General features: G+C 57.4%; 3 protein-coding genes across 11 annotated transcripts; 1 reads left to right on the forward strand and 2 right to left on the reverse strand.

Annotated features, from left to right (window-relative positions):
• Positions 1-296: 296 nt before the first annotated feature.
• SLC39A5 (solute carrier family 39 member 5) lies at positions 297-13,114 on the reverse strand. 3 transcript variants are annotated; one of them, XM_075901894.1, is made up of 12 exons: positions 12,509-13,093; positions 9,407-9,585; positions 7,099-7,540; positions 6,177-6,399; positions 4,903-5,077; positions 4,481-4,650; positions 3,347-3,484; positions 1,835-1,913; positions 1,363-1,581; positions 1,208-1,288; positions 916-1,106; positions 297-476 (listed from the first exon to the last, which is right to left on the reverse strand). In XM_075901894.1, the coding sequence occupies exons 1-12, from the start codon at positions 12,898-12,900 to the stop codon at positions 324-326; spliced, it is 2,442 nt and encodes an 813-aa protein (XP_075758009.1). In that variant the 5' UTR covers positions 12,901-13,093; the 3' UTR covers positions 297-323. The 3 variants fall into 3 exon arrangements, with proteins under 3 accessions (XP_075758009.1, XP_075758008.1, XP_075758010.1); XM_075901893.1 differs by having other exon boundaries at positions 1,363-1,587; positions 12,509-13,091; XM_075901895.1 differs by lacking the exon at positions 297-476 and having other exon boundaries at positions 968-1,106; positions 1,208-1,305; positions 1,363-1,587; positions 12,509-13,114.
• A 23-nt stretch (positions 13,115-13,137) lies between these two features.
• NABP2 (nucleic acid binding protein 2) lies at positions 13,138-18,624 on the reverse strand. 3 transcript variants are annotated; one of them, XM_006131191.4, is made up of 8 exons: positions 18,503-18,546; positions 18,193-18,230; positions 17,233-17,342; positions 16,770-16,908; positions 15,371-15,442; positions 14,960-15,041; positions 14,553-14,619; positions 13,138-14,341 (listed from the first exon to the last, which is right to left on the reverse strand). In XM_006131191.4, exons 3-8 carry the CDS (start codon positions 17,309-17,311, stop codon positions 14,139-14,141), a joined length of 642 nt encoding a protein of 213 aa, XP_006131253.2. In that variant the 5' UTR covers positions 17,312-17,342; positions 18,193-18,230; positions 18,503-18,546; the 3' UTR covers positions 13,138-14,138. The 3 variants fall into 3 exon arrangements, with proteins under 3 accessions (XP_006131253.2, XP_006131252.2, XP_006131254.2); XM_006131190.4 differs by lacking the exon at positions 18,193-18,230 and having other exon boundaries at positions 18,503-18,624; XM_006131192.4 differs by lacking the exons at positions 18,193-18,230; positions 18,503-18,546 and adding an exon at positions 17,442-18,159.
• Positions 18,625-20,739: 2,115 nt separating this feature from the next.
• RNF41 (ring finger protein 41) lies at positions 20,740-60,430 on the forward strand. Of its 5 annotated transcripts, XM_075901896.1 has the most exons (7): positions 20,740-20,960; positions 23,699-23,868; positions 45,527-45,639; positions 53,382-53,653; positions 54,975-55,110; positions 57,324-57,427; positions 58,718-60,430. In XM_075901896.1, the coding sequence occupies exons 3-7, from the start codon at positions 45,550-45,552 to the stop codon at positions 59,067-59,069; spliced, it is 954 nt and encodes a 317-aa protein (XP_075758011.1). In that variant the 5' UTR covers positions 20,740-20,960; positions 23,699-23,868; positions 45,527-45,549; the 3' UTR covers positions 59,070-60,430. The 5 variants fall into 5 exon arrangements, with proteins under 5 accessions (XP_075758011.1, XP_075758016.1, XP_075758013.1 ...); XM_075901898.1 differs by lacking the exons at positions 20,740-20,960; positions 23,699-23,868 and adding an exon at positions 42,976-43,219; XM_075901901.1 differs by lacking the exons at positions 20,740-20,960; positions 45,527-45,639 and having other exon boundaries at positions 23,724-23,868.
• Positions 60,431-67,517: the final 7,087 nt, after the last annotated feature.

Consider the following 67,517-nt stretch of genomic DNA (forward strand, 5'->3'; position numbering starts at 1 on the left):
TGGCCATGGGCTGGCTTCCCTGTACGGAGCAGCAAACTGCCCCAGCATGGTAGGAACCGTGCTTGCCCCCGGGAGAGGTGGGGGGCTGCCCTGGGAGGGGGTTGTTCTCTGAACCATGTGCCTGCCCACTTCCCCTTTTTCAGCTGCACAGCAGAGGCCAGGGAGCTCAGGCCAGGCCGGGGGTTCCCACGATCCCGTCTCTGCCTCGCAAAGGTTCTTGAGGAGTTCGGGCTTCAGAAAGACGGGCGCTCACGCTCGGCCGGAGCAATCCCCTCCCCTCGGCCTCCGTCCCGGCCGCTGAGCCGGCTCTGGGCTCCACCGCCTCAGAGAGCCACGTGGAAGCTCAGCTCGTCTTCGAAGAGGGCGATGCACAGCATGACGGCTGCTCCCACAAGGAAGCCCAGGTTCTGGAGGGCGAAGTACGTCACGGGTCCCTGCCTGCTCCTGCTGGAACTTGGCCGCAGCATCTCGGGCAGCTGCGGGGAAAGGGAGCAGCCTGTGGTCAAGAGCTCCAGCAAAGCAGGACAGGCCGGACGTCCCAGCCAGGGAGGGGATACGCCGGGGTATCTGCAGGCCTGCCTCTGCCCCAGGAGCCTAAAGAACCTTGAGGGTGATGCTGGGGGGAGCTGATCTCCAGCCATAGCAAACCCCTTAGAATGGTCCCACCTGGAGATTTCTCTCTACGAGTTGGCTCCTGCCCTGCGCTCGTGACTGGGTATTATTTGGATCCCCGCCGGCCCCAGCCCAGGGCAGGACAGACTGGGCCAACCCAGCCCCTGCACCGAAGACCTTCCAACCTATGTCGCCAACCAGAGACGAGAGGCACGGGGACGGGGGACACCGCGGTGCCCGGCGTACGGTCTCCGCTCACCTGCCGCCTCGCTGGCTTTGTGCCGGCCTGGCCAAGCCCCTTACCATGTCCACGAGTGCCACGTAGAGGAAGATGCCAGCAGTGCTGGAAAAGATCCAGGGGGTGACTTGTGCGGTGGCCTGGCTGACCACCGTGCCCACCGCCACGCCTAAGTAGGCCAGGCAGGCCGAGAGGAGGTTGGAGAGAAGCACCGTTCTGATTGGCACGCCAGCCTGCAGCAGCGCGGCCACGTCGCCTGCCGGAGAGAGGGGGAGGGTGAGAGCCCTTGGGATGCCAGGCCGACGCCACGGCCGGCGTGGCTTGTAGGGGCCCTTCCCCCGCAGGTAGGGGCCTCACCAAGCTCGTGGGGGAGCTCGTGGCAGAATACGGCCACTGTGGTGCTCAGGCCACTGGAGACGCCGTCGGAAAACGCAGCCCCTGTGGGGAAAGAGCAGCTGATGGGCACGAGGGAACCGGTGCCCAACTACCCCAGGCTGCCCCCGCCCACTTACCGATGGCCAGCCCGTCCGTCAGGTTGTGTATCCCGTCCCCCAGGATCACCATCCAGGCTGTGTCGGCTATGCCGGCGCCTAGGCCGTGTGAGTGTCCGTGGTGGCACTGCTCCTCCGTCTGTCCGTCCACGTGGGGCGCTGGCCGCCTGCCCCCCTCCTCTGCGTGGCCGGGGCTGTTACTGCCAGGCCCTAGGGTCGTCAGACTCTGCGATTCCGCTTCTGCACCTTCGAAAGAGCAGCCTCAGGCTGGGAGCAGCCCCCCGGGGCCAAGCCTGGGGCGAGGGGGCCAGGGTTGGGGCCAGGCTGCGGGGAGGGCACCGAGGCGCCCATGGGGAGTGGGGAAGGCCAAGCAGCTCCATGCAAAGAGCTGAGAGTGCCGGCGGCCCACACAGCTGCCTCCGCGCAGGCCGTGCCCAGCAGGGGGCGCCGTGGGGAGCGGGGCAGGAGCACGGGCTGGGGGAGTGAGACCCACCTTGGGAAGGAGCCAGCGCCCGCAGGGTCAAGCCGCGGCTCCCGTCTGCAGCCAGAGAGGGGCTCCCGGGGCTCCGGCGCTGAGGTGGGAGACAAGTGGCCAGAGATGAGAACTGCCCGAGGGGCCAGAGCCCGGCTGGCTCGGGGGCTCATGTGCTACCCTAGACAGGCACAAACTGGGCGTGTCTAGGGCGACCAGCACCCTGGATACAGACCCATGGGCTGTGTTGGAATGGCCGGCTGCTCCTCCCAGGGAGCCTGGTCAACCTGACGCCCAGACCCAGCCCAGGGCTGGGACGGGCGCCGGACCCCACGCTCACAGCCAGCCCGGGACGGGCGCCGGACCCCACGCTCACAGCCAGCCCGGGACGGGCGCCGGACCCCACGCTCACAGCCAGCCCGGGGCCGGGACGGGCGCCGGACCCCACGCTCACAGCCAGCCCGGGGCCGGGACGGGCGCCGGACCCCACGCTCACAGCCAGCCCGGGGCCGGGACGGGCGCCGGACCCCACGCTCGCGGCCAGCCCGGGGCCGGGACGGGCGCCGGACCCCACGCTCGCGGCCAGCCCGGGGCCGGGACGGGCGCCGGACCCCACGCTCACGGCCAGCCCGGGGCCGGGACGGGCGCCGGACCCCACGCTCGCGGCCAGCCCGGGGCCGGGACGGGCGCCGGACCCCACGCTCGCGGCCAGCCCGGGGCCGGGACGGGCGCCGGACCCCACGCTCGCGGCCAGCCCGGGGCCGGGATGGGCGCCGGACCCCACGCTCACGGCCAGCCCGGGGCTGGGACGGGCGCCGGACCCCACGCTCACAGCCAGCCCGGGGCCGGGATGGGCGCCGGACCCCACGCTCACAGCCAGCCCGGGGCCGGGACGGGCGCCCGACGGGCCCCACGCTCACAGCCAGCCCAGGGCCGGGACGGGCGCCGGACCCCACGCTCACAGCCAGCCCGGGGCCGGGACGGGCGCCGGACCCCACGCTCACAGCCAGCCCGGGGCCGGGATGGGCGCCGGACCCCACGCTCACAGCCAGCCCAGGGCCGGGACGGGCGCCGGACCCCACGCTCACAGCCAGCCCGGGGCCGGGATGGGCGCCGGACCCCACGCTCACAGCCAGCCCGGGGCCGGGACGGGCGCCGGACCCCACGCTCACAGCCAGCCCGGGGCCGGGACGGGCGCCGGACCCCACGCTCACAGCCAGCCCGGGGCCGGGACGGGCGCCGGACCCCACGCTCACAGCCAGCCCGGGGCCGGGATGGGCGCCGGACCCCACGCTCACAGCCAGCCCGGGGCCGGGACGGGCGCCGGACCCCACGCTCACGTGCTGCAGCGGCGGGACCCAGATGCGCAGTCACCACGTAGCCACTTCAGTCAGGCACCGGGGCCAGCGCTCCAGCCCTTGAGAACTCTGCCAGGGGCCTGCAGCGCCCGAGCGGTACCAGGACCCGGCCGGCAGCCCCCTGTCCTTGGCGGCTCCCGGCCCCAGGGCGACCCAATGAGCTGGCAGCTCCTACCCGACGGCTCCGGCTCCGCTTCAGCGTCCCCAGGACGTGCTCGACGAGGAACAGGAGGTAAATGCCCCCCAGGACCGACAGCCCCTTCAGCACCGAGTCCTGCTGCTCCAGCTGCGTCTGGTGGTGCCTCCCTTGGGCCTAAACACGGGGGGGAGGGGGAGCCCAGGGTAGATCCTGCATGGCTGGGGGGACAGGAAGCTGCCCAGGTCCCAGGGTGGACAGGGGGCTGTTTGATGGAGCTACAGCACAGCTTCTGTCCCCTGCATGCATGGGTGGGGTCCCTGATCCCCTTTGGGGGGTGTTCCTGGCCCTCTCCAGCCCCCTGCGTGTGTGTGAGGGGGGGGTCCCTGGCCCATCCCCCTGCGTGTGTGTGTGGGGGCGTGTCCCTGGCCCATCCCCCTGCGTGTATGTGGGGGGGGCGTGTCCCTGGCCCATCCCCCTGCGTGTATGTGGGGGGGGCGTGTCCCTGGCCCATCCCCCTGCGTGTATGTGGGGGGGGGCGTGTCCCTGGCCCATCCCCCTGCGTGTATGTGGGGGGGGGGGGTGTCCCTGGCCCATCCCCCTGCGTGTATGTGTGGGGGGGGGGGCGTGTCCCTGGCCCATCCCCCTGCGTGTATGTGGGGGGGGGTGTCCCTGGCCCATCCCCCTGCGTGTATGTGTGGGGGGGGCGTGTCCCTGGCCCATCCCCCTGCGTGTATGTGGGGGGGGCGTGTCCCTGGCCCATCCCCCTGCGTGTATGTGGGGGGGCGTGTCCCTGGCCCATCCCCCTGCGTGTATGTGGGGGGGCGTGTCCCTGGCCCATCCCCCTGCGTGTATGTGGGGGGGGCGTGTCCCTGGCCCATCCCCCTGCGTGTATGTGGGGGGGGGGCGTGTCCCTGGCCCATCCCCCTGCGTGTGTGGGGGGGGGCGTGTCCCTGGCCCATCCCCCTGCGTGTGTGGGGGGGGCGTGTCCCTGGCCCATCCCCCTGTGTGTGGGGGGGCGTGTCCCTGGCCCATCCCCCTGTGTGGGGGGGGCGTGTCCCTGGCCCATCCCCCTGTGTTGGGGGGGGGCGTCCCTGGCCCATCCCTCTGCGTGTATGTGGGGGGGCGTGTCCCTGGCCCGCCTCGGCCCCAGGTGTTCGGGCCAGTACGTACGTGTGGCCACAGGTGCAGCAGTGCATCCCCACACAGCGTCCCCACGGCCAGGGCCACCAGGAAGGCCAGCAGCAGGCTGGCGGGGCGGCGCCCCAGGCAGGGCACCAGGAGGATGGCCAGCACCGAGGGCAGGCTGATCAGCGTGACGGCCAGGAAGCCCCAGCCCAGACCTGCAAGAGGAAGCGGGGGAGGCAGGTGGGGGACCTGGGGGGGGACAGGAAAATGCCTTGGCCCGAGGAGAGGCCACGGGGATGCAGGGGCTGGGCTTGGTGCCCCACCTTGCTCCCAGAGCCTGTCAGCGCCCCGCTCTGGGCCTCGGTTTCCCCTCTTGGATGGCTGCCCCTTCCCACGGCCCTGGGAGACTGGCAGGTGGAGGGGAAGGGCAGCGTTCGCACCCCACCCAGGCAGGGGGAGGGCTTTACCTGGCCACAGCGCCCCCCCCAGGGGCTCCGGCGCCAGGTGGTCATCGTGGCGGATGCAGACCCGGCTGTCGATCTGGTACAGCAGGGCCGGGCACAGCAGCGTGAACTGCTCGGGCGTGATCGTGGAGACCGAGTTCAGCCCGAAGTTCACCAGCAGCTGCGTCACGTTGAGACACTGGGAAGGGAGGAGCGGGGGGTTAGCGACCCCCCCGCCCAGGGCAAGGGGGGGACCCAGCTGCCATCCCAAGCCCCAGATTGTTGTGACGCTGCGACTGCCTGGTAACCTGAACAGAGGCCTGGGGCGCAGGGACGCTGGGTTCCCTTCCTGGCATGGGGGGGGGGCGCAGGGACGCTGGGTTCCCTTCCTGGCACTGGGGGGGGGGGGGGGGGGCGCAGGGTCACCTGGGTTCCATTCCTGGCACTGGGGGGGGGGCGCAGGGACGCTGGGTTCCCTTCCTGGCACTGGGGGGGGGGGGCGCAGGGTCACCTGGGTTCCCTTCCTGGCACTGGGGGGGGGGCGCAGGGACGCTGGGTTCCCTTCCTGGCATGGGGGGGGGGGCGCAGGGTCACCTGGGTTCCCTTCCTGGCACTGGGGGGGGGTGCAGGGCCACCTGGGTTCCATTCCTGGCACTGGGGGAGGGGCGCAGGGACGCTGGGTTCCCTTCCTGGCACTGGGGGGGGCGCGCAGGGACGCTGGGTTCCCTTCCTGGCATGGGGGGGCGCAGGGTCACCTGAGTTCCATTCCTGGCACTGGGGGGGGGGGCGCAGGGACGCTGGGTTCCCTTCCTGGCATGGGGGGGGGCGCAGGGTCACCTGGGTTCCCTTCCTGGCACTGGGGGGGGGCGCAGGGACGCTGGGTTCCCTTCCTGGCATGGGGGGGGGCGCAGGGTCACCTGGGTTCCCTTCCTGGCACTGGGGGGGGGCGCAGGGACGCTGGGTTCCCTTCCTGGCACTGGGGGGGGGGCGCAGGGTCACCTGGGTTCCATTCCTGGCATGGGGGGGGCAGGCCACCTGGGTTCCATTCCTGGCCGGGGGTGGGTGTTGGGATACCAGGGTTCCCACCCTGGCACAAGGAGGGACTTGGGGTCTAGTGGTTAGAGCTGCACTAGCCCTGCTGGCATGCAGGGAACCAGGATGGTCAGCACTAAACTCCCTCGCCCCCCAGCAGCCCCCCCTGCCTAAGGCTGGGGGCCTCCCCCCAGCCCCTCCCCTGTAGGGAACCGGCCGGGACCCCGGAGAGCCGGGGGGGGGGGCTGAGAACCTCCCCGCCTCACGTCCTCGTGCAGGTGGTCGGCGACGGAGTGCTCCAAGGCCAGCACCCTCTCCAGCAGGCTCAGCGGGGGCGCGTCAGGGTCTCTGCTGCCCCCAGGGTGCCCTGGGGCGCACGTGGTGCTGGGCCCAGCCACGTCCAAAGGTGGGCGGGTGCCCCTGGAGGCGGCTGGGCCCGTGGGGGCCGGGGCGCCCTGTGGCGGCTGCATCCTCTCAGGGGATCCCGGCCTGAAAGAGACAAAAACCGGGTCCTATCCCAGCGGCTCGTGCGTTCGGGGCCTGCACAGGCCGTGGGGTGGGACTGACCGGCAGTGGCAGGACTAGTGTTGGGGGGGGCAGGATTTGAGAGGGATCGGCAGAGCTGGGGGTGGGGAATAGAACAAGACGAGGCTGGCAGGGGGCTGTGGATCAGGAGTCGGGGGAGCCCAGGGCTGGGCTGGCAGGGGCTACGGGGTGGGAGTGAGAGGCACTGGCAGGGCTGGGGGGGGTGCCGAAGGGTGGAGGCTGCTGTGGGGCTGAGGGGTATTGGAAGGGCTGGGCGGGGGGGGCGCTGTGGGGCAGGGGTGAGGGGCGTCAGCAGCAGGGCTGGGCGGGGGGCTGCAGGGTGGGGGGGGAGGGGCACTAGCAGGGGGCTGGGCGGGGGGGCTGGGCAGGGGTGAGGGGCGCCAGCAGGGGGCTGGGCGGGGGGGCTGCGGGGCGGAGGCGGGGGCGGGGGTGAGGGGCACCAGCAGGGGGCTGGGCGGGGGGGCTGCGGGGCGGGGGCGCTGGGCGCCAGCAGGGGGCTGGGCGGGGGGCTGCGGGGCGGGGGGGGAGGGGCACTAACAGGGGGCTGGGCGGGGGGGCTGCGGGGCGGGGGGGAGGGGCACTAACAGGGGGCTGGGCGGGGGGGCTGCGGGGCGGGGGGGGGGGGGCGCCAGCGCTGGGTACCTGGCCGTGCTGTTTTCTCTCTGCCCCTCGGGGCCCGGGCCCGGCGGCTGCTGCCCCAGGTGCTCCAGGGCCGAGTGCCGGTGCCGGTGCTGCTGGCCCTGCACCTCCAGGACGTCCAGGTGGCTGACGTGCCCGTGGCCCAGCGCCTCGTGCTCCATCTGCACCACCTGCACCCGGCCCAGCCCCAGGCTGCGCAGCAGGCGGGTGAGCCCGTCGAAGGACAAGGTGCCGCTCTGCCCGTAGAGCCCGAAGAGCTGCTGCAGGTAGTGGCCTTGCTCCTGCTCCGCGTCCTGCAGCGGGGCCCCCCCTGAGGCGGGCAGGGCCTGGAGGGGTCCTGGGGACGGGGGGCGGCACCGGCCCGGCGGCAGGAGGGCAGCGACCCAGAGTCCGGCCAGCAGGAGCCACGGCTGCCGCGCCCCCATCTGCGGGGCTGAGCCTGGTGCTGCGGTGGGGGAGGGGGAGAGGAGCCGTCAGCTGGGTCTCACCTGGCCAGGTGCGGGGGGGGGTGCCCCCTCACGGAGGTCAGCTGGCGGGGGGGGCAGAGCTGGGGCATAAATGGGCCTCTCCCATGCGGCCTGTTCTACCACGTGGCTGGGGGGGGCAGCTGGCAGCCCCTGGCCTGGGCAGCCCCCGGCAGTCACACACCTGGGCTCTGGGCAATGGGGCCGAATCAAGCCAAAGAAACCCCTTGGGCCCCTCCCGCCCGCCCTCGGGCCTGGTAAGCGTCGCGCCCCGGCTGCCTCCCGCTTACAACGCCCGCACGTGGCCCCTCGCGCCAGCCACCTCCGCTCAGACCAGCTGGGGCTGGGGCAGCCGGACTGTCCGTGTCCTGGGGGAGAACTGGTGGGAACCCGCAGTTCATGCCCACGCCTTGTCTGCCTGCGGCAGGGGGATGCAGTGAGCCCAGCCCAACCCTGGGACGCAGGAGAGCAGGGCTCTGGCCTGCTGGGTCCCAGCAGACAGGTCCCAGCCTTGTCCTGTGCCTCAGTTTCCCCTCCTACCCTTTGCCTAGTGAGCTGTTTGGGGCTGTGATTCGCTCTTGCTCTGCATCTGGGCAGCTCCATAGGGTGAGGCAGGGGGAGGGGGGGATTTGCTGCTTCAACTGGCCCAGGACAGTTTAAACTGAGGTCCGAGTCTTTTCCAATCCATCCAGCGGGGGAAGCTGAGAGTCCGCCTAGGGTGGGGAAACTGAGGCAGGGAGCAGGAGTTGCAGCTCCCTCCAGGATGAGGCGGGGGGAGAATTTGCTGCTTCAACTGTCCCGGGACAGTTAAAACATTAGTGACTGAGGTCCGAGTCTTTTTCAATCCACCCAGCGGGGGAAGCTGAGAGTCTGCCTAGGGTGGGGAAACTGAGGCAGGGAGCAGGAGTTGCAGCTCCCGCCAGGATGAGGCGGGGGGGAGGGGTGTCTGAACAGCCCTGAAAACAATCTCAGGCAGAACCCACCTGCTGCTGGCTGTTCCCCGAGGACCCGGACTTGGCTGGGGTAGGGGTTGTCCCGCAGTGAAGCAGGTGCAGTCGTGGGGCAGGGCCGCGGGGTCCCAGGGCAGGGCCTTGCCTGGCAGGCAGCAAACGCAGGGAGCTCCCTGCGTGAACGAGCTGGCCAGCCGGAGCCGCCAGCGGAGAGGGAGCTGGGCTGGTGATTTGACGCAGGCGTGGCAGTGGCTGAGGAGTGTGCACTGACCGAGTGACACGGCGGCTCCGAGCGCCTGGCTTAGGCCCAGCTCTGCCGGTGCCCCGCTGCTGCGTGTGTAACCATGTACCCTGAGTCCTGCCCCTCCTGGCTCCCCCTGGACTCAAGCCCATCAAAAGCCAGTCCGACGGCTGTGCCCAGCTGGCCGAGGGGCCTTTGGGCCAGGGAACTGCCCCTTGCCCCAGGGAGGCATGAAGGGAACCTGGGTTTTTCCATGGGCCAGACCTGCGGAACTCCCCGCTGTATTGTGTGCACGGCCCAGCCCCCCTTGTGCCACAGCTGGGCAAACAGATCCACCAACGCACCCTCAGCGCTCCCAGCGGCTGCGATTGTCACCTCGTTCCCCAGGGCTGCCCCCGGCCCAGTGTTCTCGCTTGGTTTGTACAGCACCTGGCGTAACGAGTGGTGGCCTCACGCTGCCACCGGAGCAGGGAGCCCTGCCCTACACCACTAGGGCCCTGGGCCGAGTCCGGGGCGGGAGGGCTGGATGGGAGAGGGCGACCAGACTACCCACTCTCCTGCGTCAGGGCGTGAGCCGCCCTCGTGGGCAGGAGGGAACTCAGCCCTCGGGCAGGTTAGCACAGAACAGCCTGGGGGGAAGGGCGCCCGGCACCTACCTGAGCAGCCGCCGGCCCCGCTGCCGGGCTCTGTGCTGTTTATCGGCCTCCCGAGTGGGCGGGGCGCGATCGGGGCCGGGTGAAGGTGCGATTTTGCCTGTTTGGCGGCCTTGACACTCCCCGCCAGGCAGCCGGGGCTGGCCCGTGTGCGGCGGCGCGGGGGTGGGGCTGTGCGGATCCTGGCAGGGAAGGGGAGATGGGCCGTTAGCCTGCTGGCCCTTTGACCCGGCTGGGCTCCAGGGGGTGCAGGCCGGGCATGGCAGGGTGGGGGGAACTGGGGTGATCACAGCAGCATGGAGCCCAGCCCCCGCCCTCTGGCTGGTCGGGGGGGTGTCGAGCTTCCTTCCCCCCCCCACACTGCAGCACAGGAAAGGACCTGCTGGGTCAGATCGTCCTCGGCGTTCCGATTGGTCGCTGCCCCACCCCCAATGCCCCAAGCTGGGGTTCCTGGGTCCCTCACCCCCCAACATCTGGGTCTGAGCCCCCCTCGTGCTGCAGTGCCTGGTCTCACAGACGAGAGCCCCACTCCCCTGGGAGAACTCCAGTTCAACGGCCTGCTGCTGCACGGGTTTCCTGCGGGGTGTCCTCCCCACCCGGCATGCTGGGGGTGTTGCGCTGACAGAGGCCCCCCCCGGCTTTGGGAGGGCCGGGTGGCTTGGGGTTATTAAAATGCCCCCGGCCTTGGTCTGGGCTGTTACCAGCTCCAGCAGACCCTGGGTTCCCCTTCCCTTCTCCAGAGTTGCTGTGAGCTGCCACGCTCCACCCCAGAGCTGGCTGCATTTCCAGGGGCAGCAGGCCCATTCGGCACAGCAGAGCCCCATGATGCTGGGACAGGCCGAGGCACGATGGGGTGAGGATGCTGGGGAAGGGGCAGAAGCTCTTATGCTGGGGGGGAGGGGGAGCAGCACGTGTCCTTGGCAGCCAGGTTTGCAAGCCCAGGTGGCTTTGTTGGTGCAGTTAATGTTTTACCCGCCTGATCATTCAGACCTAAAGCCCAGGCCTGTCTCTGCCCCCCCCCCCCCCCCGCACCTGCTGGGCCAGCCCTGTGCCAAACCCGGCAGCTGCAGTGCCGGCTGGTGGGGGCCATGGCAGCTGAGTCCCATTTCCAGCTGGGGAGGGGGGTTGGAGCTTGCTGGTGTGACCCATGTGACTGCACCCCCCCCCCTTTATCACCCCACCAGCAGGAGAGATCAAGGGTCAGGCGCTGAGAAGGGCCCTGGGGGGAGGCCGCCTTATAACACAGATCCAGAAACTCGGCATCTCGAATCCCTCTCCCGTCTGTGCCCCTCCTGCCCTCGAAAGACTCCAGGGCAAAGATCAAGCCGCTTGGCTGCATACACAATATCTAGGGCAGGCCCCATGGCCCCGACCCCTCCTCCAGCATGTGTTGCTTCAGCAAAGATGTGGCCCCCCCCCCACCGTGTCACACTCAGCATAGACCCCTCCGAGTTGTAATAACTGCACGTGCGGCCCTTCTCTTACTCGCCGCGCACTGTGCAAAGGTGGGAGCGTTGCCCCAGCTCAGAGATGGGGAAACTGAGGCAGGGAACGAGCACAGGGCCGGGCCAACAACCAGCTCTTCCAAGGGCTGGGGCCACACGCTGCCCACTAGGCAATGCTGCTTTTGGATTGGGCACAGCTGCAGCCAAACTATTTAACGGCCGGGTGCAGCTGGGTTTGTTTGCTCACACCCCAGATGCCACTAGCCAGTCCTGGGGGCGTTTCTACTGAAATGCTCTGGTTTCAGGCCCCGGACAAGGGTTCAGCGCTGGGTTCAGGCCGCCCACTCCACTGCCAGCTCCCCACCGTGTCCTCAGCCGGCACAGTATCGCCCCGTGCCTCAGTTTCCCCATCCATCCGACAAAGACAGCAAGACCCCATCCTGCGTCTGCCTGGTTTATTTTGGGCTGGCTCACCGGGCCCCCGCGTGTCCGTGGTGGGCCCCCGCGTGTCCGTGGTGGGCCCCCGCGTGTCCGTGGTGGGCCCCCGCGTGTCCGTGGTGGGCCCCCGCGTGTCCGTGGTGGGCCCCCGCCGCTACTGTCACACGCACAAGGTAATGCCCAGTGGCACAACACACGTGCACCATGGGGGCCTGTGCCAAAGCCCAGGGGAGCTGGTGCACAAACAGGGATCAACCGCAGCAGGAGCTTTGCCTGATCAAAGCCCATGGGAAGAGCCACATTCCTCCGCTTAGCAAAGCGCTTTGAGAGCAAACTGGCCCCTGCCAGCCTGGAAACCAGCCGGGGAGGGGGGCCCAGCTTGATCCTGGCCTGATGAGTGACGGTTGCATCCCGGGTATCAAGGGGTTAACCCCCCCCCCCAGCATCGTGGGAACAGGGAGATTGTTTTATATTTCCACAGTGCCAGCCCCAACTGTGAGCGGGCGGCCCCCGCCTAGACACCGTGTTTTGCAGACGGACTCCTCAAGGCCAGGGTGGGAGGGGGAGGTGTCGATGGGGTGTGGGCGGGACTCAGGTGCCAAGCGGTTTCCTCCCGCCCGCCCGCTGCAGGGCTAGAAATGCCTGAGGTTCCCATGACTCCAGGAGCTGGCTCTGTCCCCTCACGTGCTTGACGGCCGCCTGGACCCCTCCCCGTTCCCAGCCCCAGGAGCCGTGCCTGGCCGAAGCCGGTCCGGAGGGAGAGAGTCCCACGCCCGTCCTCCCCGTGGCCGTCCAAACCTGCTCTCTCTGCCACTTGGGCGCCGGCTGGCTTTGTGGGGATGTGCCTGGCAGATCCAGGCCCTGCTGGCGTCCCCCCCCCCTCCCACCCTGGTGCAGGGCCAGAATGCGCCTGGGGCTGTACAAACGTACCAGGAGCAGCCAGCTGCATCCGGCCTCTGGGAAACCCGCCTGGAGCTGTTCCCACGCCCGCCCAGAGGGCTGCGACTGGCCGCAGGTGGGTGCCGGCCGCCTCCCCTGACCCCAAACCACCAGCTAAAAAGACTGGCGCCAGTGGGCAGCTGTGCCGGCTGCAGCCCCCTTCGGTTTGCTTGGCGGGGGGCAGCCTTGGAGGGGCTGGTTCTTGTCTGGCAGGACTCAGCACTGCTCCATGGCAGTCTCTGCTCCTCCCCCCCCAAAAAGCAGGGGAAGGAAACGCACTTACCTGGAGCAGCGTCCCAGTCCTGCCCTTTTGCCTAGTCTGGCTGCTGCGGTACCTGAGGGGCAAGGGTCAGGCAGGTCTCCCCGAAGCCCAGCCCCTTCCCCCCCCCGCCACCCAATGGGGCCTGGCTGAGGGCTAGGGAGGAGCCTGGAAGGGCGAGTCCCCTGTGGGTTTCCTGCCCCATCAGCCGCCCACGGCGCAGCCCTGCACAGACCCCGGCTGGCATCGTCACGTGGCAGGAGCCGGGGCCTGGCGCGTGGGTGCGGACCCCAGCCCAGAGCTTCGGGGTTACCCCACCAGTCAGGGGCAGAGCTGGGGCAAGGCCCCACGAACCAGGTCTCCTGCAGCCCCCTGCCCAGGGGGCCCCGCCACCTCCCTTTGCATTTTGTGCCCATTTAGCGCTTGCCCCCGGCAGCAGGAATCGTGCCCCGAGGATGGGCCCAGGGGGAATTACGAGGCCTCCGGCTGGTAGCATCCACAGGGCCCGGCTGCTGCCGACACACAGAGCCGGGGTTGGATGGGGAAGGGGGGTTCCTCTCAGCCCCAACAAGCTGCTGTGGGGCTGGAGTCGGATGCCAGAACTGGCGATGGGCACAGGGGTCCGAGCAAGTGACCACGCGGCAGGCGGAGGGGGGGGGGGGGGGCGGCACGGTCTTTATTCCAACGCAGGCCTGGGCACGTCTGACACTCAGCTCAGGGGGGACAAGGAAAGGGGGGGGCTTAATGGAGACAAGGGGGGGCGGCTGGGAGCAGAGCATTCTCCAAACCAGCGGGCCCGATCCTGCTGGGGAGGGCGGGGGGGTCTTCCCTGGGCAGGCAGCCGTGACAGCCCTTCCTGCCCAGAGTCGGGCCGAAGGGGCCTGGAGCCCAAACGCTCCATCTAGCCCCTGCCACGGGGAGCCTGTCCAGGGAGCTGTCCCCTCCAGCTCCAGGCTGTGAAGGGGGCTTCAAGAGGGAGGGGGGACCCATGGTGATGGAGACGTGTGTCTCCTAGGAACCGGGCTGAGCCCCGGCAAACTCATCACTCCTCTCTTGCCCTGCGTTTGCCCCCAGGGTTCCCGCTGGACTGGGGGGAAGGGAGACTTGGCCCCAAACTCCGTCTTCCACAGCCGCAGCGGAGGCACCCAGGCCCAGAGGGGCCCTTCCCAGGGGGAAGCGGAGCGCCCCGCTGTTGCCCCCAAGTTACACCCTTCAAAGGATGTTCCTAGCTGCTGAACCCACCTGCCAGAAGCGGCTTTCGAACGTTTTCTAAAAAGCGTCGGGATAATTGTAAAAAAGCCCCCAAAGGAGCAAAATCCAGAGAGATGGGTCGGGGCGAGGGGGGAGCAGGGAGATCCTGGGGGGCAGGGCTGCAGCTGAGTTTCAGAGCCGAGCCCTGCGGCTAAAGGGCTGGTTTCCAAATGGGGGGGGACCTCCCTCCCCACCCCTGCTCAGGAGAATACCACAGTCCTGGTTCAAACGGCCACGACCGCAGCGGCCAGAACACTCTGGATTTCGCGGGCTCTGATCCAGCGACGGCTGGCCACAGTCTCTCCCCCCTGCCCCGCAACTCGCCCCCCCCGCCCCGGCGCCTCAGCTGTGGGGCCCAGGGCGAGCCGGCACCAAGCATGGGCTGGGGCCCAGCCCGGAGGCGTTATCTCTTGCTGCTTCGCCGGGTCTCTTTGCCGTTGCTGACGGGGTTGGAGGAAGAGCCTGACCCGGCTGAGCCCGCGCCCTGGTGGTTCGGCTGGCTCCTGGTGATCCGGCCGCTGGTGGGGTGGGCTGGGACGCTGGGCGGGTGCGGGGGGCCGCTGGGACCCGGGGCGCCCAGCCCGTTGCTGTTCTGGTTGTCGGCAGCTGAAACCGAAAGCCACAGATTCAACAGGGAAACCCACAACAAAAGCTGGTTCCCAGCCCCCGCTGCTCTCACCACTGCACCCTGCTTCCCTCTCAGAGTGAGGGAGAGAACCCAGGAACTCCCGGCCCCCGCTGGACTCCCCTCGCCTGGCTCAGAGATGGGGGTACAGCCGGCCTGCGGAGCTAGCATGGCCCAGGGGGGCTCCCCTACCTGGAGATGACGCGGAGGGGCCCGGGGTGGTCTGGGAAGCGGCAGGCGTCGCGTTGTCGTTCTGGGCCTGAAGGAAAGGGAAGAGAGAGCTCGTGGGCCCGGATCTCACAGGATCCCAGCCGCCCGCGGGACAGAGAGACGCCTGCTTCTGAGCAGCAGCCAGCACAGCCACACGTCTCCGCCGGACACAAATCCAGCTCCTCAGGAGCAGGGCCAGCAACGCTCCGGTGCCCGCTGGGCATCCCCAGTGCCTGGGTCGAGAGCAGGAAGCCCTGGTGGCTTTGTCCCAGAGCCGCAGCATGTCCGCTGGGCATCCGCAGGTGAGCAAATCCGATGACCCCGCTGGATGGGCCCCCCAGGAGAGACTTTGCCCCCCGCCCTCCAGCTGGGAACTGACTGGTACTCACAGCTTTGCTCTGGGATGGCTGGTTCACGTACTCTGGGTTGGGTTCGCTGAAGTTCGGGACCTCAGAGTAAACCATGCAGAACCTAGGGAGGGAAATAGCAGGTCAACAAGGCCACCAGGACCCTGGCCAACCCCCTCCCTGCTCTAGCACTCAGCCCTATGCCAGGCCAGGGCTGGGAATAGCGCCCCAAGCATGCAGTCTCCCCAGCTCTAACCACCAGACCATGCCACCCTCCCAGGGCTGGGAACAGAACCCAGGAGTCCTGACTCCCCTTCTGATCTAAATGCCAGCCCTTCCTGAGTAAACACCCACAGGGCAAACGGCTCCAGTTTGGGGCTGCCCCGAACATTCTCCCTCCCCAGCCCCGTAAGGAGCCCGGGCCCCAGCGTGACGCTGATGGTCCTTCCTTACTCTCCGATTTTCTGCAGGTCTCCTCCGCGCCCCGTGTAGAGGGTCAGGCAGCCTTTGAAAACTGACGCGTAGCTGAAAGCAAGAGGAATCACAGAATCATAGAATCCTAGAGCTGGAAGAGACCTCAGAAGGTCAAGTCCAGCCCCCTGCCCTAGGCAGGACCAATCCCAACTAAATCAACCCAGCCAGGGCTTTGTCAAGCCGAGACTTAAACACCTCTAGGGATGGAGACTCCACTGCTTCCCTAGGGAACCCATCCCAGTGCTTCCCCACCCTCCTAGGGAAATAGTTTTTCCTAATATCCAACCTGGACCTCTCCCACTACAGCTTGAGACCATCGCTCCTTGTTCTGCCATCCGTCACTACTGAGAACAGCCTCACTCCATCCTCTTTGGAACCTCCCTTCAGGAAGTTGAAGGCTGCTCTCAAATCCCAAGCTCTAGGAATGCCAAGCACTAGGGTTAAATTGCACCAGCGGCTGCAGTCCAGAAATTTCACACGGCGCGTGGGTAGAAAACGGGGAGGGCTCCGATTCTCCCAGCCCCGCACTTGGGGAAGGCTCCTTTGTGTTGCCGGTGCTGGCCAGGGTCACCTCCCAGTGTAAGCGAGAGCCACCCCAAGGCTGCTCCGATGTACACTCTGCTTCCTACAACCCTGTGGGCTGGAAGAACCACCCTGAGCTACGCCACCAGGGGGCGCTCGAGCTGTTCTTTCAAGCCGCTCCCAGACAAGCAATAATTATAGTTTGCGGTAGGCAGGGAGTGGAGATGAGATTTCCTTCATTGAGCATGGCCAGGATTTCTCCGCTGGCTACAGGGACAGCCCAATCCTGCCCCGAAGTCGTGTCCAATTAGCTCGGTGTGTGCACATGCGGGAAGGATCTTTTCCAGGGCTTTTTAAAAATATTGTGTTTATGTATTTAATAACAAAGAGTCCGGCCCACGCACACAGCCCCTACAATGCAACCTCCGTCCACAGGAATTGGGCCTTTCTGCCAGGCAGGGAGCCATCTCCAGAAAACCCCAGCTCCCCCATCTACAGCCCATCTGCAGAGTGAGCTAATTTGGGCTATCCCGGAGCTATGCCTGATCCTGTAGGAAACCAGAGCTCGTACGTAGCTCAGAGCAGACCAGACCTATTTGCTCAGGCCGGTATCTCCCTCAACAGGTGACCGGGAACGGAGGCTTTGCTGTCACCGAGAACGAAAGCCATGGAGCCGAACAGCCTTAGCCGTGGAGAACTCCAGTGAGCCTCCCGCCTGGTCTACCAAACCCTGAATGAGCTTGTCTTGGGAGCGAGCGAGTGCTGGCAGGTGGGGGAGTTAGACTGATGAGTGGGGCATGCAGCCAATGTGATCAGGTCCAGTGGTTCCACCCTCTTCCCGCAGGGTCTCACCTACCCTTTGGTCAATCGGATGATGTCTCCTGGCTGAATGAGGTTCCCTACGTCGTCCCACACAGAGATGTTGATGCTGCCAGTTTTGTCGGCTACTTTGCACGTCCGCACCTCGTGGCCATCCTTGGTCTTGGTCACCCGACCTGCAGGACGGAGCAAAGCCTCGGGTTTGTGGGGTACCTTCATGGCAATACCGAGGTACCTAGAGGTGTGAGCCACTGCGGGCTCGGCAAAGCATTGTACAAAATGGTCCCTGCCTCACAGTCTAAGGGCCCGATCCTACAACCCCGAGCCGAGCCACGGCAGCACAGCCGAGTGAGGCTTGACACGAATTTGGTGTCTCAAAAATGAACACTAAGCAGCAGGGGGAGGAGGTGAAATCTAGCCACACCTGAGAACTGATGGCAACAGTTACACAGAATTTCATAAGCTATTTTCCAGCCCTCTCGCCCGTCATTGGTACCCACCTGTCTCCAGTACTATAAAAATAAGGTTCAAGTTTTTCAAGCCGGGTTTAATGTCCTTCACACAGGTCTCTGTCGTCATACTGAGCAACTTCTGGCTTCCAGCACGTTATCTGGGCAAAGCACAATCAAACGGCGAATTGAAAAGAAAGCGACCCTCAACACACACCAGAAAAGGCAGGTACTGGCTACTGTAGGCAGGGTGCACTCACATGGACAAATGTGCCAGATCAGAAGCTAAGTGTTTATTATTGAGACGGTGCTCCAAAGATTAGCAAATACTGCTTAGGGGGATGCTGTGTAGGCAGAATGAAACATCCTCCTGGTGATTTATTCCCAAAGGAAAGAATACAAAATGGCAAGTGCATTTGAAGCTTCTTGCAAGAACAGTGCATCTGTATCGTATTTCTGTGCAAATTTCTATCACAGAGTCCAGAGTCCTATAGTAAAATTCCATCCATTTCTTTTTGCACCGATTGTAGCCGTGAGACAGACGGTAGCGGGAAAAACACACTTCTGCACACATGCATTGCAACCCTCATCCGGACCCACATTTCATCCCGCTATTGTGGAAAAATCACCATCCTGCAAATTGGGCCCAATCAGCAAAACTTTTACTGGCTCATTACAATAAAATACCTACACTAAAAACCACCGGGGGCATCCTTCTTTTTAACCTGCAAACTCAGAACCAGAAACTCAAACCATGGGGATCTGAAACACTAATGAAGTGAGGCTTTTGCCCACGAAAGCTGATGCCCAAATAAATGTATTAGTTGTTAAGATGCCAAAGGACTCCTTGTTGTTTTATCTTTTGTACACATCCCAGCCCTGATTTCACACCACTGCCAAGCAAAATGCCTGTTTCTCTTTGTGTATCAATTGCAACACCTCCCCCTTCAGTCAAACTAATGCAAGAAACGTGCTTTATTTTCCTGGGGTTGGGGGTTAAGGCTAAGTCACCTCAGGGAATCAGATCGTTCACATGCTGGTGGAAATTCCTGCAGGGGGGAGAAAAAAAAGACACGACTGGGGACTGAGAAAATAACAACGAAGCAGCTTAGCAGATGTGCAGGTTCGCTGCGGTGGTGCATGGACCCTGGCTGTTCTGCAACGTGCATGCACCTTGCCCTGCAATGCGCACATGCAAAGGGGTTCCAGTCCTTGCAGCCTCCCTTGCCAAAACTCCGGAGGCTGCTGCTGGAGGGGGGAGAGGGCTGGAGGGGAAATCAGGGGTCCCCTTCCCCCGCCCCCATTTCCCTGTAAAACTGACCTGATGGAACGTTGGGTTGCAGACATTCCAGGAAGTATCCAGCGGCGTTCTGAGCAGCCAATCACAGCCCCCGGACGCCTTTCGACATGCAGGAGAGTGCTACACCGCCAGCCAATTGCACCGCAGGGGGAGGCCTGGCTCTGAGGCATTAAAGGCACAGTAACATCCATTGCACGTGTGTGTCTTTTTTCCAATGGGGAGAGATGCGAGCTTTTCCTGCCTCGCCCCCCATCTGATGGATGTACCCTGCACTCGGAGCAGAGGAGCCCAGATTGAATCCCCTGATTTGCCTGGACCATGCACACCCTGGTGCCTGCCTCTTATAAGTTCTGTTAATGTGCACCGACATATGTAGCTCATGCCATGGCCTTGCGGCTGGACACGTATGGATCATGCATGCGGGGGCAGCATGGCTGGCCATGCATTGTTACTGCTGTTCATGATGTGTATTGCCTGGCACCTACATGGTTGGTCATGGAGCAGGGCCTGTTGTATTAGATGCAAAAAAAAAAAAACCATTCCCAAAGTGGGTATGCACTCATATTTGTCATGTTGTCGGCCCATGACGTAATATCTTTTATTGGACCAGACTTGGTGGGTGAGAGAAACACATGAACCCACGCAGGCCTCTATGCAGAGGTGGTGTAAAAGTACACCCTCCCCCCCCATGATCCCTTAAGTAAGCATGCTCCTGCTGGCCCGAGGAAGGCAGATAGGGTGGCCAGCTGTCCGGTTTTGAACCGGACAGCCCAGTATTTGAGCTTTCTGTTCGGGAAACAAATTGAGAAAATAGAAATGTCCAGTATGTTCTAAATAAGATGTAATGTCGATTGTGATGTAATGTCAAGTGTGTCTGGTATTTTTGTTGAAACCATCTGGCAACCCTAAAGGCAGGAGTGGCACACTGACTGCGCCCGAGCCTCCCTCCTCCACGCTCTGGCCCGCTAGGGGAAGGGTGGGGCTGATCTTCCTGCTTACTTTGGGAACCCTGGGGGGTGCATTCACACCCTTGCGGTCCACATTTACAAAAAAGCACCCCCCCCACACACACACACAGAAATTTCTGCGTACGGGCCTGGCATGGATGGACTCATGTGGCTCATGCATTCCATAGCAAGGTACCCGCATGAATATGGATATCCGCGGTTCATTTTTGCAGCTATTGACGCGGATACAAATTTTGTATCTAGACCTCAGCAAATCTGCGGACATCTGCTTTACAGCCGCAGGTATCCGCATCCGCAGATGTCAGTGTGGATAGCCGCAGCTCCGTTTTGGATACAAATTTTGTATCTGCCCATGGCTCTACCAGGAGGAACTAGGGTCAGGGCCGGACAGACACACGCGCACACACACACACTGGCTGGGATAGACAAACACCAAGAGGACTATAGCGAGGGACAGACACAGGGAGGACTAGGATTAGGGACAGACAGATACATGGGTTCAAGACAGACAGATGTGGGGAGGACTAAGGGGAGGGACAGACACCAGGAGGACTAGGATCAGAGACAGACAGACACATGGGTTCAGGACAGACAGATGGGGGAGGACTAAGGGGAGGGACAGACACCAGGAGGACTAGGATCAGGGACAGACTGACACATGGGTTCAGGATAGATAGATGGGGGAAGGACTAAGGGAGGGACAGACAGACACATGGGCAAGGACAGACAGATGGGGGGAGGACTAAGGGAGGGACAGACACCAGGAGGACTGGATCAGGGACAGACAGATGCATGGGTTCAGGACAGACAGATGCGGGGAGGACTAAGGGGAGGGACAGACACCAGGAGGACTAGGATCAGGGACAGACTGACACATGGGTTCAGGATAGATAGATGGGGGAAGGACTAAGGGAGGGACAGACAGACACATGGGCAAGGACAGACAGATGCGGGGAGGACTAAGGGGAGGGACAGACACCAGGAGGACTAGGATCAGGGACAGACTGACACATGGGTTCAGTATAGATAGATGGGGGGAGGACTAAGGGAGGGACAGACAGACACATGGGCAAGGACAGACAGATGCGGGGAGGACTAAGGGAGGGACAGACAGATGGGGGGAGGGACAGACACCAGGAGGACTGGATCAGGGACAGACGGACACATGGGTTCAGGACAGGCAGATGGGCTCAGGAGGGAGCCAGCATGGAGGGAAGCCCCGCCCCGAAGCCCCGCCCCGTCCCGCTCTTGAGCCCGAGGCGGCGCGCCCGCCGACCATAGAGCGGCCCCCCCTCCCCTCCGGCGGGGTAGAGCGGCCGGCGACCATAGAACGCTCGTCCCCCTCCCCCGCGGGCGGCTGGAGCGTCGCATCCGGGCGGGGCGCCCCCGTGTTTCCGGCGGGGAGGGGGGTTGCGTCGCAGCGCCGGGGCCGGGCGGGGGCCGGGGAGGCTGCGGCCGCCTCTGAGCCCTGCAGGGTCCCGGAGCAGCCCGAGGAGCCGGGGCTCGGCGCGGTACGTGCGGGCGGGGGGGAGGGGCTGGGGGGCAGGTTGGGGGCATTTGGGACTGTGGGGGGAGGGGCTGGGAGGGCTCAGGGCAGGGGCAGAGGGGCTGGTTGGGGGCATTGGGACTGTGGGGGGAGGGGCTGGGAGGGCTCAGGGCAGGGGCTGGGGGGGCTGGTTGGGGGCATTTGGGACTGTGGGGGGAGGGGCTGGGAGGGCTCAGGGCAGGTTCTGGGGGCTGGTTGGGGGCAGTTGGGACTGTGGGGGGAGGGGCTGGGAGGGCTCAGGGCAGGGGCTGGGGGGGCTGGTTGGGGGCATTGGGACTGTGGGGGGAGGGGCTGGGAGGGCTCAGGGCAGGTTCTGGGGGCTGGTTGGGGGCAGTTGGGACTGTGGGGGGAGGGGCTGGGAGGGCTCAGGGCAGGTTCTGGGGGCTGGTTGGGGGCAGTTGGGACTGTGGGGGGAGGGGCTGGGAGGGCTCAGGGCAGGGTCTGGGGGCTGGTTGGGGGCAGTTGGGACTGTGGGGCGGGGAGGCAGGACCGGGGGTCTGTGGAGGCTGGAATACGGGGTGCTGTGGGGAATGGGTGTTTTGGGAGAGAGACTGGGAAGGCAGGTTCTGGCAAGGAGAGTATGGGGAGACTGGGGTGTCTGGCTGAGGGAGGGAGGTTTGGGCTCACAGTCTGGGGCAGGGGCTGAAGGTTGGCAGGGGATGATTTGGGTGGGGGCTGTGAGAGGAGGTGGCCAAGGGCGAGCGGTCTGCTGGGGGGGGGCTGTGGAGAGAGGCTGAGAGGGGGCTTTTAGGGAGCTGTGTGGTTATACAGGTTCCACCCAAGTGTTCATTGAAAGCTACAGGGACCCCGTTTGCTCAGGGCAGTGATTGAGACACTTGCTGCCAGAACTTTTTTTTTTCAAGTTTAGTGACTAAGCAAATAAACACGATTTAAAACCCCCCAAGATCCCCTCCCCCCCTCGGGTGTCTGTGCCAGGAACCAAGCTCTAATTCATCCTGACAAGCGTCCTCTGACTTTGGTGTCTGGTAATATTTCATACCCACAGCATAAACGTGACCTAGGCTGGTGGAATCTGAGTAACTTGAGGCTGCAGCACTGCCGGGGCTGCTGCTAAATTGTTGCTGAGAAAATGGGGCGAAATACTGTTGTTTGGAGGAATAGGGAGGTTCAGCCTTTGTTATGTTGCACTACAAATGCTTGGTGCCTCTCACAATAAATGCTTTCCTAATAGGCTAGCTTTTAATTGGGTAGGGAATTGTTGCTGCTTACGGTGAGTTATTGAAATTTGTAGCCTCTGGTTGCTACTTTATTTCAGGCAGGATTGGGGACCCTTTTTTCTGGACACCCCTAGGAGACCACAGTCTAGAACACATTGGCATGAAGTGAGGGAATTGATCAAATATATACAGTGTCTATATATGTATTTGATAAGTTATGTATACACTCTCTTAACTGATAAGAGAGAATGCAGGGAACATTTTGCACATTGTTGTTTACTAAGTGCTGTATGAATCTGTTGTCTTCCAAAGTTCAGTTGTTTGCCCAGGCATTTGAGGCAGGGCAGGGAGTACCGGGAAGTGAAGACTAAAGGTGAATGAGGGTCAGTGGTTTATGATGAGAGTTTGTGATGGGTGAGGCTGGGTATAATTTTATAAAGACAAATAAATGCTGAGATACACAAGCTACAATGCTTTTTTTTCCTCCAAGAAAAATCCAGTACAGTAGTGACAGATGTGCTTTGTATTGTAGTAGTGAATTTTGTGTGCTAGTACAAGGTGTGATGAGGTAAAATATATTATTATTATTATTATAATTATTATTATGTATTGTCACGGTCCCTAGTTGTTTTTAAGTTGTTCTGTGGTAGTTTGAAGTACTATATTTGACCAGATTGCATAGATTCGAAAGTTCCACATTTATCTCTCGGGAAGTACATACTTTTGTCCAGTGTTTCCCTTTCTGCTGTCTGAAATAATTCCAAGACAGCCTTCCTGATCTGAAAATTCCTTGTTAGCTGAAATTGGGTTATGTCCCTACCAAGTATCAATTGTACTGAAAACTTTCCTCAGCCAAAGCTTTACTTTGTCCAAATAACCTAAGAATTGATTCAGACAAGTGAGGTTTGGGCAGCGGGGGGCTGAAATTTCCAGTGTAATTGAAGCAGAGTGGGGAAGTAGCTGGTTAATTGGGTTTTTAGTCCCATGCCAGTCACATGTACCCAGCACATGGTACAACACCCAATGGAATGATTATTACCTAAGATGCATAGGAGCATCCAGACCGGAATAAATATTTTGCTACTGAAACAATGCAATGAGCAAACTTTTAACTCTTTGGAGAACAAGGTGGTATTTTTCCAGGTGGCTCGCATGCTTCAGATCCGTGTCATTAAAGAGGATGTGTGTCTGTTCCTGCTCAAAGGAGAGGTGGTACCTTTGGCTGAAAAGGCTCAGACTGGTTGTATCACAGGGTTGCAGTCTCGTTAGGCAGGTTTTAAAGGTGTTTTGCAGCAAATGTTTTTTAAGAAATAGCTGTGCATCTGGTGGGGGTGTGTGTGAGGGGGTGGACATACACGTAGCTGCAGGCAAGTGCTTGGTGAAACAGGAGTTCCTGGGTAGAAAATGCTCAGTAGTCTTCCACGTGATGCCAGGAGTGCAGGATGGATGTGTGTGGAGGGGGAGGGGAGCCACACACCTTGCCATCTTTCTGTTTACCTTACTCCTTTTCTTCTCTTGTTCCTAGTCACACATCCAGCCTGTTTGTGACTTCCTGACTGTGGCAACCGAGAAGAATGTTTTAATCCAAACGAGAAGGAGGGGGAAAGATGGGCCACTGGGAGCAGCTCCTTCAAAAGAGCAATCAAAACCCAGTCCTGCATCTTTGCCGTTTCAGGAGGAATTCTGCCACAGAAGGTAAATATTTCAGCTCTAGTCTTCTGCCAGGTCTCGATCAGCCAAAAAAAGCTCCAGACCCCGTATGTGGCAATTCAGACACTGAATCAGCTGCTTCGTTTGTAAAGAACACTGTTGGGGGTGGAAGAGGATAGTCACCCTTTCTATGTGAGCGAAGGGGCTGTAATTGAACTGAAATCACCCGTGTAAAAAACTTTGTATTTGTTCCCGTAACAAGAGATGCAGCTATAAGCGCCAATCTTCCATTGGGAATCTTATGGGCAGACACCCTGTGTCCATGACAATTTCGCTCAGCACAGAGGCCCACCTGCCTAAAACCTAATGCAGAACATGGCCTTTACTCTGTGTACCGTGTCTTTCACTGTTTCTTCTGTCTAGTCGGTTTCCCCCAAGGAGAAATGGTTATTGTTTGGGCTAGGTACTGCCTCGGGGTCAGGCCCAGGCTGTGCTGGGGATTGTACAAACACAGAACAGAGACCTGTAAACTCCACAGGCCCACCAAACCCATTATTCAATTCCAGGGGATAGCTTCAGGTTGAACCCCTCTAGTCGGCACTTGTGGGACTTGGCCATTGCCGACCCAGAGAATTTGCCAAACCACGGGAGGTCCATATTGTCTAGCAGCATTACTAACACTTCCACTGCTTGCTGGGCTCTGAGAAGACATTTGGGGTAAATTAGAGCCAAATAGCAGCCCAGAACTCTGGGAGCCAGGACTGGTGGCTGTCATGTAAACAAACTTTGAGACCATGGAAAACTTAGCCCCATCCATGATAAGTGGACATCTGGAGAACTCAAATTGTGCTGGACCAATGAGTGCCGGACTAGAGACATTCAGCCTGTATTTCAAGGTGGTTCTGTGCAAAACTGGATTCGGGGTGGGGAGTAAATTATTTTAAAAGTCCAGTTGTGTTCCTTCAAGCACTCATTTGACGGGTGGAACTCAAGGTTCTGACTGCATTTTTAAAAAGTAGTCCCTGCCCTTCCCCTGCTAGTGGTTTCGGCTTGATTTCCATAGCAGGGGCTAGAATTTCAGAGTTAAATCATCCCCGTCACATTACTTGATGCTTTTCTAAGGAGGCAGATTCACCATTACTTGCAGTAAAATGTGTCATTGTTTTTAAAAGAATCCAAACAATGACGCTCATGTTGGAATCCGGAAAGGCCTCCCAGCTGGTAGGAGCGGTGACTGGAGGCCGTTTATAGGTACCAAAACAGAAAAAGAATGGAAAGGTTAGTTGGGCTGCATAGTGTGTGTGTTTGCAATAAATCAGTCAGCTCAATACCAGTTGGCTTCCGCAGCTTACCTAGGTGGCTTCGCAGCAGAAAGCAATAAATGTTTCTCCTGGAGCAGAGTCGTTAGTAGCGTTATGCTGTAGGGACAGACTTGTTCACCTGTACTTCGATGAAACATTTCACTTACCTCCGAGTGCTTAGGAGATAGTCCAAGAAGCGATGACTGTTTTCTCATGATACGTTTTCTATATGGTGATCTAGCCGGGTCACACCCTCAGCTTTCGCTTTGATAGTCCAGAGTGAATGACTCTGAAATCCTAGAACACCAGAACTGGGTGGGACCTTGAGAGGTCATCGAGTCCAGTCCCCTGTAAGGATGTTAAGTAGCAGATCCATGACTGATCGTGGACTCGATACAATTTGTGGCTCTGCAGTTGAAATGTAGGAGGAGCTGGACATGCAGGCAGCTGGGCTCCTGCTACACTTCAACTGCAGAGCTGCAGTGGGGCTGGGACCCAGTGAGAGCCAGGGCTGAAGCAGTCCCAGCTCACGCCGGGTCCGGACCACTGTGGCTCTGCCTTGTAAATATAGTAAGAGCTGCCTGGCTCTTGCTACATTTAAAAGGCAGAGCCATTGTTCCTCTGTCTCCCCTTCCCACCCATCTCCGCACCACAGGATGCCTCCCACCAGCTCCTGTTCCCCCCGCCTTGCTGTCCTTGGTATAGAGGCAGCAAGGTGGGGGGGGGGGGAAATGTGAGTAGTCGACTTGACTACCCAATAAGCCTAGGGTCATCTGGTAGTCAACTAATCAACTCCTCTTTTGAATCCCTAGTCCCCTGCCCTCCCGGCAGGACCAGGCACCATCTATATCAGTGGTCCCCAACCTTTTGGTGCTGCTGGGCGCCCGGGGGCGGGGCTGCTCACGTGCCGCGCATCCAGGGGGCGGGGCTGCATATGCGTCGTGCGCAGGGCTGGATTAAGGGGTGGGGCTAGCCCGGCAGATGCCCAGGGTGCCAACCTATGGGGGCGCCTGATGGCAGCTGTAAGGGGTACTGCACGCCCAGGACTGGGTGCCACGCGGCACCCCTTAGAGCTGTCATCAGGCGCTGCACACCTGATTGCAGCTGTAAGGTGCGCAGCGTGCCGGGCCGCGCATGCGCCGTGCGCCCGGGGGCGAAGCCACACGTGCATCGCACACCCGCTGCCCAGGGCGCAGGAATGGCTTGAGCCGACCTTGTCACGCTCGGGGCGCAAGAATGGCTTGGGCTGGCCTTGGTCACTCGGTGGGTGCATATTAATGCCCCGGCGGGCGTCATGGCACCTGCAGGCATTGGGGACCATTGATCTATATCATTGTTGATGTCTAGCTAACCTGCTCTTAAATATCTCCAGTGTTGGAGATTCCAGAACCCCCCTAGGCAAGTTATTCCAATGCTTTGTTGCCTTGACAGGTAGGAAGTTTTTCCTAATGTCGGACCTAAACCTCCCTTGCTACAATCTAAGCCCCTTGCTTCTTGTCCTATCCTCAGAGGCCAAGGAGAACAATTTTTCTCCCTTCCTCCTTGTAACACCCTTTTGGATACTTGAAAACTGTCATGTTTATCTGACTGTAAATCTGAAAAACTCGATTGCAGCCTGAACCCTTGCATCATGTTGTAAGCAAAACTCGTGAAGTCATTCTGCCGCTGTACTCTGCACTAGTTAGGCCTCAGCTGGAGTACTGTGTCCAGTTCTGGGCGCCACATTTCAAGAAAGATGTGGAGAAATTGGAAAGGGTACAGAGAAGAGCGACAAGAATGATTAAAGGTTTAGAGAACATGACCTATGAAGCCAGGCTTCATGAACTGGGCTTGTTTAGTTTGGAAAAAAGAAGATTAAGGGGAGACATGATAGCGGTTTTCAAATATCTGAAAGGGTGTCACAAGGAGGAAGGAGAAAATTTGTTCCTCTTGGTTTCTGAGGACAGGACAAGGAATAATGGGCTTAAAGTGCAGCAGGGGAGGTTTAGATTGGACATTAGGAAAAAATTCCTAACGGTCAGGGTGGTCAAATATTGGAATAAATTGCCAAGGGAGGTGGTGGAATCTCCCTCTCTGGAGATATTTAAGAACAGGTTAGATAGACATCTGTCAGGGATGGTGTAGACGGAGCTTGGTCCTGCCTTGAGGGCGGGGGGCTGGACTCGATGACCTCTTGAGGTCCCTTCCAGTCCTATTATTCTATGATCATCACACTGAGAAAGGGCCCATGGTTACTGTGTCTTTGGAATGGTTTTCTTTGCGGTATACGCTCAGTTGAGCCTTTTACCATTATTTCTGGCAATACGATTGTTGCTGCAGTTGGCCAGATGAAGAGGCAAAATAAAATGTGGTGTCCGTATTACAGAATAGCCGTACCCTGTCTAGCACCTGTTAAAAACTAGACCCCTGCTATTTCCTCTGTAGCTAGGTTCTCAGTTGGACTATTGGGAAGGAGACCATATTGTTGCAAACGCTATTTTTGTCCAGTGTCCAATCAGAAGCAATGAGCAATTAGAGGTGGGTTTTGGAACACTCTGTGTATTTAGATTTGCTGGCTCTGATTTGGTAGCTGATAAGAAGTGCTGTTTCGGAGTGATGAGGGGAAAGAATCGTGAACTTGCTTAACTTTGTGGGGGGGAATTGGCTTTCTATGAGCGTGCAGGCAACTGTGCTGTTATGTAAGTGTTTCTAAGGTGACACTTTAAAACGTGGCACGTTGTCTCACACACGTTGTGAAAGCTGAGCGGCCCTGCATTTGTAGCCTTGCCTGCTGCCATGGGAAATGGTGCATTCTGATTATTTAATGGTATGAGACTTGATTTCCCACTGAAGTGCATGTCAGAACATTCATTCCTGGCTCTGGTTCTACCAGTTATCCGTTGCGTGGTCTTTTCCACAGCCCCTCCGGGGCACTGAGACAGGAGCTGTTCTCCTGTATGTTTGAATAGCACCCAGTGCACAGGGGCTTTGCGTCTGACCGTGGCCTGTGTGGTATTGTTGCTAGAAATGAACACATGGTGCTTTTGCAGCTCTACTAAGCCAGGTTCCGATTACCCTGCAATGTGACTTCTTCTGACGCTCTTCTCCCCTGCCGGCCGACGTGTTGTGGGGTGCCTGCATGCGCCATGCTGCGCTTCTCGAGGAGCATTGCCTAGCCTGGAAAGCGGGTGGCGTGGGCGACTTCTAATGGAAGCTACAGGTCAACGACTCCCATTTGCTTTTAGCACAGCTCTTTATTGGCCAACGCTGCTACCACCCGCGTTTGTCAGTGCCTCCATGTGAAATGAGTTGGCTCTTGGGACAGCTCTCTGCACTAGGGATGTGATCATGCCATTGATTAACCAATAAGCAAAAGCGTATAGGTTAATGCTATAGACTACACTCTCACGCACACTCACACACAATGCCAATACATTTTTTAGCATTCTGGCCAGCAGCCCGGCTCAGTCCTGGCTTGCGCTGGGTCCGGTACCTACCCCTGCTGCGGCTCTGCATTTAAAGTGTATTAGGAGCTGGGCGGGCAGGCAGCTTGGCTCCGTTGCAGCTTGCGCTGGGTCTGGTAGCTCAGCCTTCCCCGAACAGGGGCTGCTGCCACCCCGCACTGCTGCCTCTGTATCAGCAGCATGAGGCGACACACAGCCAGTCCATGAGAGGAGCGGGGTTTTAAACCCGCTCTCCCGCTGCTGCCTCTGATACAGAGGCAGCAGCATGGGGTCACAAGGGGCTCCTTGGGAGTGGAGCCGGAGCACACTGGCTGCCGGCCCCACCCCCAGGGACTATAGAAGAGTCGACTAACCAATAAGAATTCATGAGGTTAATCGAGTATTCCATTAACCGATATTTAACATCCCTACTCTGTTTTCTTACATGTGCCAGTAATTAGCCCATAATGAAGCAGCATCAGAGAGGAGAAAGTTAAATGGGACCTGGAAGCTGAGTTCTTCTCCCCCTCCCTTAGGTGGGGATCCATGCCGTGCTAGATACCGCCAGCCTGTCAGTCAATGCCCAGTGCTAAGTCTGTGTTTTAACAAAAGCCCCTGCGGAAGCTGTCCGGGCTGGAGTCTGGGCTCTTGTCGGAAGCGTTCAGTCCTGTGGGTGTACTGAAGGCCCGTTTTGGGGACATTTGGGGCACTTTCTCAGGAGCAGTCAGTTGGATCCTGAGTAAGTGAAGTGCTCGGGCTGCAGAAACACAGCGATAATGATCCCTGTTGTTGACAGGAGGCAGCACCGGGTGTTTAATGCCCAAACACCCTGATTAAGCATGTTTTCCCACTCAAGCAGAAATGCTTTATGGGTAAGTACCTTTGGGTGCCTTAAATCTTTCGTACAAGGGCAGCCGTCTGGCATAGTCACATACCTGATCTTTAACTCGTGTTTCTGTTGATGCCTTCTGAACACACTCTGAAAGCTACGGGTGAAAAGCCTTCAGAGTTTGGTTTTGCTATTACACGGGTTCTTGCAAATCCATTTTTGCACTGAGTGTCGCTAAGGATACGTATACGTCATTGCCAACCGTGGCTCTTTGGTTTCATTTGCTCTAAAAAGTGGCTTTAATAGACGTGGGTTTTGAAACAATGAAGGGTGTCTGGTTTCGGGAATGGGCTTGTGTAAAGATCCTCATTATTATGTGCCAGTTGTGGTGAAACTCCTTCCCTAGGGAAGTCAGTATCAGATTTCACCTGTTTCATGGGCAGGGCGCTTCTTCCGCCTGAGGGATTGGAGTGTGTTCCAGTAATTATTTGGGATGGCGCCTGCTAGCTGCTTATGAAGGATGGTCTTTGTGTGGCGCTTACAGTCAGCTGACAGATGAGGAAGAAAGGCAAGAGAGGAAGGGAATAACATTCCAGGCAATTGATGTTCAAATCAAGTTGCAGCTGTAGGAATTGTTCACTTGTGTCCTTCGCTTTTGATCTTCCTCTCTGCTTCCTAGAAATGCGAAATTGCAGGGGTATGTGTGTGTCTGATGTCCCACCCTTGTTACTTGGCCCACGCGAAGGAAGGGCACAGACATCCAGAAGACTGAGTTTCAAATGCATGTACCGGAATCCTGGCTGGATGTGCTGCCTTTCGACTCCGCAGCGAATCTCGTCCCAGGCAGAGGCATTTCTAATCTGTCACAAGTGGTGAACCAACTTGAAAAACACATTTCTGCCTGGATTTTGTACCTGCCGTTGCTACAGATAATCTCTGCGATGATTAGAATGGAGAGATAAGTGGGAAAACCTTTCTTCCTGAGAACTAACCTGGTGCGTTGCTTCCTTTCTCCTGTTGCTAGTCAGTTACGTCCCTCAGGGACTGCTTGGGTGGAGATCACGCACGCTTGCCCTGGCTCTCTACAGGTTGACTGGCCAGTAATGCAGCAGCAAAGCTGTATCTGAAGAAGTGGTGGGCCTGGAAACGATGCAGGGAGGAGAGGGCCAGGGGAGGGCAAAATTCTCCCACTCATCCGAAAGACCCTTAAATGCTGGCCAGAAGCAAAAAATCTCTGGGCATTTTGAGAGGTCAGGATGTGCTATCAGAAATAGGGATGTAATTGTGTAGCCAGTTAATCGTTTAATCGATAAGTGGATGCTTATTGGTTAACGGTACTGGCTACACACACGGACACACGGCTCTGCATTTAAAGGAGAAACTTTAAATTAGGAGTGTTAAATATAGGTTAATTAACTCAGTGATGCGCAACCTGTGGGTTGCGACCTCCTTGGGATCACAGCTGTCTTCCGGGGGGGGGGGGGGGTCGCAGCACTTGGATCCGGGCCAGCTGCCATTTTGTTTTCCTGGCTTGGTGCCTGACGTAAACAGGGCAGGGGGGGTGGGGGCGGGAGTGGTAGGGAAATGTACCGGTACTTTAAATTAAAGAGGCCACAACAAAATGTTCCTGGCACTTTTTTTTTTTTGCTCAAAATTTTTCCCAGCTTCCCCTTCCCTCCCCCCCACCCAAAAATTTTTTTTTCCCAGCCCTGAGGGGGGTCACAAATTTAAAAAAGTTGAGCACCACTGAATTAACTAATCGAATAGTTGATTAGTCGATAAGCAGGGGAGCTGTAGCGGGGTTAGCTCCCCGCCCTGGAAGCTAACCCTGCTGTGGCTCTGCTTTTTAAATGTATTAAGAACTAGCAGGCTCTTAATATATTTAAAAGGCTTGTGTGCAGTGGGGGGGACCCGGCGGGAGCCAGGCCAGCTGATTCCGTCCCCCCTCCTCCCCCAGGCTGCGCTTCAGCCTTTTAAGTGTGCTAAAAAGCAGTTGCAGCGTTTGGGACTGGGTGTGAGTTGGGAATCAGCTGATTCCTGGTTCCTGCCTGCTCCCCGCAACTCCCCTGCCCCCATGGGGGCTGACCTTCAAAGCGTTCTCTGTGTGAAACTTTGACTCCGAGTAAGATGGATTTATTTAGGGTTTTGGTCCCGTTTGGGGGTTGGTTTCCTGGGTGCTGAGCTCTTAGAGCTGAGTCCTCCCAGAGCTGAACTGGTTCAGCGTCTGTGCTGCTCTGCAAGGAGGGCAGTAACCCCAACTCTGCCTTGTCTGGGGGAGACCAGGGGATCTGGCCCAGCAGGACAGCGCGGTGGGGCACCCCAGGGAGCAGGAAGGCAGGTGTCGGTGGCATGATCGCATGCTGGGGGACAGCCTAAAGGGGACTCCTGTGACTTCAACCCATCACACATGAAAACCTCTCCCCCGACTTTAGTGGTGCCTTCAGCCCAGGTTAAAGAGCTGGCTGTGGAGGGCAGGCTAAACTCTGGGTTCTTTCGCTTGGGTTGGTAACCTGCCCACTATGCAGTCTAAATCATTTGAGTGCCCCTAGTCCTCCAGTGCCTTCCTACAGTTCCCCTCATGCGCAGGACAGACAAGGACAGGACATGATATGCGCAGGACAGACAAGTTCTTTCACACTGCCCTAGGAAAGGATCCGAGTGGCTCCAGTTACTGCCACATAGACAACCAAGGACGATGCAATAAGTAAACACTTGGAAAGTGGCAAGGTGATAGGAAACAGCCAGCATGGATTTGTAAAGAACAAATCATGTCAAACCAATCTGATAGCTTTCTTTGATAGGATAACGAGTCTTGTGGATAAGGGAGAAGCGGTGGATGAGGTATACCTAGACTTTAGTAAGGCGTTTGATATGGTCTTGCATGATATTCTTGTCAATAAACCAGGTAAATACAACTTAGATGGGGCTACTATAAGGTGGGTGCATAACTGGCTGGATAACCGTACTCAGAGAATAATTGTTAATGGTTCACAATCCTGCTGGAAAAGTCTAACTAGTGGGTTCTGCAGGGGTCTGTTTTGGGACCGGCTCTGTTCAGTATTTTCATCAATGATTTAGATATTGGTATAGAAAGTACGCTTATTAAGTTTGCAGATGATACCAAGCTGGGAGGGGTTGCGACTAATCTGGAGGATAGGGTCATAATTCAAAATGACCTGGACAAATTGGAGAAATGGTCTGAGGTAAATAGGATGAAGTTTAATAAAGACAAGTGCAAAGTGCTCCACTTAGGAAGGAACAATCAGTTTCACACACACAGAATGGGAAGCGACAGTCTGGGAAGAAGTACGGCAGAAAGGGATCTAGGGGTTATAGTGGACCACAAGTTGAATATGAGTCAGCAGTGTGATGCTGTTGCAAAGAAAGCAAACATGATTCCGGGATGCATTAACAGGTGTGTTGTGAGCAAGACACAAGAAGTCATTCTTCCGCTCTACTCTGCTCTGGTTAGGCCTCGATTGGAGAATTGTGTTCAGTTCTGGACACCACATTTCAAGAAAGATGTGGAAAAATTGGAGAGGGTCCAGAGAAGAGCAACGAAAATGATTAACGGTCTAGAGAACATGACCTATGAGGGAAGGCTGAAGGAATTGGGTTTGTTTAGTTTAGAAAAGAGAAGATCGAGGGGGGACGTGATAGCAGTTTTCAGGTATCTAAAAGGGTGTCATAAGGAGGAGGGAGAAAACTTGTTCATCTTGGCCCCTGAGGACAGAACAAGAAGCAATGGGCTTAAACTGCAGCAAGGGAGGTTTAGGTTGGACATTAGGAAAAAGTTCCTAACTGTCAGGGTGGTCAGACACTGGAATAAATTGCCCAGGGAGGGTGTGGAATCCCCATCTCTGGAGGTATTTAAGAGTAGGTTAGATAAATGCCTGTCAGGGATGGTCTAGACAGTATTTGGTCCTGCCGTGAGGGCAGGGGACTGGACTCGATGACCTCTCGAGGTCCCTTCCAGTCCTAGTATTCTATGATTCTAAGTCTACTATGGCTTTGCAGTGTGGCTGCCCGTTTCTGGGCTAGGCTAACACGAGTGCTCAGACCTGGGTGCAGCTCACGCGGAGTAGTTCTGCAGTGAAGCCACATCTCACGACCCTCCTCCCTTCATGCCTCTGGGAAGTTGTCTTACCGATCGAAAAGCTGAACTCCGGAACGGTGATGTGACTCGCCCAGGACTTGGCAGTGGTCGGTAGCAGATCCAGTGTTGCATTCCTGGCGCCCTTGGCTAAGTGAGAGTTTCTCCCACTGGGGCTGTCAAGCGCTTCTTAGAGTCGATTTTTTTCGAGGCCAGGAGAGCATCCTTTGACTTGCTGCATGACTCAGACCAGGGGACTTCCCCAAAAGAATTCCCCAAGCAGATAATTGCTTGTCACCAGTTTGCTGCCCAGCACACCTTGGGGTCTTTGTGCTGCAAATACTATGTACTGAAATCTCTTCAGATTCCTGCTGGGCTGCCCTTAGCTTAGAAAGTCTTTGGTTGGGTAAACCGCCTTAGAATAAGGTTTTAATAGTGGACTTGGTGCTTCAGAACACATGGTTCCCTCATACAGGCACTGATCTTGCTCAGGTTGATCAGGTTCCTGTTAATGTAAACGAGCAAATTGAGAGGGCAGGTGAATTCCTGACTGGTGTTTCCAAGAATGTTAGGAAAACAGCTGTGCTGGTGGTGGGGGTGGTTCTCTAGGGATCAGTGAAAAATACTCAAACTTATTAAGCAGTTGAAACTCCAGTTCCTGTCATCCTCCAGTAACTGAGATCAAATGAGACTGCTCTGCTAGATTTTGATTTGGATATTTTCCCAACTTCTTATTGCCATAAATGATCTGGACAAATTGGAGAAATGGTCTGAGGTAAACAGGATGAAGTTTAATAAAGACAAATGTAAAGTGCTCCTCTTAAGAAGGAACAATCAGTTTCACACGTACAGAATGGGAAGCAACTGTCTAGGAAGGAGTACGGCAGAAAGGGATCTAGGGGTTATAGTGGACCACAAGCTGAATGAGTCAGCAGTGTGATGCTGTTGCAAAAAAAGCAAACAGGATTCAAGAAGCAATGGGCTTAAACTGTAGCAAGGGAAGTTTAGGTTGGACATTAGGAAAAAGTTCCCAACTGTCAGGGTAGTCAGACACTGGAAAAAAATTGCCCAGGGAGGTTGTGGAATCCCCATCTCTGGAGATATTTAAGAGTAGGTTAGATCCGTGGTCCCCAACACGGTGCCCGCGGGCACCATGGTGCCCGCGGCGGCATTTGTCTGCACCCGCCAAGTGCTCAGGGCTGGCCTGGCCCCCGGCACGTGGCGCATGCGCGGTGCCGGAGCTGGCCCCGGGCGCGTGGCGCACGGTGAGCGCTGGCCCCGGGGGTGCCGCGGATTGACACCCCCCCCCCGCGGCGCATGGGGGAGGGGGAGGGGAGAGAGCGCCGGTCCCGGGCGCACGGCGCTTGGGGGAGGGGAGAGAGCGCCGGCCCCGGGCGCGCGGCGCCTGGGGGAGAGAGCGTCAGCGCCAGCCCCGGGCGCGCGGCGCCTGGGGGAGAGAGCGTCAGACAGTATTTGGTCCTGCCATGGGGGCAGAGGACTGGACTCCATGACCTCTCGAGGTCCCTTGCAGTCCTAGTATTCTATGATAGCCCCGTGTTACCTGCCACATGTCTCTTCCAGCCCTAGGAGTCTGTGATTCTATAATGGCACGTTATGTGCTTGCAGAAAATGACAAACACTATTACTGAGTTAAACCTTTTCAGTCCCGACTTTTCCTTCTGAGTGGAGCCCAGGTTGTTTGAAACTATTAGCAGACTTCCTGGAGGCCTATGCATGCAATCAAAGGCATTTTGTATGGGTGAGTTCTTTGATCCCCATTCTGCTCCATGCATGTGGGAGTTTAATTCCTTGCTCTGAGAAGACAACACGGGTGCCCCTGCGTTGAAGGTGCAGCTCTGGCTCCAGTGAGGCTAGCGTTTGAGCAGCCAATAGTAACACCCGACACAGATCGTGCCACATCAAGGTTAATAGATGAAGAGCTGTGTGTGATAGTGCTGTCTGTCTCTCTACATCACTGCGGTAAGTTAATGGGAAAACCTTACTTTCAAAAATACTATTGCAAAATGTCAAAGGATATAATTTCTTCAACCCTCTGAATTTCAGTCAAAAGTGTGTACCTGTCTAGTCCTGCACCCTTCCATTACTGGCATGGGCATAAGCGTCCTTAACAGTTTTACAAACTAAATAGCATTATTCATAGTTGCCAGCTCTGTGTAAGCGCAAAAGCTTGTCTCTCCCACCAGCAGAGGTTGGGTCAGTAAAAAAATGCTGCCTCCCGTCTCCTATGATTCTGGGACCAACAGGTACAACAATACTACCTGTCCCAGGTTTTGTCTAAGTGGCGTTCCTGTATCTGATCTTTTTCCTCTTGGAGTGGAGTGAAGACGCGCAATTAGGCCGTGTCTTCGCTGCTTTAAAAAAAAAAATGCTTTTAAACCTCTGGATAAACATGCGTGAGCTATTCTGAGGTTTAAAAAAAAGGGAAGCGAAGGTATGTTAGGTAACATCAGACTTCCGTCCCCTTTGTGGCTGAGACTGTCTTGACTGCGAGTTTTGGCCTCTTGAAACCAGAACTCTGCGCTCCTGGGTTGGACCGCTCAGTCTCACGCTCTCTGTGTGGCTGAAGTCACATGAAGCCCCAACAGCCACTAAAGGGAACACTATGCTGCGAACAGTAGCAGATGGCTCTGGGAAACCTGGCGCATGAATAAAAGTCGCAGCTACCAATAAAACAAGCCTTATCCATTGGCAGGAGCTGCCCAGGTAGGAGATCTACTAAAATCCCCCGAAGAATCGAAATGAGCCTTGCTGGAGGGTGCAGGTGGCAGCACATGTCATAGAACCCCTTGTAAAATGCAAGGTTCTGTCTCTTCATCCTTCTGTAATATGCTGCTGTTTACTTCCACGGGAGAAGCGGGGGCCGGTCTCCTCTCCGCAGGGCGGTCCAGCTGTGCTACTTCTGCTCTAAAAGCCGTGGGCGACGTGGCCAAACCTCACTGTTGCTTTGATTGTTTGCCTCTTGACGGTTGTGTCCCTCGTGCGGCGTTTTCCAGAGCGAGTTCCTCTCTCCTCGTCATCGCGGCCGGGTTGCGGATCTGCCTCTGAGCAGAGAGGTCGGACCAGATGATGCTGATGCTGGTGGTTTCCAGCACAGGGGAAAATGTGGCTCCCAAATGCTTAATGCTGCCTGGCTGTGTCCTTCCGCCACATCGCTGTGCCATCCGCCGAAACGACCTTCGCTCACGTGAGGCTTCGGTGCCGTGTGTCGGGCTCTCACCTGCATTGCGCTGTTCAAACTAGACTGCCGGCCAAGTAGGTCATCCCAACTGAGCTCTAGCTGGCTCTGCATTCTGCTGCCTGCTCCCGCTTGGTATCGGTGCAGTCAATCTTCAGCTTCGGAAGGGTTGCGTTACTGTCTGTGCCCTGCAGCGTGCGCTCTGTGCCGTAGGGAACGCGCTGGAGATTGTGGAGTGTCGTTGTTGGGTTGCTGTGAAGGTTCCACTCTATGTGTGTTCTGCTCAGCTCTGGGACGAGGTGACGTGCAGAGGCAGAGAGGAGGTTACCTGAAGGTTGGGGTAGACAACAGCAGGTCTAGATGAGTAGAAATTCCACACGTCTGCACCCCAGGTGCTAGGGCACCTGTGGCGAAGCAGCTCACATCTTGGTCTGTGTTTTGTGTGTTGCCGGCAGAGCTGTGACCATAAGGAATTGGGTTTTACTAGGGATGCGAATGGTTAACCTGAACAGGTGATGCTTATTGGTCCTGGTTAACCGGCGGGGGCAGGCGCAGCTCTCCACCCACCGCGGGCAGGGGGGCTTCAGCCGTCCAGAGCCGCTTCTGTCCACAGCCGGCCTGGGAGCAGCACAGGCAGGGGCTGCTCTGGCCAGGCTGGAGTAGCCCATGCCTGCAGCAGGGGGTGGGGGAGGATGCCCCCTTTAATGGGTTAACTCACTGATTCCCAGACTTTTCGGCATCGCGCCCCCTTTTTGATTTTTGAGAAACCCTCATGCCCCTAATGCCAGCAAAAAAAAAAAAAAAAAATTGACCAGGGCCAAAAAAAAAAAAAGAACAGCAGCAAAACTTAGGGGGGAGGGGTTGACAGAGGGGGCAGGGCTGGGTCACCTCGCACACCCCCTGGCATTTTTTCACGACATCCCAGTTTGGGAACCCATGGGTTAACTGGTTAAGTATCCCGTTTAAACGGGATTTTACATTCCTAGTCTTTACTGATCTAGTGATGCCAACGGAGCTCTCGGTAGAGGCACCGTTATGCCGGTGCGTGGTGCTTCGTTCCAGCACACCTCATTTAGCTTAATTGAACTGGCCTCGGCAGGACCGTTACGCTGATATAACCAAGACTACCCCTGGAGCTCTGCTGCCTTTGCCCCGTTGGCAAGGATCCACGCTGGCCCAGTTAAAGCTGCAATCTGTCTCCATCTTCCTTCCGGAGCCATCTGCTGCTCAGTCCAGCACTGTGACCAAGTGTGCTTGGGCTATAGATGAGAGAGCTAAAAGACTGCAGCAGAGGTTCCTGGCGGAGTGTTTCTAGCCAAATGTTTCCGAGACTTTGCAGCACCCCCTCTAAACACCAATTGGGCGATTCCCTCCGTCTCGGTCCTGTAATAGTGTAAGCCCCAGGGATTCTCCTCCATGTGGCGACCGCATCAGTTACTTTCCTGTGCCTCTTTTTGGACTCCCCTTTTCTGACCATTCCCTGTCTCTGACCACTAGAGGACATTTTCTCCATCTGGCTGAAACTACATGAAACGCCTGCAGAAACACAGCCTCAGTCCTGCTGTGTCTCTTGCTTTCGCCTTTTGTTGGAAGCTCTCAGAGCTGTGAATATTTAGGAATTCCCCCAGCCTCCCTGTGGGCGATGTTCACGTATCGTACGTAGTTTGGCGATGGGGAAACCAAGGCAAAACGGTCATGCCCAAGAACGCAAGGTGAGTCAGCAGCAGGGCTGGGATTAGAGCCAGGGAGTCCTGGCATCCAATCCTCGGCTTTCACAGCTAGAGACACTCCCTCTTGTGGCCACCTTGGGTTTAATCTACTTTTTTGGCCCCTGGGGTTTCTGAAATTGGGAAGATTATAAAAATAGCCTGGCTGACAGAACAGGTTTCCTCTGGGCTCACCCTGCTGTTGGCAGGCGTTGTGTTGGCCCTAGTGAAACCAGGATATCTGCCTTCTGGGAGCCTAGGAAAAGCTGGAAAAAATACATTTGATTTAGGAGAGCTGTCCAACAAGTTCCGGCTCCGATTACCAGCTAGACTCTTGCGTTTGATCCTTGTTCAGTAAATCCCCTAGCTGCTGTCAGAGGGGTTTCCACCTGACCGATCTCAAAGGCGTGCGATCTTGTGCACTGGCCATGCTGCTGGACACGGTGGGCTGGCTCACAACCGCTACTATTGGCAGCAAGAGCCCGGTAAGATTTCAGAGCCAGGGCGGAGTGTTGCCGGTGTCCTCTCCGACCCCCTCCGGTCTCGATAACCGTATGGCGTTTCTGGCATTTCCCTGATTCAAATGCACCTCCCTGGATTCTTCTCCCTGACTCTGCATTTCCCCTTGCATCTAAGCATTCGTATTCCGGCAAAGGGTTCCTCTCGGGGCCTCGAGTCATGTGCAGTGCAGGCTTGTTAGTGAAAGCGGCTGTTTACCTTTCTGCACAATAGGGCGCCCATCGGGGTGGATAAAAATGGACGATTTGTTTGAAATAGACAATTTCAGTTACAAAAATCCAATTTTCTATTTTAAAAATCGCCAATAACATACTGCATTCCTCGTTTAAAAATAAGTTACAATTCAAGCTCGTCACACGCGGACAGTCTCCTAACAACGAATTCGTGGCTCTCATCTGTCCAGCCTAACTACCAATTTGTGCTTCTTGCAAGTCCTGCGCTTCCAATTTCTGTCTCTCCGCAGACTGAAAAGTAAGACGATCAAGGAAAGACGCAGGCTGGATAGGATTGCTTTTGTGCCGTGCTTACGTGGTGGGGACTTTGGCCAAGTGCAGCAGAGGAGTTAGTTGAGACATTGTCTTAGAGACAGAGAAAAGCCAGAGGCAACGTAGAAGAGAAGAGTGGAGTGGACTGGAAAGGAGAAGGGAAGACTTTATTCAGCGCACAAACCGCTTCCTATGTTCTCCTGCATTTTTGCCTCAGAAGTCAGGACAGTTTTTCTGGACATGAGAGGCCCTCTCTGGGGATATTTTGAAGAACTCTGTCCCCCGGGTAGAAAAGGAAAACCAGTCAAGTGTAGACAGGGCCTCGCTGCAAGAATGAAACATCAGAAGGAAAACTGATTGGGAGCACATGGCGTGGCTGAAGGTGTGGATATGGCCGAGTGGATCAGCTGGTTAGTAACTTCTGTCATTCACTGGGCAACACGTCTTTCTTCAAGGTACTCTCGATGCCTTTTAGTAGAAGTGGGATTTGACAGGGACATTCCTACGTTGGTTGCTGGGTTGGATCCTGCTAGAGGGGAAAAAAAGTTTAGCTTTGCGAATCCTCCTGGCTTGTTGAATTAGTTAACTAGGCTTAGACTCTGCCACTCAAGCCTACGGTATCGAAAGCTGCCAAAAGAGAAATCCAACGTTGCTAGCTGCCACTGTCATTTTCTTATTTTATGTGACACAATGCCACCATTTGGAACATCGTGGCCATCGCCCATAATGGTGATGCCGTCAGACTGTTTCCTGTTTGACTCCAGCCGAACTTCGCTTTCCCAAGGGAGCCCCATTCTATCCTTGTTTCCTTCCAAAATCAGACGTGCCCGGGAGTTCAGTGGGGCTTACTCCAAACTGAAGTGCGCTCGAAGCATGGACCGTCTTAGCTTTTTTGGTCACTTGATTTAAATCCGTGATTTTTGGGGGGTGATTTAAATTGCCTTGATTTAAATCATTCCACCCTGATGCCCTTACCTTTTTGTGCTTGTTAGCACAGTTCGTTAGTCCTCCAGCCGCCACACGAGGGATTTAATTGACGGGGCTTTGGGTTTCACCACGACCAGTTGCAGAGGGAGCTGCTTTGCATTTTGCTTTTGGGAGGGGTATTTCCCACACCAGGATGCATTATGGCCTCTGCTGCTCTACTCCGACCTCAAGTGGCTTCTAAACAAGTAGCTGCTGTTTCGTCTGAAGCCTGCAGTTGTGTGGGAACTGAATCGCTTCACTTCCAGCATTTTGGTCTAGGCTGCTCATGGCTGCACGTGACTTTGTCAGTTTCATTCCATCCCTCTTCTCTCCCCCCGGCTGTAAAACAAGCTGCCAAAAGCCTTCACCAGGCACTGTGCGTCTCTTGTGTCTTTAGGGTTCTATACTTGAGCTTAACAGCTGGGATTTTCAAAGCAGCCAAAGGGACTTAGAGTGGGGATTTTCAAAGGCAGGGTGTTTCTCTTGGCCTTGCAGGGGAATGGACCTGAAAGGGTCTCTTAGCACTTTGATGGGACTTGATGCTGTCCGTATATTTACTCTGCAGTTACTGGATGTGTGTTGCTGCTAACCCCGCTGTCTAAGCATCCATCAGATTAACTCTTTATAGAGACCCGGAGTGGTAACGTGTCGAAACTGATGCTTAGAAATCAGAGGCATTCGAGAGTGATGCTCTTCTCCAGCATCAGCAGGCGGTTTGTGGGAGAGTTTTACATGGTCAGTGCCCGGGGTCTGGTTCGCATACTCAGCCAACCAAATAATGTGATGTCGCTCCAGCCATAGGTTGTATGCCAAAGGTGGACAATCTTTTTTTTTTTTTTTTTACCAGGGGCCACTTCAGAAATACTGGATGCTTCCCTGCCCACATACCATGATTGATCTGGTGGGGGAGCGGGTGAAGTCTTTGCCCCTCCTCCCCCACCGAGGGTCCCCCTAGGACTCATGCCCCTGGCGGTGGGAGGAGACTTCATGCACTCCCGCTTCTGACCTCAGGCCAATCAGGGCTTGGGGGTGGGGGAGTATACGAAGTCCCCTCCTGCCCTGCAAGGAGCATGCAGCACTTCTAAGCGCCACGTGCTCCTGGCAGGGCGGAGGAAACTTGTTTGCATGCCGTCAATGTCAGATGTCATTTCTTCAGGGCAAGTAGCCGCTGTGAACACCCCACGGTGGCGCCGTGCAGATCGTCAGTCAAGGGTAGGAAATGCTGAGTCAGCAAACCCAGCAGAGAAACGACCCGTCCGTCTGCACAAACGTTTCTCTTGCGATCCTTGAACGGGACCCTCTGAGGGGCCTGGATCACGTGCGTGCACCTCGCCCGGCGTTTCTTGATGGGCAGCACCACAGGACTCGCCTATGCTAAGGATGTTAAGTATCGAGTAATCGACTGTTCGATTAGTCGATAGGGCAGCTCCGCCTTTGAAGTGTAGCAACAGCCCTAGGACTGACCCCGGGCTGTGTATGGCGCTTGCTGACACCGGGCTCCCCGTGACGATTCAAGGCAGCAGTGCCGCATGGAGCCCCGGGTCAGCGGGAGAGTCCCCAGCTGATCCTGGGCTCCAGGCCGTGCTGCTGCTTTGAAACGCTGTGAGGAGCCCGGGACACCCCAGCAGGCCCCGAGCTGCATGTGGTGTTTCAAAGTGGCAACGCCGCATAGATCCCGCGGTCTGACCCCAGGCTTCAAGCGGTGCTGCTGCTTTGAAGTACCCCCTCTTCTCTCCCCTCCTCCCCCCACTGCCTCTGTCTGATCGAGGCAGCAAGGGGGGGAAGCGACTAGTTGACTATCCCATAAGCATTTGCTTTATCACCTAGTCGACTAGTCCTTCGCATCCCTAGCCTGCACCCGAGAACAGCTGTTACAGAAGAGAGGGAAACAAACTGGGTGGGACTGAGTCAGCGTGGAAATCTTTATCCTCTGGCCTTTAAATGACTCGTGGGGGCCAAGGCCACACCAGGAGAGACAAATGGGCTCCTGGAGCCAGTAGATCTCCAGGGGCCGCCCGGCACATCTGTTCCGTAGACTGTGCCCAAAGCAGATCTAACCCGGAGAAGGGAATCTCTGGGAGGCAAGAGGCACAAACGCACGCGGGCAGAGCTGTGTGCCTTCTACACGGTGGGCGTGAACCTCGCTGCTCAGCCCTCCTTGCAACGGAGCCAAGTGCTCTTGGGTGAAAACCTTCCCAGGGGACGTTAATCCTCCCGCTTGTCGATGGGAAGCACTCTCTCTGCACTTGGCTTTTCGGCGGGATCGTTATCTTGCTTGGGAAAGGCACCAGCGTTACCATGGCGATCGTCGTCGTACTCTTGGCGTTCTCGCCGACATACGTCTGGGCCGACGTTGCTTTCCAGGCTCCGTTTGGCTCCTGCCCCGGGTCTAGTTGCTGAGTTTAAAGTGATGCCCCTCGACCGGACTGTGCCGTGTTCAGCCGCTGGGACAAAGCCGCAACGTGTTTAAAAGCTCTGAAGAGTTTTGGGGGGACTTGACCCAATAGGATTGTAGCTTTCAATGGTGTCTCAGGGGAGGTGGCAACTGGCTGGCTTAGCTTTTGATGTCACAATCTCCCCCCTCCCCTTACTGGTTGGCTTATGGAGCACAGAGATTTCTTAGTGGAGGGCTGGAGCCTTATGCCTCCTCCATAGCAACTTTTGGTCTCGGAAGACCCCCTCCCCGTAAGAGATGGGGAAGTCCTGGTAGGCCAGCGTTGCCCACTGCTTTGGTACCCTGGTGAAGTGCATGGAGTTACAGGCCTAGATGAGCCATCTGGCTGCGGGATCTGTCGGTGGCAGCCTGTGAAAGAACCTTTGTCCCCGCGCAGGGGCTTGGGAACGTTACGGGTAAATGCAGGAACTTCATAACTGCACAGGTACACTTGGCTTTTTATCTGTGTGTGCTGTCATCGCAACTCCAGAACCTTCGCGCAGTCAACCTGCGGAACTCCTCGCCAGAGGATGTTGTGAGGCCCAGGACTTTGAACAGGGTTCAGAAAAGAACTAGATACATTCATCAGTACTTATTAGCCAGGATGGGTAGGGATGGTGTCCCTAGTCTCTGTTTGTTAGAAGCTGGGAATGGGTGACAGAAGAAGGATCATTTGATGATTCCCTGTTCCGTTCACTCCCTCTGGGGCACCTGGCATTGGCCACTGTCGGAAGGCAGGTTCTGGGCTAGATGGACCTTTGGTCTGACCCAGTCTGGCCATTCTCGTGTTCTGATGGTCCAACGAGGTCCAGGCCCCCAGCTCATTGGGCACTTGCTGATGCACGAGTTCCTGAAGTGCAGCGCTTAGAGACTAACTAGAGCGTATTCACGGGGGGTGGGGTGGGGCGGGGCGTGGATCGTGTCACGTGACTCTGGTCCGTCCCACGTCTGAAGCATTTTGAGGTTGGTTGTGATCCTGCTACCTAGTCTCCACAGCTGTCCTGTAAGGTTCCTGCACGCCCGGCATGGGCAGAGCAGGGGGAAGCCCATGGTATCCCTGGCGAATTCCATGGGGCTGTAACCACGGGCTGAGCCCGGAGGCTGCATAAATGACTCCTTAAGCCAGCTGGAATTGACAGGGGACATGGTTGCTCCTGAGACCGAAGCCTGAAGTTTCACAGGCCTGGCCCAGTATCCTGGATCAGGACCAGAGGAGCTGCAGGAACGTGGGGCCAACTTGCATTGCCGCAGGGCAGGGCTGTGCAGTCGGTATTCCCGGCGTTACAGGGCTCCTGTCTGAAACGACTCCCCATCTCCCTCTGGCTCCTGTGGGCAGAGCGAGCCAGTGACCACAGACAGGGTGTGGCGCGCGCGCTGCTCGGCAGGGCTTAGGAGAGGAGAAGCCACATTTTAACAAGTGAACGGATGGATACTAGACCCTGCAGCTCCCAGACCCTACACCAGAGCTCTGGTGGCCTTGTGAAACCAGCTGTACAGGTTAGAACTCCCTGATCCGGCACCCTCGGGGCCTGACTGGTCCCATATGAGGGCTTTTGCCGGACCAGGGAGGTCATTTCTGGAACCCTCTGCCCCCCCCCTCCCCAGGCTTCTCGGCTCCCCTCAACCTAGCAGGGACACATGTTCCGCCCCCTCCCCTCCCCTCAGCACACCCGGCGGGACACTCTGATCCTGGAACATCGGTGTTGCCAGACCAGAGAGTTCAGGTTTATAGAGGTGCAGCCTGTAGAGTCCTGTTCTGTATGTACCTTCTGACTTCAAAACCAACTTTGTATTTGAGGGTAATCTGAGCCCTGTACCCCGATACACAGCCACTCCTTCCTTAACCTGTGTGGTGTGTGCCCTTTGTAACATTCGCTGGAACAGCATCTAAGTCTCTAGCTCCCCACGGTTGACCCTGCTGGCGGAGAGGGGAAGAAGCTTCGTGGGTGAATCTGCACCCTGCAGAGGGTGATCAGAGCGCAGTTCGGGGTGGGGAGAAATGAGGACTAGGGCCAGGACTGGAAGGGATCTGCCTGGCTCACTCCCCCTCCCCCAGGCCTCTGTTACCGCAGACACATCGTCCCACTCACACACTTACTCCATTTGGGTCCCACTGTCGTCCAGTGCTGTGAGGATTTCCAGATGGATTTCCTACCTGCAGCGGGCACTGATAGCCCCTTGAGGCTTCATCTGAGTCTGCCAGCTTGGTGCGCCAGTCCCCATTCACATACCTAGCTGGGGACAGAGAGATGCAGGGTGGGAGGGGAAACCGAGGCAGAGACCGGCACTAGAACCCCGAGGATCTGAGCATATCCTTGCTCCTTCCGTGGGCTCTCAGCACCCTGTCTGCCTTCTCCCGCACAAGCCCTTCGGTAGTTACGGCTAAAGAAGCAAGGCAGGGAAAGCTGCATGAAGAGGGGGGTGAGTAATGCCGGGGGGGGGGGGGAGGAGCGTGCAATTGGTGCTAGCAGGAGAGCGAAACGGAGGAGCGACGGAAGCAGGGCTGACAACACTGTCCCCCGCCCTGTTGCGTAAGGGGGGTTGGAGCCGGTCTGCGAGCCCCTGGCTCAGAATGCAGCCGGCCTGGGTCCGTTTCCAACTCCCAGCTTCGCAGGGAGGGACGTCCGACTCCCAGATCAGACTCGGCTCTCTGCTTCCCCGGAGCAGAACGTGAGTGTGTCCTTGTCCCCCCTGCAGTGAGCACCCTACAGGCCTCTGCCTGCCCCTGATCGCCTGCCTTCTCTCTTTCCAGGGTTCTGGCATCGGTAATGAGCAATGGGGTATGATGTAGCGCGCTTTCAGGGCGATGTGGACGAAGACCTTATCTGCCCCATCTGCAGCGGGGTCCTGGAGGAGCCGGTGCAGGTAGGTGCTGAAAAGTGACAGCCAGTCCCCCTCGGCTCTTTGATCGGAGAGGTTTACGGGGGATTCTGTTCTCCGGTTTCATCTCCATCCTAGCGAGGGCGGATGGCGAACGCAGCCACGTGTGTGTGGGCAGAGACGTTGAGTGTACAGGTGCAGCTCCGACTAGGGGTGTAAGCGACTAGTCGACTGTCTGATAAGTGTAAGAGAGGCAGCAAGAGAGGGGGAGCAGGAGTCAGTGCTGGGGCGTTAAAAGCCAGTTCCCCCCAGCACCGTCTCCTCGGGGGGCAGGGGAGGCAGAGGCGTCCCTACTGCTGCACCTCTCCCTCTTTGTGCAGACGGCTCTTGTACATTTCAAAGGGAGAAACGCAGCATGATAGCGAGCGCCCACCCCTTACCGAGTAATCGATGGAAATTTCGTTGAGTGCTCGCTTAGTTGATTGATCAAAATTTCACATCCCTAGTTCCGACCCTTCGGGTCGCGGTCTGAAAGCAGCAGCTGGCCCAAAGCAGCCAAACAAGGGTTTAATCGCTGTGCTCTAACACATCCTGGCAGAAATATTGCTGGAAAAGGCTCATCTCGAAACCTACCAGCTCTGGAGCAGCGTCTGCGTTGGCTTTGAACGGTTCCATATCAAAAACCCTTGTGCATGCAGTGTGGTGTTTCCCGGGGGGGAATCCTGGGATGCTAAAGGGCTTTTATGAGTATTTGCCACTCCCTTCGGGGTGAGCAGACCCGGGTGCTGGGTTTGTCTGCATGGTGGCTCGTGGGTGAAGCCCTCTGTCGCCAAGGACGTTGCTTAAATGCTGGATGAACCCGATTTGCCCTGTTCTAGGGGCTGTGCTAAGACTCAGCATTCCTCCCTTGCAGCGTTATCCCTCGCTTAAGATGCCTCCCCAAGCAGTACAGCTGGCTGGTTGTGCCGGTCCAGCTGTCCCCCTCACTGACCCAGAAAGTGCAGGCAGGGGCAGAGACCAACATGTCCGTAGCCGACCTCTCGAAAGAAACCAGACGCGAGCTCGCCACGTTCAGCCAGGGGTGTTGGCAATAGATCGCACCCACGCGGGGGTAAACATCCCTCTTCTCAACTTGCGGGCACAGCTGCGTGTGCAGAAGCTCAGCCAGAAAAGAAGGGCGGGCCCTTCCCGGCCACGTGCAGGCTGGGCTTCAGGCTTTGATTTTGGTGGCCTTTTCCCTCGGAGGGCGAGGAAAGAGCTTTGCTTTCGTTTCTTTTCCCCTGCCCATGATAGGGATGTGAAGGGTTCACCGGTGAACTGGTAAGCATCACTCTTAACAGGTGATGCTTGCTGGTTATGGTTAACCGGTGGGGGCTGCTTCGGCCCTGGGGGGCCCGCTCCAGGCAGGGGGCTGCTCCCACCTGGCTGCAGTGGGCACGGAGGGCCCCCCCATCTGTCCCCGTTTAATCTTAAAGTTTAACCGGTTAACTAAGTCAGCCGGATTTGACGGCCCCTCGCTAGCCATGCACAAAGCTGTGAGCAAGCAGAGAGCGGAGTATTTAACACGTGTGTCCAACACACAAGGTGCCCCTGGTCCTTGCAGCAAAGCTGCAGCTCGGGTACAGCTGGGACGACTCTGCGGGTCAGGCACAATAACCTGCCATCTGATGGATCTGCAGAGGACCAGGGCCGGTGCCTTGCCTGGAGGGCCTAGGTTGTGGCAGCCGAGGCTCTCCTGAGCTCTGAAGCGAGCCCCACGTGTTCCATCCGCCCGTGTGCCGCCGCTGCTGCGGGGGTGCACAATCAGAGCTTCGGCATCCCGGTGTCACCCAGCGCCGCGGGCGCCCTTACGCCACCGTGGCACGAAGGGCAGGGTGGCCCTGGCCCCCCGTCGGTTCCCGTGGTCCGGTTGCGGCAGTGAAATGGGACCCACAGTTTACCGCTCCTGCCCCTAGTTGAGTTCGCCCACTGTCTGATCTGCCCGGGCTGCTGAGAACGAATGAAACGAACCCTGAGTCCACCCCGGCTTCCCGGAACTGGGCCTGCGCCGCTTGCTGTCGTACCGGCCTTCCCCCCCCCCCCAAAGTTTGCCCCGCACCCCCAGAAGAGAGGCTGCGCCCGCCGGAGCCCTTCGGCCCCTCCCGCCTCTTTGTGGTCATTTCCGGCGTGTGGGAAGCTGACGTGTGCTTCCCCCGGGCACAGGCCCCATCTTCCGCCTGCTTGGGAACGTGCCAGTCTGAGGTCTGCCAGCCAGCCCCACGGGGCAACCACCAGCTAAGTTAACTAGACATTCGGGCTCCACTCCCTGTTCGACTGACGCAGCTGAAACTCCCTTCTCCTGCTGTCCCAGGAGGGCATGGCCCTGCCTGGCACCTGGAGTAGACTCCAGACTGACCCTGGGAGGGAGGGAGGGAACAGTTACATTCCCTCTCTTAGAGATTCTGGAGTCAGCATGGATCCCGTGACCTGCCCTCTTTGGAGTTGTCAGCCGCGTGGGATTTGAATGGCGGGATTTTCGCCAGCCGGCTGTGGGTGCACGAGGCGGTATGGGGCACATGCAGCCCCGATCCATGCCCTGATCACACAAGGGTGAGGTGCTTGTGTGTCTCTGCTAGGACCCACAGCAGCCGGGAGTGCGGGGTAGGGGGGGTCACCGTGCCTGGAGGGGGACTGGCTGTTCTTTTCGAGCAGCCGCCACCAGATTTCTGGTGCGTTGATTCTCCTCTCTCCCTGCCACCTGTTAGGAGCAATCGTTAGACCCAGGCAAGTGGAGGGCGTCCGGATTGGGAACATTGCGATCCTTTGGCATCTTGAATAGCGCTGTGTGTTCCGAACTGTCTTCTCAGCCGCCCCCACGCACGCAGCCAGTCGAGCCATGGGAGTGGATTGTAAGAGCCAAGCTGCGAAACAGACTAGCTGCGGGGCCAGCGGCAGAAGGAACAGGGAGCCTAGCCAGCCGGAGCGCTTCTCTTTAAGCCTTTAGCTGGGGGCAGTGGGGATGTTTTTGGCTCCCTGCCCACGGTGGAAGCGCTCCTCTGAACCGCTGGGAGCACCGTGACCCTAACTGCTCTGCTCCTTGTGTGAGGCGCGCAGGAGGAAATCCCGGCTGGGAAGAGCGTGAGCAGCCGCGTGGGTGGCCTAGCGCAAGGACGGGGATGGATTTAGTTAGCGAGCTTAGCAGCGGTCTCTGACAGGTGGCGTGAGGGTGAGGAGTCCTCCTTGCACCCAGGAGGGGAGCTCTTCCTGCTCACCAGCTTGTTGGAGCTGATCAGTCAGACGATGCATCACCGGAGTAACTGCTGTACCGATGACAGGTTACCGGGCTGTGCCTGTGCACCAGGATTTCCTGACCCCAGGCCCTTTCTGAGGCCCCTGTGTCCATACGCCTGACGGGGCAGGGAGGCTGTTCTCTTTAGGCAGCAATGTTTGCATTGTCACCTGCAGAGTGGGGCAGTTTGCATTGGCTATTCGATTAGTCGATATGGGCGCCGCCGCCTTTGAAGTGTAGCAACAGCCCCAGGGCCGTTGGTTCACGTCAAAAGCGAAAGCGCCGTGGGGAGCAGGGAGCCAGTGGGGGACTCTCAGCCACAGGGAGCCCATGGTCAGTTGTCCCCAGGCTCCATGCGGCGCTGCCACTTTGAAATGCTGCGGGGAGCCCGGCGTCAGGCTCCGCATGGTGTTTCAAAGCGGCAGCGCCTGGAGCTTGGGGTCAGCGGGGGAGTCCTCATTTGCGTCTCTTTGTTAGAGGAAGCAAGGAGGGGCGGGGAGAAGCAACTAGTCGACTAACGTGTCAACTATCTAATAAGCATTTGCTTATCGGATAGTTGACTGGCCGTTCACGTCCCTAATGCAGAGACACGGGGTTACTGTCTTACCCCCTGGGGCATTTTTGTAGCTGGCTGAGGGAAGAATCCTGAAATTGCCAGATCACTGAGTTAGTGTCTGCAAAGCTTAGGGCCTGCTTGACTGCCATAACCGAGCGCCAGTAACGCAAACCTTTGCCACGAACACATGCGCTGCAGCACATGGAAACCGTGAGCCGCATGGGGGCTTTCAGCTGGGGATTTTGACCGGCTGTGCCAGGAAGTTGTGAGCCAAAGGGCTTCGGAGCACAAGCTGTTAAGCTTTCCTGGCTGAAGGGTTTTGCTGCTTGCCAAGCTGGCTGTGCTGGGTAAAACATTTAAATCTGAGGATCACGTCCGTACAGGTTGAACCTCGCTAGTCTGGCACCCTCGGGACCTGACTGGTGCCGAACCAGAGAATTTGCTAAACCACAGGAGTGCGCTTTTTTTTTTCTTTCCCCGAGGTGAATAAATGGAATAATGCTTGTGATGCTGCTTGATAATGTCTGACCGTACTGATAGACCCTGTATAAGCCTGTTCCTAGCCAAGGCTCATCAGTGCTCTTCATAGCAAACTGTGAGTGCCGTTACACAATGTTACGGTATCGGCACTAAGAAATAGGTAGGTAGAGCATAAAAGCCATGTTAACTCTTCAGAGACTCACAGAACACTAGAACTGGAAGGGACCTTGAGAGGTCATTGAGTCCAGTCTCCGGTCCTCACGGCAGGATCAAGCACCGTCCAGACCATCCCTGAGAGACATTTATATAACCTGCTCTTAAATATCTCCAGAGATGGAGATTCCACAACCTCCCTGGGCAACTTATTCCAGTGTTCAGCCACCCTGACAGGCAGGAAGCTTTTCCTAATGTCCAACCTATACCCCCCCCCCCCCTTGCTGCAGTTTAAGCCCATTGCTGCTTGTTCTATCCTCAGAAACCAAGAACAATTTTTCTCCCTCCTTTGCAGCATTACCAGCCCTTCCGCTGCTTGCTGGGCTCTTAGAAGGCATGTAGAGGTAATTTAGAGTGAAAGAACAGAACACTGAGAGCCAGGATGGGTGGCTGTAAACAAACTTTACAGGATCCCAGGAAACTTGGTCCCATCCATGGTAGGCGCACAATCGACTAATTGAAACCCCGCCGAACCATGGATGTTGCTGTGAATTAGAGAGGTTCAACCTGTAGTAAACCGAGTACTGCGACTGTGATTTTTGAAGTTCTGTACTTCATTTGCGCAGCTGATCCCAAACAGGAAGGACGAACAGGTGCAGGGAGTAGCCACATGTTAGGGTGGTAGTACAGTGCATGGCTACCAGCTTCCATTTGCTCCGAAGCACTCTGACCGGCGTGAGTTGGTTTCTCCTCAGGCTAGCAGGATGTCAGTCCAGGCATGTTTAAATCACTGACTTAAATGATTGATTTAAAATAAAACCTGCTGATTTAAATCCGGTTGATGCTAACTCAACCATACAACAGGTGCATATAAATTTTAGCTTTGCGCTTTATAAAGAACTAAATTACGAATGCAGAGTAGTAAATTCCAGAACTTGGAAGCTATGGACTTTTACAAAACTACCACCAGCAAACCCACAATGGGCTGAAAATGTCAGTCTTTGATCCTGCAAACATTGTGTGCCCATGTTGGTAGCATCAGATGCAACGCCTGTGTTTTTATTAGCCTTCCTTTTAATGGCATGTCTCACCCTTAAAACCCATTTTCAGTGTTGGCGGTGAAAAGTTGTTTAATCCAGGGGTTCTCAAACTTTGTGATACCGCAACCCCCCTCTAAGTTGCTCAAGAGTCGGGACCCACAGTTTGAGAAACGCCGGTTTAATCTTTAGTCTGTTCTTGACGTTATTGTGAAGGTTCGTACACCACACCCTCCGGGGCAGATTTTCTAAGACCAGACTTTTAACGGTATTTAGACACCTAAGTGACCTAGAAGTTCATGTCTCGTTGACTTCAGCTTACATGGAGGAGCCGTAGCCTAGTGGAAGCATTTCACCTTTTTTTTTTTTTTTTTTTTTTTTTTTTTTTTTTTTTTTAAACATGTCGAGGTTGGATATATTGGAAGATGCTGTTGGTTGCAAATGCAACTCAAGCTACTAGATCTGAGTTTGTGGTACCTTGAAGTCAGGATGTTTATGAAGCTCCAGGATGGGCCTTAAAATGTGAGGTTCATGTCAGGAAAAAAATGAAGGTGGAATCTGAAATTCAGGGGCCAGCTATATGACAAATGGAAGCCTCCCCGTTAGCAATTTCAGACTGTGAAATTGGGGAGACAGTAAAGAACTAGCAACATGTTACAAATGGATTTGAGTTTTGTAAATGTTCTACGTAAAATACTTTAAGTCATCACGGCACTGAGCTTGGCCCCCGATTTTTCTATCCCTGAGGGCTGAGCCGCCCCTCAGCCCTTCCTGAAGATGGGGTCTTTAATCTTTCTGGCTCTCTTTGTGCTATGGCTAAATGCAGCACTAGACCTACAGCTGGGGAAGCCACGTGGCCGAGAAATGAACCACCTTGTGCAAAGCTGCCCAGCAAGTCCTTCCACTGCACAGAGTAAATATCCGGAATCTGGCTCTGCCTCTGAAAGGCACGTACCCACCTAGGGATGTGCCATCTCCGTGTTCGCGTCCGTGCCGATGCTTGCGGGAGGGGCGTCATAGAGCACGGCTTGATGAGTGCTTGGGATTGGGAAGTCGCCCTAGGAAAACGCCTCGTCGGGATCCTGACCAGCATGATGGGCCTAAGCCAGGTGTGGACATGGTCTCTGGCCCCATGGAACAAGGGTTCCCTGGTAACCGCTACAGCCCTGGTGACCAAATGTTCCGATGTCACAGAGGCTTCCGGAGCTTGGTGCCAGGAGCCGGCTCCACCGTGTGGTTCAGGTTCTGCTCTGGCTCCTGCCTCTTCGCGGGGATGGGGAGGGGCAGCAGCGATAAAGAAGCTGTTTCAGCAAGTGGGTGGGGCAGGGGGCTGGCGGCAGGGGGCTGTTAACCGAGGCTGGTAGAGCTAACAGATCATGAAGGACAGCCAGAGCGAAATCTGAAACGGCGGGTGGCCAGGCCAGACCTGTGCGGGGCTGTGACCCCGCGTGCCAGGTCGCGCGGTGCAGGGGCCCTCTTGGGCAGAGGGGCTGTGGCAGACTGGATGGAGACAGTGAGGAAAAGCTGCCCTTCCGCCCTCAGGAAAGGGCAGGGTTTCCCCTGCACTCGGGTCTTCTCTTCTAGCAGCCTCAGCTGCCTGGTTTTCCAAGGGGCGAGGCCAGCAAGTGTCAGAGCAAGATCTGTCCTGGGAGGCGCTCGTGGAAATGTTATGAATGATGCCATCGAATGGGCTGCGGAAGACGAATTGGAGCCCCAGCTGTTCAGGGCTTGCTGTACTCCAGACAGGGCAGTTCTTCCCCCAGGGCCTAGCCGCTTTTGGACAGATTTAACCCCTGAGAGTCCGACCCTCCCGGGTGTGCGCTTAGCTCTGGTCTCTGATGGGTCAGCCAGATCTGCAAGGAAGCGCTGATGCGGAACCCTTTTACAACTGCCCCCTAAGAGCAGCGACAGCTTTCGCCTTCCTGCCCGGCTGTGTGAATGCCGGGAGGTACCATTCTCCTCTGTCAGGTGTACGCGAGGGGTCCGGACCCTCCTTGCTCCCTCAAGCCCACGTTTAAAGAGACCGCGTCGCCCAGTGGCTAGAGCAGAGGAGTGCGTGACAGAGCTTTCGGGTCCCCGGCTCGGCTTCGCTTTGGGAAGTCGACGTGCTTGTGCATGTCTCAGGGATGGGCGAGGGAGACGCGGCTCCTCTTTCCCCTGGGAGGGTTGTGAGGTGGGCGCTCTCCCTGGCTTTGCCCAGCTGCCCTGGGCTGCCGGGGGGCCGAGTGACCCACAGAGCGACAGGCCGGGAGTCAGGGAAGTCACCGCCTCCTGTGTTTCCTTCCCCGCGCAGGCTCCCCACTGCGAGCACGCCTTCTGCAACGCCTGCATCACCCAGTGGTTCTCCCAGCAGCAGACCTGCCCCGTGGACCGCAGTGTAGTCACGGTCGCCCACCTCCGCCCCGTCCCCCGCATCATGCGGAACATGCTCTCCAAGCTGCAGATCACGTGCGACAACGCTGTGTTCGGCTGCACGGCCGTCGTGCGACTCGACAACCTGATGTCTCACCTCCACGACTGCGAGCACAACCCAAAGCGGCCGGTGACGTGCGAGCAGGGATGCGGGTGAGGGTCGCCCCCTGGAGCTGGGGAAAGGCCTGGCTCGTGTTCCAAAGGCACAGAGGCCTGGAGTGACTTGGCCTGAGGGCGCTGCGCTCAGTCAGCCTGCTCCCGCAGGGGCAGAGGGGGGCACTAGCCAGTCAGCGGCGGAGCAGGGACACTGGCCAGATGTGCTGCTGTAAACTCCCAGCACTGCCCTGGGGGTGTAAGCGACGAGTCAATTTGTTCCTTGACTAGCCTCCCCCCTTCCTGCTCCCCCCCCCCGCCCCAACACAGGCAGCAAGCTGGGGGGAAGCAGGAGATAGTGCTGGGGGGAGCCAGCTTAAAAGCCGGTTCTCCCCAGCACCATGTCCACAGAGGAATAACAAGGACCGGGCATGAGTCGGGAATCAGCTGATTCCTGACGCCTTTCCCCACCCCCACCCCCCCCGACGCTGCGACTCTGCCGGCTCTTAATTGAATTTAAAAATCAGAAGTGCAGAGGGGGGGACCGGCCGGCTCTTCATACATTTCAAAGGCAGAGCCGCAGCAGGGCGAGCTGCCGGGACCGGGAGTTAACCCCTCTGCGGCTCCCCTGCTTGTCGGCTATACTGAACTATATTTAACATCCCTACGTTGCCCACGGTGGTGCCCTGGGCTATCCAGGGCGGCCATCATGGCCCAGTCTCTGGGCCTGCTGGCAGCTGGTGTCCTGCTCTTCTTTAAATCTCTTGAGCATCCAGCCCTGGAGATGGGGAGGGGGGGGGGGGATGTTCCTCGGCACCGTGGCAGGTAAGGGCTGGCATCAGTGAGACATCTGGCCTCTTCTCCATGGAACGACTCCACCGTCCCCCGGTCGGCCAGAGCAGGGCGTTTGGGCTCCAGCCTGTGCCTCGGTGAGGCTGCCCCCCAGGACAGCCACTTGCTGGCTGGGTATTATGATGCACAAGCTGAGCTGAGGCCACTGTCTCTCCGGTCGGGTAGGGACTAGGGAGCCTGGCTGACGGTGAGGGGCTTCGTGTAGTGGGTCCGTCTACTCCAGCAGTGGCCAGCACCAGCTGTTCCGAGCAGGGCAGATGTGCAGTAGGCAGATGTGGGATCCTCTCTCTCCCCACCCCCCAACATCACCCTGATCCCCAGTGGCTTAAACCCTCCCTCCCGAGAGCTGAAGATCCTGGCCAAAACTCTGTGGTTCGTTCTCACTCGGGCCCACGTGATCTCCCGCTGCACGGCCCCCAAGCATCCCCGTGCGTAGTGGGAGGTGGCTGGGTCCTTGGCAGCATGTTCTCCTGGCAAATCCCGGCCCTGATCTGCCCCTCCCCCGTCCGTTCTCTCCCTCTCCCTGCAGCTTGGAAATGCCCAAAGACGAGCTGCCGAATCACAACTGCATCAAGCACTTGAGGTCCATGGTGCAGCAGCAGCAGACCAGGATCGCCGAGCTGGAGAAGACGTCGGCGGAACACAAGCACCAGCTGGCGGAGCAGGTAGCTGCTTTCCTGGGTAGGGAGGCGGGGGGGGAGGGGGGCGTGTTTCTGGCTCGGGCCTCTAGGGCCTAGCATTGCCTTAGGTACGGGCGGAGGGTCCTCCTTGAGGCACCAGGCCGGTCATTCAGGGTATGTCTAGACTACATCCTCTGTCGCCAGAGGGATGTAAATTAGACCTACCGAAATTGCTAATGAAGCGGGGATTTAAATATCCCGTGCTTCATTAGAATAAAAATGGCCGCCGCTTTTTGCCAACGTGGTAATTTGCCAGCAAAAAGCTGCAGTCTAAACAAGGATCGGCCGTCAAGGAAAGCCTTTTCCCGCCGATCCCTTATGCCTCGTGCAACGAGGTTTACGGGATTAATCGGAAAAGGCTTTCCTTGCTGCACGATCCCCATCTAGACTGCCGCTTTTTGCCAGCAAATTGCCACAGCGGCAAAAAACAGCGGCCATTTTTATTCTAATGAAGCGCGGGATATTTAAATCCCCGCTTCATTAGCAATTTCGGTATGTCTAATTTACATCCCTCTGGCGACAGAGGATGTAGTCTAGACATACCCTCAGTGTTCTTCTGCTGCCACTCTGACCAGCAAGAAGTTACACAAGCAATCCCCTCAGACACTCCAGCTTTCCCTGTGCCGCAGCCGGCACCCTCCTTACACAGGTAAGAGGTTATCAAGCCAGTTTCTCCAGATCCGAACAGGTTCTCCCGATTCCAAAGGACCAGCCTCAGCACCGTTGATAGCTCAGATGTTAACCCACAGAGCCCGCTGGGCCAACCCTTTAGAATCTAACGGCTCATTAATAAAAAGAAAGAAAAGGTCGAGAGGAGAACGGTAAAAAGAAAGCCCGTTACACGTATCAATGGCTACGTTCTTGATGCAGGCCCTGCACAGAGATATAACAAACAGCTGGCTTCAAAGTCTCCGGCGCGCATCCTCTGTTAGGATGGGCCTGCTCTCCTTACCCGCTCTGTTACCACAGAGATGCTTCTGAAACACGAGCAGGAGTGAAGACAAAGATGGAGATGGAGGAACCTCTCCCCCCCCCCCCCATCCTTTTATAATCTTGTCCCTGTGGAGGGAAATCCATCATTCCTCTGAGTGATGGTAACTCCCAAAATAGGGCTGATCTCATAACTAACGTGGCCATGTCCTTTTCAGGCAAGGGGCCATGGGGCACCCAGGCATGTCCTTTTCAGGCAAGGGGCCGTTGCGTACTCCTCAGGTATCTGTTGGCAACCCTAAAGAGCCATTGTCCATGCAGCAAAGCTATTCGCTGGGTCGCTCCCCCTCCCTCCCCAAAAATAGGTGGGTGACGCCTGCTGCTGTCTCCCGGACAGAAAACATTTAAAATTCAAGCACAGAGCCCCTGCTGGTACCTTTGCATCCAAAAACCATCCATGCGCATGGGCAGCACAGACGGACTCAGCACGGCATGAGCTTTCATTAGACCCCCTCACTGGGGCCACGGTGGGTGCAGCCGCAGCCTGCATGTTTCTATTAAATTCCAATAAGGTGACCCGTGGCGGCCCCCCTCTGTGTTAGGCTCTCGCAGGGCTAGAACTCTGACCTCAGTCTGTTTCAGGACTAGGGCCCTACCAGATTCACAGCCCTGCAAAATGGCTTCTGGATTATGAAACCTGGCCTTTGGTCTGCTTTTACCCGAGAACGTGCATATTTCACAGGGGAAGATCAGCCTTTCTCAAGCTAGGGGTCCTGACCCAAAGGGGAGTTGCAAGGGGATCACAAGGTTATTTTAGGAGGGTCCCTATGTTACCACCCTTATTTCGGTGCTGCCTGCAGAGCTGGGCAGCTGGAGAGCGGGGGTTGGAATGAGCGGGGGTTGGCCAGGCGCCCAGCTCTGAAAGCAGCACCCGCCAGCAGCAGCGCAGAAGTAAGGGTGGCAACACCGTACCCACGTCACCTTTCTGTGCTGCTGCTTTCAGAGCTGGATGGCCAGAGAGTGGGCGGCTGCTGACGAAGAGCCCGTCTTAGCAGGCAGCAGCAGGGAAGTCAGGGTTTTCCACCACCTGAGTGTTAATAAGATGGCCAGGTCCCCTGCTGCCAGGTGGGGCCGCACAGAAAACCTTTGTGCTCAGTGCCTGGATTGCATCCCCCTTCCAGCCTGGTGGGGAAGGAGGGAGAGCCAATCGGCACGTGCGAGGGACTCCTGCCTGTTGCAAACATCTCTGCCTTTGCCCTGTCTCTCAGAAACGGGACATCCAGTTGCTGAAGGCCTACATGCGAGCCATCCGCAGTGTCAACCCCAACCTGCAGAACCTGGAAGAGACCATTGAATACAACGAAATCCTAGAGTAAGTGCTGCTGCTAACGTGCAGTCCTGGTTGGAACGGTCCATCCCGCAGCGAGGCGTGTTCAGGAAGCAGACCTGGGGATCTAAGGCATCACGCACGCACGCACCCCTGTGACAGTGAAATCTGGCAGCCTAACCCTGCTCACGTTAAGGGGTCCCAGCAGCTGTAAAATTCTGTCCCTGCAGCGAGTTCCAAAGCAGGGCGCTGCCCCTCGGTTTCCTGCCAGCGAAAGGGAGTTGGTACAAATGGGGTGTGGTCCGGTCTTTGCACCAGTCCAGCACAGAGGGCACCAGGTCGAAGGCCCGACTCGGCACAGCTCAGGGACACTGAATTCCACCAAGTTGGCCTCAAAGCACAGGGAGAAGGTTTTCCTCTGGAGCAGTGTTTCCCAAATTTATTTGGCCAAGGAACCCTTTTCAGCTTAAAAGAATTTCAAGGAATCCCTAGGGTTGCCAGGATAACATTTAGCAAGCAAAAAAAAAAAAAAAAAAGCCACTAAATAGACTGTCTCTTTAAGAGGGGGTGGGGGAAGTGCCACGTTCTCGCGGAATCCTTACTTCTGCTTCGTGGACCCCCGGGATTCCGCGCAGCACCAGTTGGAAAACGCTGCTCTGGAGGCTCTCGGATGTGGGCGTTCCCGGGAGTTTGGTGCCTCTGCTGCCGGAACATGGGCAGCATCTCGTCCACGGGGGGCCCCGAAAGCTGGAAAATTGCAGCTTCTCTGCTCACCCCATCTGCTGGCGTTGGAGGTGAAGGCTGCGCTAGGGGGGAGGAGACCCCAGATGGTCGGAGCAGGCGGCTCGGAGAGTCTGGGTGGGGAAGCCAAGCCCATGGAGAACGTCCAAGGCCATTCTGGGTTGCTGTAGAACAAGGCCTTGGAACCCTGCCTGGGTGGCTCCCCTGGGGAGGACCAAAGAGAGGACTGTCAGGGCCTGGAAAAGGGTGTTGCTGGGAAGGAGGTTCTGCGAGGGGGCCGAGGTCTGTGCCTCACGCCTCCCGGCCTAGTCCCTTCTCGCAGCCCCTATATGCTGGGACGAGAGCGAGCGGCTGGCTCTCCGCTAGGGTTCCCAGAGACAAGCTGGGGGGGAGTTCTGGTTCCGGAGGGGGCCCCTATGTTCATTTGGGCTGTCCTCTCTGAGCTGGCTCTGTCTTGTACCTCTCCTGGCCGACGCCCCTTAAACAGTCTGAGGTGGCTGGCCTGCCGGCTTCCAAGGCTCCTGTGGAAGGAGCCGTCACCGCCGCCTGTGAACGCACCCCGCCCCTGTCTCACGGCGCCGTGCTCTCTTGCAGGTGGGTGAACTCCTTGCAGCCCGCCCGGGTGACGCGCTGGGGCGGAATGATCTCCACGCCGGACGCCGTGCTCCAGGCCGTCATCAAGCGCTCGCTGGTGGAGAGCGGCTGCCCCACCTCCATCATCAACGAGCTGATCGAGAACGCCCACGAACGGAATTGGCCGCAGGGCCTGGCCACCCTGGAGACCCGCCAGATGAACCGGCGCTATTACGAGAACTACGTGGCCAAGCGCATCCCCGGCAAGCAGGCCGTGGTGGTGATGGCCTGCGAGAACCAGCACATGGGGGAGGACATGGTGCTGGAGCCGGGCCTGGTGATGATCTTTGCACACGGCGTGGAGGAGATCTAAAGACTTTTAAAGAGAGAGACATTTTGTGCTTGAAAAAAAAAGAACAAAACCCCTTTGTCTAAGCCGCTGCCCCCTCCCCCTCCCCCGTCGGTCACAGCATTATATCAGGGCATTATTCCTCCAAGCGCGTGGCTCCTCATTGACAAGCGATTCCCGGCCTCGGGGGCCCTCCCGTGGGGCACGGAGCAGCCCCCCAGCAGCGCAGGCAAATGGCGGTTTGCCTTGTGCCAGACTCCGTGGGACTCCTACCTGGCTTTGTATAGCACCGGGCCCCTAGAAAGTGGGGGCTTTTGACGGGCCTGGATACTGCCGTCTCTGTGGCCTCCTGCCGCGACCTGAACCAAAAGGGGCCAGTGGGTCTCGGCGTGGGGCCAACCCGACCATTCACCTTCACTCTGAAGCTTTAAGCCCCTCCCTCGTTTCTTCTCGCTCTGCGGGAAAGCCGCAGCTCTCCTGCCGGGCGCTTGCCCGGGGCCTGGGTTTGTGTGGACAGGCCCCACTTCGCAGCCGTGGGAGAGGGGTGGGGCCGGGGAAGCTGCTCGTGCCCCTGACGTGTTGGCCGGGAGCTACGCTGCAGACACGAGCGATGCCAAATAGCCGCTCCCCTCCCCGCACGGTCCTGTCGCCATCGAAACGCCACGGCCTTTTGAAGCCAAACAGCCGAGCTTCCGGAACTTGGACGTGTGGCCTTACGCGGCACCGGGGAGAAATCCGGCTTCAGGCGGGGCAGCCTCCCGCAGGGAACTGATCCTCCAGGGCCGCTAAGTGGAATTAAACTCTTCTTGGACAGCTCTTCCACCTCCTCCTTTCTCCCCTCCCGCTCCGAGCCTCCCGAATGCGCCTGTGGCTCGGCTCCCCGGAGGAGGAGACGGGCTGCTGTCCCATGGACAGCCTTCCTACCTGCCAGGGACGGCTGCCACGGCTTCTTACCCAGAACGTAGGCTAAGCCGTTCTGTCTGTCTGTCTGTCTGTCTGTCTGTGCTGGACAGTCCACAAAGAGCTTTATGTATTTTTTTTTTCCAGACACTTGCTGGTGATTGCGGTTCAGTTTCGGGGGGTTTTGTACTTTATTTTGGCCTTGTTTGTTTGTATTTTTTCCTTTATTTTATTTTTTAAAATACAGAGGACGGAATCCCGCCAGGTTCGATTAAGTTTACTTGTCGGGAATTTAATTTATTTGCATTTGTGAGGGGGTTTGTGTTTTTGGTTTTGTTCCTTTCTTTCAGTGTTGGTCATGCCTGGGAACTTTATTTCCTCTTTCGCTCAACTTTATTTCCTCTTTGTGCCCATGGTGGCTGCGTGTGGTCCAGGGAGAGATTTGTCAATAAATAAGTGTGTGCTGATTGCAGACGTTAACAATGCCATCCCTTGGGTGACTTCTTGCATCTCTCTGGGCTCTGAACAGCCTGAGCCCTCCCCATCTGCTGCCCGGAAGCTGGAAATAAGGGGACATAGGTTGACAGGCTAAGAGTGTGAATTACCAGGTAACTGCTGGCCGAGCAAGCGGCTCTCCTGGGTTCCCGTTCGCAGGCAGCCAGCGGCGGAGCTGTGTCCGCCAACGGAAAAGATTCTCATTGAGATCGGACCCTCTGCCCCAGCCAAGTGCGGTGGCACTGTCCCGGCTGGCAGGGCAGATCTCGGAGACCGTCGTCAGGGGCAGCAGATGCCCAATGGGTGTCCACCATCTCGGCTGCTGAAATGGGAGGTGGCCCACATGTTGTTCTCATAGAGAACTACATTTCCCATGATGCCTTATGCTAATTGGCCTTGCTCTGCTCAGTTGTATGACAACCGAGTTTTTCTCCCAGGAGCAGAATCGGAGGCTTCAGGGCCAGACTGCAGAAAGCGGCTGTGGGCCGTGGAGGGAGCGAGATGCCTGACTTGGGTTGGAGATCCGAACAGAGGGGGGTTTGCCCGGCCCAGCTGCCGGTCACAAAGTTCTGTCTCCTTTTATTCTGATCCTGGAGCTGCAACACACCCGGGCCAGGGAGAGGACACGCGCTAATCGCTCTCGAAGCCCAGCGGTGGGTTTTGTGACACTGTTTCCAATTTCCCTGCGCTGTCGGGCAGGCCTTTGCGTTGTGCTTTAGAGACTCTGTAAGCTGCTGCAGGAACTCAGTTTGGTATTCGTCTTTCCCACCCAGCTGGGTGGCGTTTTTAGGGTCACCCTCTCGCTGCATTTTTCCCTCTTTCAACTGGCAAATTTCCACGTGTGTTTATTTTTTTTAATGCAACATTTTTCTTGGGGAAATCCAGCTAGTTCTCTGGTTCAGGGCGACTTGGCTTCCCCCGCAGCCGTTGTAGGAGAGCTCTCTGGGTAACTTCCTAGTTTTCCGTGTGTCTCGGATCCTGCGTTACAAGTACCTGGCATCTTCAGAAGTCAGATCAGTTTGAGGTCTGGAGCGGGTTGTATTTGAATTCATGTCTCGATGACGTGTGGAAGGGGAATTTCTGGGTGGGAGCTTTGTCCAACCCAGACCCTTATGCTCAGGAATTAGAAAAAGCTGCTAAATCCAACCTGATAACTGCATCTGTCTCTCTGGACACTTTAAAAAACTGATTTCTGCCCCCGTCCCTCCAGCCCACTTCCAGAGATGGCTTCTGTTCTCCTTTCCGCTGGAGGAGCTGGGTGCTCAGAAATCAGACAAGACTTGCAACGGGGTCTTTGCTGGTCCGTAAAAGTTGCTGGTAGTGTCTTGTGTGTGCTGTTTAATTGTGTTGACTGCACTAATAAACTGCCTTTTCTTGACGCTCTTCAATCCTTCGTTGCGATCTCCGGGCGCTCACTCTCGTGTGCCAACTGCCGAGCCTGCTTTCTGCTTTTCCATGACCTCTCCTTGCCAGCTGCCTGCAGTCCCCACCATGCTAAATCCTCTCTTGGCTTCACCCCTGGCAGTGGCCCAGACGGATGAGCCCCTGGCGAATAGCAAGTTCTCTTGTTCAGGCTGCCTGCTGAGTAGCAGGTAAGTGCTGCACATGGGGGCTGGCGCTCTCCCGGCGTGAACTGCCAGGACGGGCCATAACTGAGCTGCACAAAGGAACCGCAGAAAAGACCCAGGGGGGTGAGCTACACAGGCTGGCTGCCCGGGCACGAAGTCTGTGCCGGAAACGCTGGTGGTCAGGTAGGTGAGGCTGGCTCGGGGCTGGGCTGTGTTCCAGCCGAGGCCGTCCTGAGCGCTTGGGGTCACGGACAAGCCCTGCGTTTTGCTGGCGTTTTTGCAGGAACTGTGCACAGAGGTTAGCCAGGCTGTGCACTGCCAAGAGAAATTCTGCAGGTGCAGGTAGGCGCTGTAATTCCGGCCTGGCTGCTGCAGGGCCAAGCCTCTGGCGGGTGGGGAGGTGTCTCCATCGCATGAGCCTCTAGGACAGGAGGCTAGCACTGTACGAAAGGGGCTGAGACAAGCTTTCCGATTGGCTGCTTCCGGACAGCTGGAGCCCTTGAGGGAGGGGAGAGGGAACATCAGATGTATGGGGTCCCTGGCCCTGCCAGACCCGAGCTCGTGTTCATCACACAACTGGCTGCTTCTCTCTAATCTTCGTCCGCTTCCTCCCTGTGGTAGCCTCTGCTCTCCTGCCCATTTCGGGCTCTGTGCTCGGGCCCGCTTGGCAACAGCGAGGCTTGAGATGACTCGGCCAGGCCTGGCTCCTCTTAGCTCTGGCTCGACGCATTAGCAGCCAGATTTTATTTTTAGTCCGCAAAGGGCTGTACAGCCCTTCCCCTCTCAGTTTTCCCTAGAGTTTCCTCCTCCCCAGCAGAGCAGGAAGGGTTACATGTGAGGGGGAAGGTCTCAGCTTTTCTCCAGAACTTGGTGTCTGCTACTGGAAGTGCTGCCAATTGCTGCTGGGATTTGCCAAGAGCCTGAAACCGTTGCAGTTACCCCGGTCTACCCAACACTCCGGAAATGCTGCTTCAAGAGCAGAGCCTCACTTCACCATCCGACCCCTTGATTTGCTCTGGGCGATTTCTTTCCCCAGCCAGAGGCCCACAGGCCTGCAACAGCCCTGAGTCTAACGAGCTCTGCCCTGGGGGCCCGTGTGCGCTGCAGCTGCGGGGTAGGATGGGGGGAGAACAGGCGCTGTGCTCTTCCTGCTCTGCTCCTGGCTTTATTCCTGTGCCAAGCGGAGTGGTTCTGGTACCCGCTGCTTCCTGAGGCTGCCCGTTGGGCCTTAGCTCCCCTTCCCTGCAACTGCTGGGGTGGAGCCTGGCCGCCGCTTAAGCAGCACCCAGCAACACCACAGGCTGGGGGCAGGGAGCCTTTGTTCAGCACTTGGGCAGCTGAGTTCTGGCTCATTCGCAATGCCTGTAAGGCGGCATCGGGCGCGGAAGGGCAGGTTCAGTGTCACGGGGTGGAATCGTCGGGTTCTTGGAACCACAGCGGGGCCCGCCAGCCACCGGGAGTGGTGAAGGCCTGGTCTCCACTTACTCACGTTTTCCCAGACTGAGCCGAGGGGCCCTTCTCTGAGCAGTCGGCCCTGCAGGAAAGCAACAAAACTCCCACCATGTACGGGCTGCAAGGCTCACAATCCCACACGTTTCATGCCTCTAGGCCATGGGACCAGCAGCTGGTTCCATCTTTCCCCTCCTTGGGTGCAGCAGACGGGCGGGGGCAGGCGAGAACCTAGTGCCTGTAGGTCCCAAAGGCACCGGTCTACTGAGCCTGGGCGGACAGGTTTCCATTGTTTTGATGCCTGATACTGATGATTTAAGCCAGGGGTGGGGAAGCTCTTTTGGGTGGGGAGGCTGCTGACCCCCAGAAAAATAAGTTGGGGGCTGCACCAGAGCCCAGTGAGGTCCAAGCTAGTAGATTTTGTAGGCCCTGGGGTGGGGCAAAACCCAAGGGGTTTAGTGTGTGGGAGGGCTGCCGAGAAGCAGGCTTGGGATGTGGGGTCTGGATGGTAGGAAGAGCGCAGGAGCCAGCTGGGAGGGGAGCCCCACGGTGGGGGCCAGATCCAAGCAAGCCAGGGGCCGCATCCGCCCCCTGGGCCTTAGGTTCCCTACCCCTGATTTAAACTGATTTTTTTTAAAGAGTTTTTTAAATTTTCAGTTGCACAAAATTCTGGGTCTTATGGGTTTGGGTTTTTTTATTGGATTGAAATTGGCCTGGGCCAGGGAGAGGCCAGGACTGCATGACAGCTGCTGGTGGCGCACTTCCAACTGTGAAAGCTTTCAAACCGTTTTGTCAGTATCCTGCCTTCCCTCGCCCTGGCCGGCCGGTGCTCCTGGAATCACCTGGCTGCCTTCTCCCTGCCCTGCTGTGTGAGCAGGTTGGGTGGGCGGCTGGGCCCCTGGCATTGACACACACAAACAGTCTCTCTGTCTCTTTACACTAACAGGCTTCGGCGGGTCCCCAGGGCGCTCCTTGAAGAGCGCTGGCGTTTCATGGTTACAAGGGTGACCGGTGCCACCGTGACTCCCTCGTCTTCCTCCTCCCCCCACAACTGCCGCCCCTTCGGGCTCTGCTGTGCTGATAATCGGCCTGGCAGTGGGGGCAGCGCGTACTTGTTCCTTCCCCCGCCTGGCGGCAGCAGGAGCAAAGCAAAGCTGCCCTGCAACCCTGGGCGCCCAGCTACTGCTTTCTGGGCCTGTTTCCCTCCCAGCCGTGGCTCCGGGTGATGCAGATGTGCGGGGGCAGCTTCGGGGCTATCCTGTGCCTTGCATGGCTGGGAGGTATTTTGCCACCGTCGATTGGTGTGCCAAGGGCTTGTTTCCCTCATCCCTGTCACCCGTAGTCGCCGGCTGGCCGGTCTCCCAGCTGGGGGGCAGTGAGAGCGAATTCACCTCTTCTCTCGTCGCGGTGCAAGGCCTGGCTTTGTTAGGGGGCGCAGTGACAAGCGGGGGAGGGGGCACTGCTTAATTTGTGCCGGGACTGAGCCTGCCACCTCTAGGCCTGGCATGTTGGAGCTCCAGCTTCTCTGGGCCGTGCTGCATCAGCCTGAGAGCGAGGGCTGGGCCTGTTGGGGGGAACTTTCCTTGCTTCTTTGCGCCCCCCCCCCCCAGCAACGGTCAGCAAAGGGTTCAGTGCCTGCTCCCCTTCCCTGTCCACAGTGGCTCCCTTTCCACTCTCCTGTGTTCCAGAGTCTTCCTACCCCCAACCAGGTTGGCCCCGGGCTTCCTGGGGGCTTGCCCCCCAACCGTGTTGTGGTCCCCTAGGGCAGGGGCAGAAGTAGCCCTGCTCCTGGGGCTCTGTCCACCCTGGGCACAGATCATGGCCGACAGCTCAAAGCAACTACAGTTTATTAAACAGCCACCCCTTCAAGGAAAAATGGGGGAGGGTAAAGGAAAAGGTGTCCCCCTCCCCCCGCTCTGTGGCAGGGGACATCGCACACAGCCCCTCTGGGACGTCACAGGCTGTTCTGCGTAGGACCCAGGGTCCCCTTATTGGTCCCAGCTGCTTCCCACACCCAGCCCCAGCCTGCTCCAGCCCTAATGCCGCTCTCTGTTGCGCTGCCTGGCTGTTCCCGTGGCTGCGCTCTGCGCTCTGTCTCTGGCTGCCTGGCTCGGCCCCGCTCCATCTAGCCAATTCCAGTTCCCCCGGGGCTGGGACCCGACCCACCTCCTGAGCCCCTGTTAACCTGCCTGCCCTGACAATCAGGCTGCCCTGCTGTGTTGGCCTCTCCCCATTGCTCCTGGGGACTGTCAGTTTCGGGGTCCTGATTTCTCATCGACTCCTCCCCTTCTTTTTGGGTCGGGGACACCAAACCTCTTCCCTGCTGAGGGTTAATGAGGGGCCAACAGCCAGCCCCTTAGTGATTGCAAATTAAGCACTGGAGTGGAGGGGGGGCTGATCCCTTCTTGGTGCTTGTAGGTGCCACTGTGGTACCCACGGGCCAGTCAGGTCACCCAGCCCCAGACAGCTGCCTTGCTGCCACCCTCCTCACCTCTGCCAGCCCTTGGCAAGGAGCCGGGCCTCTTTGCCCAAGCAGGGCTCCTCGGCGGCTCGGAGCAGTGAGGCCAGCCTGGCCCGGCTGCTGAGTGGGTCTGAGGCAGCGGCTGCCTGGGCACCAGACTCAGCCTAGAAGCAGTGAGGGGGAAATCTCGCTCCCCTGGGGTACAGAGCCCCCAGAAGGGTCCGAGGCTGGAGGTCAAATTAGTGAGGCAGGAAAGAAACCTAGAAGAGAAAACTTTATGATGCATGCATGCAGGCTGTCACTTCCAAGAGTGAAGCAGCAGCCCTGACAGACAGATTCAGGTATCCTTTATACAGAATGCTTAGACAGCTCAGTTGTGGATTGTTCTTCTTTAACATATCAAAGTCTCAGCAGAAGTACTCTGAGACTTCTGTTCACCCCAGGAGTGCTAGAAGTAAGTTTTTACAGTACACAAAGCCACATGAGAACTTGAGTGGAGGAGTCTACAAGGCAAACTGTGACAAAGATAAGGGTTTACATGACAAATTGTGACAGACTAGGAGTATCCATGAATTTGAGATAGTTATTTGTAAGGGTCTTTGATTAGAGCTAATTTGATTTCTCTCTGTTACAGGGAGAAAGGCCTGGAAAACTTTTTAACCCTTACAGCAGTTTTCTTTCAGAGAGTTTTGATTTCTGCACAGTCCCCCTTAGACACAATTGGAGTTATTTGATTTTCCCCACAATTCCCCCCTTTAATACTCCTATTGGAGTATTACTTAAAGTTTATTTTGGACATTCTTAGGTATTTTTTCTTTGCTAGGATGAAGTCTCATCTTAGAGGGAGGTTTTCTTTATCTGCTGGGTAAATGACCCACTGCCCATTTAACCCCAGATCTTTACCAGTGCCAATTTTGCTTTTAAAACAAAATGGAAACATAGTTCCTGATGGATGTAATGCTTGAGTAAGGGGAATCCCTGAGGCAATCAGGTTTTTTTGTGCCAAATTTGCCTGTTCCCCCCCTATGACTATGTACTTCTGGCACAGTGTTATTATTCTGGGCATTTACCCACTCCCGCTCTCCTGTAGAGTACTGACTACCAGTAAATCTCAATTTTAGGGGTCTGGTCCACAAGGAGGCAGGAGTTGGGATAAACTGTAATGGTAAAAGGCCTTCAGAGCCTTTTATGAGCTGTTCACATATCCAACAGTCACTTGTATCACTTGTATTGGTGAGGGACACAACCTTTTGCAGGGCTTCCCAATAAGGGTGGGGAAAGTTATACACTAAGGCTATTCTGACTACTAAAAGAAGGAAAACAATCCCCATCTTATAGTATCTTAAGTCTCTAAAGTAGAAGGATAATAATAATATAGTAATTAGCTAGCAACTAGCAAAGCAGTCTTTTAACTAAACTTAATCAGTTAGTATTGTTTGGCTTGCCTCTGCAGGCACTCTTCGAGGTTTCGTAGTCTCTTAGTTCACTCAATACTGGAATGGCTTTCCCTTTGTGAGAGTTACAGGGCGCCAGGCTCACCTGTAGGTCTTTGCTGGTACAGTCCTACCTCTCAGGTTGTACCTCGAAGCTCCTGGTGGA

This window comes from Pelodiscus sinensis, chromosome 19 (genome assembly GCF_049634645.1).
Source record: "Pelodiscus sinensis isolate JC-2024 chromosome 19, ASM4963464v1, whole genome shotgun sequence".
NCBI classification, from domain to species: Eukaryota; Metazoa; Chordata; order Testudines; family Trionychidae; genus Pelodiscus; species Pelodiscus sinensis.

Excerpts from the sequence above, each read along its gene's own strand:
- SLC39A5 (XM_075901893.1), bottom strand. The coding sequence starts at position 12,900 with ATGGGCACAAAATGCAAAGGGAGGTGGCGGGGCCCCCTGGGCAGGGGG. Across the intron at positions 9,586-12,508 it reads GGACTGGGACGCTGCTCCAG|GATCCGCACAGCCCCACCCC; the intron begins GTAAGTGCGTTT and ends CTTCCCTGCCAG. Across the intron at positions 4,651-4,902 it reads GGGGGGGGCGCTGTGGCCAG|GTCTGGGCTGGGGCTTCCTG; the intron begins GTAAAGCCCTCC and ends TTCCTCTTGCAG.
- NABP2 (XM_006131190.4), bottom strand. The coding sequence starts at position 17,311 with ATGACGACAGAGACCTGTGTGAAGGACATTAAACCCGGCTTGAAAAAC. Across the intron at positions 16,909-17,232 it reads TTTTATAGTACTGGAGACAG|GTCGGGTGACCAAGACCAAG; the intron begins GTGGGTACCAAT and ends TCCGTCCTGCAG. Across the intron at positions 14,342-14,552 it reads CCCCTCCGCGTCATCTCCAG|CTGCCGACAACCAGAACAGC; the intron begins GTAGGGGAGCCC and ends TTTCGGTTTCAG.
- RNF41 (XM_075901896.1), top strand. The coding sequence starts at position 45,550 with ATGGGGTATGATGTAGCGCGCTTTCAGGGCGATGTGGACGAAGACCTT. Across the intron at positions 45,640-53,381 it reads TCCTGGAGGAGCCGGTGCAG|GCTCCCCACTGCGAGCACGC; the intron begins GTAGGTGCTGAA and ends TTCCCCGCGCAG. Across the intron at positions 53,654-54,974 it reads ACGTGCGAGCAGGGATGCGG|CTTGGAAATGCCCAAAGACG; the intron begins GTGAGGGTCGCC and ends CTCTCCCTGCAG.